The sequence below is a fragment of the Pseudonaja textilis genome, chromosome 10, assembly GCF_049901715.1.
Source record: "Pseudonaja textilis isolate UNSWEBS1 chromosome 10, rPseTex1.2, whole genome shotgun sequence".
NCBI lineage: Eukaryota > Metazoa > Chordata > Lepidosauria > Squamata > Elapidae > Pseudonaja > Pseudonaja textilis.
The window spans coordinates 17,157,201-17,222,388 of record NC_141999.1 but is presented as its reverse complement, the minus strand read 5'-3'; the positions used below and the strand labels follow the sequence as shown (position 1 = coordinate 17,222,388).

Sequence of the window (65,188 nt, the reverse complement as noted above, 5' to 3'; positions counted from 1 at the left end):
CGAGAATGCATTTCAAAAAGGAGACAAAGAAGCCATTGAGATGGAATCTTCCAGAGGCTCCCTAAACATCAGCTGTTCCTTGGTTGACCCAGTTTCATCCTGTGGTTGAACATGCACACGAGTAGTTCCATGTGCCGTTAGACTGATGGTTTTCACAAGCTGGATTGGTTCAACGGCTGCACTAATCAGGAGAGCAATTGTGCAAGATTTCACCTGGAACTGGGTGGTGAAGAGCTTCTCCTTCATGAGAGCACTTGCCTCATCCTACCACTCTGTTCCTTGGAGGTTCCTTCCTTCCTTCCTCTTGAAATCAGATACCATGCGTCTTGCAAATCATTTCTCTCTCTCTCTCTTTTTTTTTTGCAATTTTGGGCAGGTTTGAGAAATGCTTTTTGCCAATCTACCGTGCTTCTCCAACAATACGGCCTCCACCAATAGGAAGGCCCAGCATGATTTCTAGGCATGAGGTAAAATTAAGCCCCGCCTCCAAAATTTAGGCCTATCCAAACCATGCTTTTTCCCGCCATTTCTCACATCGTTTGTTAGAATTACACGAGGTGAAGAGAAATGGGCGGGGGAAGGGCGGGGGGGATGGGGAGAAAACTTGCCTTTAGGAGTGCCCTGCAGGTAGCCTAGGCTAGAATAACCCGATAGCCGATAGAAGCTCCCTGAAGGCAGAGTCCCCAGCTGCTTCAGGGTGTGGCGTAGCTATCCATGTCCCCTCGCCTTTAGGGCAGTCTCTTTCGGGTGATGGAAGCTCCCCAAATGCAGTCACCAGCTACTTCAATCGGTCAGTAGAAGCGGCCTTGCAGCAAGGGGAATGTGTGTGTGTGCCACGCCTCACCCCGAAGCGGATGGGGACTCTGCCTTCAAGGGAGCTTTCATCTGCCGATAGAAGCAGCCTCGTGGCAAGGGGAGTGTGTGTGTGTGTGTGTGTGTGTGCACGCTCGTCTCGAGGCCGCTTCTACTGGTCGATCGAAGTGGCTGGTGACTGCATTTGGGGAGCTTCCATCACCTGAAAGAGACTGCCTAAAGGCGAGGGGACACAGGCAGCCACGCCACGCCCTGAAGCAGCTGGGGACTCTGCCTTCGGGGAGCTTCGGGGAGCTTTCATCAGCTGATAGAAGCAGCCTCGCCTGGGCCGCTCTAAGTGTGGGAGGAAATTAAGTCACTCCCGAAAAGACGGCCTACCCATTTTTTCAGGGGTCAAAAAAAAAAATAAGGCCCGGCCTTATTTTGTGAGAAACACAAAATTTGTTTTATTGTCCTCATCCTTGTCACACATGACAAAGAAATAGTGAGGAACACCTGGCCACCCTCTTTCTCTTCTTCCTCCACTGCCCAGCTCAGAGGAGAATGGAACAGATTAAAAAAAAAAAGATTTACTAGACCAATTCTTGAATACAGCTCATCCGTCTGGAACCCAAACTGCATATCGGATGTTAATATATATCGGACATTGTCCAGAGATATTTCATAAGAAGAGTCCTCCATTCTTCTGCTCGCAACAGAATACCTTATGCCACCAGACTTGAAATTTTGGGCTTAGACAACTTAGAACTACACCACCTTCGGTCTGACCTAAGCCAGGGGTGGGTTTTTACTGGTTCTGCCCATCTCTGTAGAACTGGTAGCTCTGAAGAGCAGCAGACATAGAACTGGTTCTATGTCTGCTGATGATTTTGCCCACCAGCCCACCCGGGCTCTTACGTGTCCTTTATTTCCTGATTTTTTTCAACTTCAGCTGCTGAACAAGGCACAGCTGCAGTTAAAAAAGCAGGAAAAGAGGGTTGTTTCAAAGGCTGCTTCTCTGCACACAGCATGCTGATGACGATTTACAGGCGTGCACTCACAGTGTGCAGGGAAGCACATCATAAATTCCCAAACCTTGTAAAACACCAAACTGGTAGTTAACCCTGTCGTATCCCACCCCTGACCTAAGTGTAGTACATAAAATAATCTGCTACAATGTCCTCCCTGTCAATGACTACTTCAGCTTCAACCACAACAACACACAAGCACACAATAGATACATACGTAAGGTATATGGGTCCAAACTTGATTGCAGGAAATACGACTTCAGCAACAGAGTGGTCAATGCCTGGAATGCACTACCTGACTCTGTGGTCTCTTCCCCAAACCCCCAAAACTTTAACCTTAGACTGTCTACCGTGGACCTCACCCCATTCCTAAGAGATCTCTAGGGGGTATGCATAAGCACACCAAAGTGCCTACCATCCCTGTCCTAATGTCTCTCTCTTATTTGTACCCATTTCATGTACTCTTAATCGTGTTTCCAATTATATCTGTTATCTAAAACCCGCTTTATGAAATAAAGAAATAAAAAAGAAAAAGAAAAGAAAACATGGTGCATGGGTGAAATCACATCGGTGAGGACAATCACACTAACTTATAAAAATCCCGAGGGGTTGTGTGGCTGCACAATAGCCAGTGATTGTGTGAAAACGTCTTCGATTTAGACTTCCCTGGTTTGCTAGGTCAGGCTTCAATATTTCACGCACCTGCAGAAAACTGCTTTGATTGTGTAAACCGTGGTTAAATTGGCAGGGCTGTAAGCAGAGCTATAGACAACTTTATTGTGTCCTGCAGCTACAATATTGCCACATTTCCTGTGTCATCTTGAAACGCAGTGTCATTGGTTCTGTCCTTCCTGCAAAAAGCTTGGCCTGAGATAGGCACATGAGATGACATGAGTCATCTGATTTTCAATTTTCTTCGTCTTCTAAAGTTTCCATTCTCTGTCACGCACAACAACAACAACACCATCAAACAAGACAAGAAAAAAAGAAAGGCAGTTATCCAGTTCAGATGTTCAAAGAAAGAGAGGAGAGCGAGAGCGAGATGGAAATGTCTGTTGGCTACGTTCTCTAGCTAATGTTCCTTTTATTTTTCTGCTGAAATCAGCAGTCAGTTAAACGAATTCCATTACTTAATATTCCGTCTGTTTTAAGATCATGTTTGATTCAAAATTTGCTTTATTTTTTTTTCTTCTGACTGAAAGCTGAAGGGGAGGCTGGACGGAGTCAGATAAAATGGGTCAGAGCAGTTGGTTCTGTTTTCTTGAGCACACCACAATTTTTTGTTATGAAAGCAGGATGTCGGTGGCTCATAAAAACCCAAGGCTGCTCAGAGATATTTGGGGATCTCAGTGGAATCAGGACTTTTCTCCATCTCATCTTCTTTCATTAGGTAGATGCAGGGCTGGGAGTCTACCGGTTCAGACCGGTTCAGTATATGATTCTGCGCAGTTCAGAGAACCAGCAAATCGCACCCTGGCTGGCCGCTCCCCTTTCCATCCATTCCTCCTCCCTACCCAGTCAGTCCTTATCACACCATGCACAACAACGCATGCATGAGTGACATTGCTGATTGCATTCTCCCCCACTCACCCCGCCCTGTCACTCCTTAGAGTATTTCTTTCTTTTTTTCTCCTCCCGACAATCAGCTGTTTTGATGATCGGCTTTTCTGGGATCCCCCTCACTGTCTTACTGCTTCACCCAGCTGCTGCACCCCTGCACTCCAATTTTTTTTGCCTCCTGGGCCTCAGGGAAGCCTCCTGGGAGGAGTTTTTGCAAAAAAAACAACAGGGTGGGGTGCTGGAAAAAAAAGCCACGCCCACCGAGTCACATGGCCACTCCTACCTAGCCACTCCCACCTAGCCACACCCATAGAACCGGTAGTAAAAATATTTGCATCCCACCCCTGGGTAGATGCATCTATTACTCCTATAAAGGAGCAACATGACTTACCCCTCCAGTTTGAATGTCATAGAAAAGAGAGAGGCGTGTCCTGTAAGTTATAAATCTAAGCAACTGTATTCACAAATTGGCACAGCAAATGGCAAAAAAACCTTCACTGGACATTTGTTTCCTTGTTTATAATTTGTATCCCGCCTTTATGATTTTACCAATAAATGAAGGCGCCATTAATATCCAAAGATGCCTTTTTTTTTTCCAAAAGGCAACTGGGCTTTGGTTTTTCTTGAAAACATTTCCCTTCTCATCCAAGACGCTTCTTCAGTTCAGTTCTCAACTGAAGAAGCTCCTCGGGTGAGAAGTGAAATGTCTTCAAGGGAAAATGGAGTCCAGTTGCCTCTTGAAAAAAAAAACACCTTTGAGACAACCATGACCTGGATGATGGAGAATCTCCATAGACAATTAATATCCAAACATATCCAACACCTCTTCTGCCTACTGTTGTCCCTACAACAACCCTGTGAGACAGAGGTGGTATTCAGCAGGTTCTGAAGAACCGGTAGTGGAAATTTTGAGTAGAACCAGCAAATACCACCTCTGACTGGAGATTTTACAGTATCCTTCCCCTGCCATGCCCACAGAGCCAGTAGTAAAAGAAAATGTGAATCCCACCACTGTTGGGAGGTGAGTTGGGCTAAGAGGTAAGGACTGGCCCAAAGTCACCCAGCCGGCTTTTATGCCTAAAGCAGAACTAGATCTCATGGCCAGTTTGGTGCCTAGACCAAACTGGCTCTCTGGATTTTTTTATCTCCCTCTGGAACCACACTACCAGAGTCAACCAAATATTAGGACAATATAATCTGCAATTAAGTTGCAATTGCTGCAAAAGATTTAACATCAATTTGAGTATGAATTAGTTAATATATGAACATGTATGCAAGCACCAGCGTGGGTTATGAATTAGAGCCTCTTTACGATTTGCTGCATTACGCAACCTCAGCAAATGAGGATTGTATAAGAAAAGAAACAGGAAGGTAAGAGATAAAGCTAAAGACTGAAAAGCCAAGCCACCCTGCCAGGGGTGAGGGGATTCAGTAAGCCTCTAAAGTAGAGGTAAGCAATGTGCAACCTTAGGTCCCGTGTGCAGCCTTAATGAGGCCGTAATCTCATTTCAAAAGTTCACTGTGAACAGTCAAAACTAGCAAGAGCAATGCACATTTTCTCTGGGAACCTGACATATCGGAAAGAAGAACAAAAATAATAGGATCTCAGGTAAAGAGAGATTGGGTAGATGGATCTATGTCCACCAGGGGTAACAGAATAACAGAGTTGGAAGGGACCTTGGAGATCTTCTAGTCCAACCCCCTGCTTAGGCACGATACCCTACACCACCACTGCAGACAAATGGTTGTCCAATCTCTTCTTAAAAACTTCCAGTGTTGGAACATTCACAACTTTTGGAGGCAAATTGTTCCACTGATCAATTGTTCTAACTATCAGGAAATTTCTCCTTAGTTCTAAGTTGTTTCTCTCCTTGATTAGTTTCTACCCATGGCTTCTTGTCCTGCCTTCTGGTGCTTTGGAGAATAGCTTGGCTCCCTCTTCTTTGGGGTCAGCCCCTGAGATATTGAAACACTGCTATCCTGTCACCCCTGGTCCTTCTTTTCCCTTTTGAAAAACGGTAGATTACAATTCTCTGGGTGTCATCAGTGCAAAACACCAACACAACAAAATCACAGGCTGCAGATTTAGATCTGAATCGTTGCGGTGAGAAAGAGGAAGGGAGGAAGGACAGAAAAATGGGAGCTCCTTCTTAAGCATGGATCAGTCGTGGTTGCACATGCAAATTGGAATGGCTACCCAAAACCACAACTCCAGAAAGGAAGTCAATGCCACACAAAAATGGTAAAGGCACACATCTCCAGGGGCAGAGGTGTTTCTTTCTAACTCAATTCTCCCCCTGCTGAACTTAAAGAGAAGGGCAAGTGCAGTTGATTATTTCCTCTGGAATATTTCTACACCACAGTACTTTTGTGGGGTGGGATAGAGTCATGTCACAGATCCAAAATAAAAGAGAGCCTTTTGCTTACATGTGACCATTTGTATTGCAACATTTTTCAGTTGGGATTAGAGCAGGGGTAGATAGCCTTGAAGATAAGGGGCATAAATGGCAATCTATATTGTTAAAAAAAGTACATTATTAAATGATAGGAGTAACAAAGGGGAGCGAGCTGGAGGTAAAACACAAGAAGAACGGCTGCAGAAATTGGGTATGTCCGCTCTTATGAAGAAAAGGACTAGGGGCGACATGATAGCAATCTGCCAATATCTAAGTGGGCAGCCACAAAATACCAACGGCAGGAGAAGAAGAAGCAACGGATGGAAACTAACCAAGGAAAGAACCAAACTAAGACCACGAAATATCCCGACAATGGGAGATTTTTTCAGCTTTTCTCCAGAAATTGTGGGTGCTCCACCCCTGGAGATTTTAAAGAAGAAATTATACAGCTATTTGTCTGAAATGGTACAAGATCCCCTGCTTGAGCAGAGAGTTGGGATAGAACAGGGGTCTCCAACCTTGGCAACTTTAAGACTTGTGGACTTCAACTCCCAGAATTCCTCAGCCAGCTGGCTAAGAAACTCTGCGAGTTGAAGTCCACAAGTCTTAAAGTTGCCAAGGTTGGAGATCCCTGGGATAGCAGATCTCTACAGTCCTTCCAACACTGTTACTCTGGTTATAATTCAATTATAATTCCCATTTTTTTTGGCTGGCCACACTATCAGAACTATTTCTTTTTTCATCCCCCTTTTACATTTTAGGTTTCTAAGAAGAACAAGTAGAATTCTGTTGAATTCTACTGAATAGTGCGATATTAATGCAAGATCAAGGGTTTTCAATTTAATGTATAGAATGCAAAGGATGTGTGTTTGTGTTTATTTTCACAGTCATAATATACACTGAAGATGGTATTTAATTTCGTTGGATGAGGTGCAATGACAATAAAGTGAACTAAAAGGAGGGCACTGGGCCATTATGCTACCAAATTTTGAAAGTGTTATGACCCTTCATCCAGGTTGATGCTTTTGATCCTTTAATGGGATGTGAGGATGTGACTTCTGTGCCCCGGGACTTTCTGTACCTGAAGTTCTGCTTTCACTGCAAAACAAGAGTGTCACCATTCACATATGACTCACAACAATCTGCCCTTTGTAGGGGCTACTAATGCTTTGCCCTGAGCGTAGCATTTATTTTATTACAGATAATTAACATTTCCATGGCCCTCTATTCTCAATGTTCAGAGCAGTGTATGCAGGAAAAAAAACCCAGAATATTAAAAGCAGGATCTTAATAATATATAATGGCACTGATCAACAGGGATAGAAATCAAATTTTAAAACATCCCCCCCACCCCAGAGCTTTTCCAGGGATGATCTTTTTCTTGCTTGGGAAAACAGATTGGAGAAGAGTTAATACTTATTGACAAGGGCAAGGTGCTTCAAAGAAAAGTCAGCGAGACATCAGTGAGACAATGTGCTATGCAGTGGTGGGATTCAAAAATGTTTACTACCGGTTCTGTGGGCGTGGCTTGGTGGGCGTGGCTTGGTGGGTGTGGTAGGGGAAGGATACTGCAAAATCCCCATTCCCTCCCCACCCCCCTAACCTGCTTTCCAGCTCCATTCTCCTGTGCAGGGCAACCAAAGGAAACCCAGCCAATCAGCTGGGACTTGGGAGGCAGAGAATAGATGTGGGCGGGGCCAGTCAGAGGTGGCATTTGCCGGTTCACCGAACTACTCAAAATTTCCGCTATCAGTTCTCCAGAACTGGTCAGAACCTGTTGAATATCACCTCTGGTGCTATGGCAGGAGTGTCAAACACAAGGCCCGTAATGTGGTCAGATCCAGCTCGGGGAAAATGTAAGAGGCCGGTCTACCCAGTGCAAAGAGGAAACAGTCCAGCTGTCAAGCCTGAATCTGGTTAGATGGTAGATTAATTTATATCTGGGTTATTTATATGAATCCAGTTTGACGTACTAGGGACCTGAAGGGGGTTGGAGGGAGAGCTGAGGTGGATGGAGTTCCAACCAAAACAACATAGCTGGACAATGAGTTAGCCACATTCCAACGGCTGCCTGGCCAGACGAAGGAGGAGCGAAGTTTCCAGGCTACCATTCCAAATCCCAGTTGGACAATGTAACGTATTGTTTTGAAAAATTGTGAAAAGCCTAGTTATAGTGATGTGGAAAGCCAGTACTGAAAGTTTCCTTAGTGCCAAGATGGTGTAACTTAATAAACTTATTCTTTGAGGAATTGAAATGCCTTGGAGTTCATTTTATAATGGTTGCATTTCTTGGAACCTGACACCAGCAGTTTGGGGAGCGGTGTTAAGCTGGCCACGCCCACCCAGTTGGCCACACCCACTCAGTCGGCCACGCCCACCCAGCCCTGAGGCGGCCCCAATGAAATTGAGTTTGACACCCCTGTGCTATGGCATTTCCATAGATGGAGCTTCTCCAGCGATGGGACACTTTGTAGAGTCCCGAATCCTGTCTCTTAGCAGAGAGTCTTGTTGATGTCTGAATTCAGGTGGTCCTCAAACTTATAACCAAAATTGGGGATGAGAACTTATCTTGGAAGCAAGTTGATGATTAAGCGACTAGTGCCAGATTTTATGACCTTATTGCCAAGGTTGCTAAGCAAATCACTGCAGTTCTCAAGTGAATCATGTGGTCATTAAGTGAATCCAATTTCCCCCATTTATTTTGCTTCTCGGAAGCTGGATGGGACAGATGCAAAAGGCAATTGAATGACCCCAGGATGCTGCAAACCATCATCAAATGCATGCTGATTACCAAAGGCCCAAAATTTTGATCATTGCAACCTTGGGGAATGCTACGATGGTCGTATGTATGAGGACCAGTTGTAAATCACCTTGTTTAGTGCCATTGTAGCATTGAACAGTCCCTAAACAAAGGGTTGAGAGCTAATTGTGAGAAGTCTTGAAGATACCTTCTGCTTTAAAGGTGATAGCCAACATATTGAATTGGACCCATAATTGGTATTTACTGTATCTTGTGCACCTCTAGTGTTTATTGGCCTGAGCAATACAGTTATATTCTAATATAGAGACTCCCTAGACTAGGAGAGCTGAGCAGCCAGTGAACCTGAACTGATTTAAAGAAGCATTTTGTTATTAATCCCGTAGCAGAATTGACACAGGGCAGGTTTCTCTTCCAACAGGCTCGGCATGAACCTATGAAACAAGTAGACAAATATCCAGGAACTCCTGATAAGTAATTTTTATTGTAGAAAGTCTAAGATGCCATGACAGGAAAATTCCAACTATTTCTATGTATTAAGTTTAAGTTACAGAGTTCAGATCTATATGCGGTATGGATGGTGCAGCAAGCTGGATGGTCCCTCTCCAGGGAGCAGAATTTTCATCTGTTGCTTGATATGATATAAACATATCTAGCAATAACATAAGAATTCCAAAAGCCCATTTCCCAAGAATCCTCCCTTAGATCTATTCTCCTTAACCTAGAGAGAAATTAAAACAGTTAGAACAATTAATCCATGGAACGACTAGCCTCCAGAAGTTATGGGTGCTCTAGCACCAGAGGTGGTTTTCAGCAGGTTCTGTCCAGTTCTGGAGAACCAGTAGCGGAAATTTTGAGTAGAACCGGCAAATACCACCTCTGACTGGCCCCTCCAACCCCATCTATTCTCTGCCTCCCGAGTCCCAGCTGGGTCTCCTTTGGTTGCCCTGCACAGGAGAAGGGAGCTGGAAAGCAGGTTAGTGGGGTGGGGAGGGAATGGGGATTTTGCAGTAACCTTCCCCTGCCACGCCTACCAAACACACCACACCTACCAAGCCACGCCCACCAAGCCACACCACGCCCACCAAGCCATGCCCACAGAACTGGTAGTAAAAAAAATTGTTTTTTAAGATAATCATTTGTTTGAAATGGTATAAGCCAGGTCTCCTGCTTGAGCGGGGTGGGTTGGACTAGAAGACCTCCAAGGTCCCTTCCAACTCTGTTATTCCATTTCTCTCCCAAGCAACATCCATGAACCCCCTTTAAAAATGAAAACCATACTTTTTAACAATCTAGATCTTTCAATCGTCCCCAGTTCACAAACAGAGATGAAAATGTCCCATTGTGGAATGTTCAGATGTCAAAATAACCACTTCCAAATTTTCCAAAAGTGCTTCATCACAGATATAAATTTCGTACAGACAAGTATAATGAAGTGCAGAACTCATTTATACAAAGAACAGTCGGTTAAAAAGAATGATAGTTATCTAAAAAAATTAACATATAAGCACTTGAATAATATTTACATTAAATATACATATATAGAGAACTTTATCAGCTCATGGTTGTAACAATACATTATACTTTGTTTCTTTTTGTTTCCTTTTCTATATTTTTTTTTTTCGTTTTTAAGACACTTTTATGTGTCTTGTACGCACATACGTATTTGCATTACAATTTTCTTTGTGTTTGGTTTCTTCCTTTCTCTTTTTTCAATATTATTTTAAAAGCCATAGAAATAATTTTTTCAAAAACCAAACCAGGAGCCAATGCTGTTCCAAATGCCAATCAATATTGAAGGTTTAAGGACCAGCCAGATGTGCGATCTAATGAGAGGTCACCTCGTCTCTGGCTTTGGGGTTCCTTGATGAACGGTTCTGCTAAGAGAAGGGAAGGCAGAAAGGAAGAAAATATTGTGCTAGACAATTTGCAAACTATTTCTGGTGGGCGAGGTGACCAAGACACTTAGGAAGAGTTCATTGTAGAGGCAATTCCAGGCTTCGACACTCGATCCTAGGGACCAGTTTTCTGCTTTCTGATATTTAATTCTGCAGAAGCACAGGTATCTGATCATATTTGATGCAGAGGGCGCAAATGCAGTTCCAACTGGAAAGGGTTGGTTATTTCTGTATTCCAATCATGTTCACGTAACTCCTTGGTTCCTCTGTAGAAAGAACGAAGGGTGGGGGGAGTGTCAATTAGTTTTCATAGGTTTTTTTTTTAATCTTTAATATTATGGCTTTAATTAGAAAAAAACCCGCCTCTATGCAAAGGACAGTGTTGTAATGGCCCTCACTTAAATGAATTGAAAATAATTTTGAATGAAACAACAAAGGTTAGCATTTTCTCGCCAAAGAACACGTAACTGTATGATAGGCAGGGGTTAGAGTTTAGGAGAGGAATTATAATAAAAATTTGCCAGCCTGTTCATATTTGCGGTAAAAGCAATAGCTGCTAGCCCAATTTCACAGATAGAGAGTTAAGGTCAGGGGCTGGGGAAAAGCCCACATATGCTCACTGAATATGCAATGATAGAGAGGACATTTTCAGTGGGACGAAATCATGTTCAAATAGTGGCTACAATGCCATTGAAGGGGCGACCTTTTTCCCATGCGCCTGAAAAGAGGTGTGGCTCCTATCAGGGACCACAGCCAACCTCTTGATCTCCTTTGCGCACTCCTGATGTCAACCCTGAAGTTGACTGAAGTGAGGCCATTTTTAAACCTATTTTCCACTTCAGTGTTGACCCAGACTGGAGCTGAGGGATAGGGAGGGGAGTGGGGAATAGAGGTAGCTGAGGTGCTGTAGCCAAAACAAAATGCTTTCCCTTGGGATCTGAGGACATTCCTGGAAGTGTTCAGAAAGGGCAGGCTGAGGTCATCTAGCAGCTGGACTGAATGCCGATTGGACCGTGTGACTGAGGGTTTGTGGAGGAAGTGGAAAACGTTTACTTTGAATTAGGTGAAAACCGCGGGAACTTTTAGAGTCGGTTTTCACCAGATCTGTGTATCAACTCGTAAAATATTTCCACGGTCTTTTTAGAGTTGTCAATGGAAAGGGAGGGGGGAGCAGTACGGCAGCTTGCAAACCAAAACTGCTTTCCATAAATGTTTTCGCAGATAGTAACTAGGTGACTGTAAATTACGTATGCCAGAGTTGGCTTGCTATCAGGAATTCCAGCAATTGCCCTAATTAAATCATGATTCTCCAGCCAATCTTCAAAACACTTCAAAGGATTTATTAGAGGTGACACTGTGCAGGGTTGGGCTTCAAAAAATTTAGCAGCAAGTTCTCTGCCTGGTTGCTAGGTGGGCATGGCTATGGTGGCTGTGACCTAGTCAGCTTCCTGCTCCATGGCCTGGAACCATTTTCATCCTCCCCAGGCTCTGGAGGCTTTCCTCAAGCCTCCAAGAGGGCAAAAACGGCCTCCCTGGGCTCCAGAGGTTCTCTGGAGGCCAGAAACAGGTCCATTTCCAGCCTTCCAGAGCCTCCGGGAGGCCTGTTTTTCACCCTTCCTGAGCCTCCATGCGGGCCCTGCACTTATCTGGGATCTAAAATGAGCCACATGGGGACTCTTGGGAGGGAAGAAGCGGGGTGGGCAGGGCCAACCAGGGTTGGGACTTGCCAGTTTCCCAAACTGGCCATAAAATTAACAACCAGTTCACCTGAACCGGGGTGAACCGGTAGCAACCCACCCCTAGATGTGTGCCAACATGATATTTCCAATAAAGCGATTCCTTGAGGACTTCACCTCCCTCTGAGTCTTGCCTGATACGAACCCCTAACACCTGACCTGTTGTTAGTAACTGGGATAATTAGGATATGACTTACCACATCACATTTTATGTGAATTAAGTTAGGGTTTAAGGATTTAGGTGCCACTAGACTATAAACTGGGAGCAAACCCCACTAGCTTACTAGCACTGATGATGTCATCTAGTTTGGGTAATGAGAAAAGGTCTGCAAGAAGACCATGAAGCTTAAAAGAGCACCAAGGATCTCTCACTTATGTGAATCATCAAATAATGGGCAATTTTTTAAGATCACTTAAAAGAGGAAAGCATCACTGGAAATCCCAAAGGTGCTTTTTCAGGAGGCAACTGGAATTTCTTGTTTGTTTTTTCTTTTGAGGATTCTTTGCTTTCTCATCCAAGAAGCTGTCTGCAAGGATAACAGATAACAGATCATCAGAGTTGCAAGGGACCTTGTAGGTCATCTAGTCCAAGCCCAAGCGGGAGACCCTACAACCATTTCTGACAGACGGGAGTCCAGTCTCTTCTTGAAGGTCTCAAGTGATGGCGCTCCCACAACTTCCGAAGGCAATTTCTGTTCCATGGGTTGATTGTTTTCACTGTCAGAAAGTTTCTCCTTATTTTCCAGGTTAAATCTCTCCTTGTTCCGTTTTCCGTCCATTATTCCTGGAATGGAAGAAATATAAATCCTTCCATTCCCCACTACCATTCTGTCAGAGCTGAAGAAGCTTTTTAGATGAGAAGTGAAACGTCTTCAAAAGAAAAAAACAAGGAAGCCCAGTTGCCTCCTTGAAAAAGCACCTTTGGGACAACCATGACCTGTGGATGGCTGAGAATCTCTACAGAACATCACTAGAGATGTTGGGATTTATAATGTGGCATATTCGGTGGGCCCCAGGTTGATGAAAGCTGGGTTAGGCAGGCAGAAATAATACTTGAGTCCAATTGGCCATTCTCCCCTTTCCTTCCTCCTTTTTTGCTGGTCCCAGAATAAACTCATTTGTCAAGCATGGTTCACTTACCCTTTTTCTTCTTCTTCTTCGCACTTTTTTGGTGGATGCAGCAATAAACAGGGAGCAGGAGGAGGAGGGTGAGAAGAAGATCTCCAATTACAAACCCAATCATGATGCCTGTATTAATATGATAACAGTCTCCATGGTTTCCTGTAGAACAGACATACGGTCAGTTGGTTTCCTTGGTTTGATACAAGTATGAAATACAGAGAAGGTGCCTTTTTATCATTTCTTGTCAAAATGACAGCAGCGTTCGGCAACCTAGGGCTAAGTCCATACCAGAGGTTGGTATTCAGCAGGTTCTGACCAGTTCTGGAGAACAAGCAGCGGAAATTTTGAGTAGTTCAGAGAACCAGCAAATCCCACCTCTGACTGGCCCCGCCCCCATCTATTCTCTGCATCCTGAGTCCCAGATGATTGGCTGGCTGTCCTTTGGTTGCCCTGCATAGGAGAAGGGAGCCACGCCCACCTAGCCACGCCCACAGAACCTGTAGTTAAAAAAAATTAATCCCACCCCTGGTCCACACAATCTGCCACAATTACAACACAATTTTGCAGAATATCAGACCAGGTCTCTCTATTCCTTTCCTGCATCTCTCTGCTTGGAACAGAGAGTAGAAGGCGTTTGAAGAAATGCCCTGATCCCATATCCAGTTCTAGTCCAGGTGCAGCTTGTCCCATCCCTTGGAATATATTCAATTGCTGAACTGATGTGAACCACTGGTGTGAGCCTACCTGACCATCGGAATCAGTTTCCCAAATTTGGCAGACCTGAAAAAAGGGCTCCCAACTGAGAGGCTTCTCATCCGATCCCCAGGTTCAGAAAGTGAAACAAATTTAATTTGAAACTCTAAACTGAAGCTTTACACTGCCTCTCCCAGATGGGTTTTTAAATGTGTATGTAAACCCACACCTCCAGTGCTTATACCCAAAACAGATCAGCTTTCTCCAAATTGATACCCTCTAGAGCAGGGGTCTCCAACCTTGGCAACTTTAAGACTTGTGGACTTCAACTCCCAGAATTCCTCAGCAGCTTTGCTGGCTGCGGAATTCTGGGAGTTGAAGTCCACAACTCGTAAAGTTTTCAAGGTTGGAGACCCCTGCTCTAGAGGCCTTTAGATTGCAATTCCAGATTTTCTAACTACCTCTGGATAGAGAAATGCTCACTTAAGATTAGGGTCTGTTAAGAGTAGCAATGAGAAAAAAAGGTTGCTTACCCAGGCCCGATATATTACCTAAGAACAGTTGGATGAAGATTTTTAAAGGCCTTTTTTCCCGCATAAAGGAAGCTACAAATATTCATATTACAGTTTCCTCCAGCCAAAAGAAATGACACACTGACTATCAGCAAAGCAAAAGAAAGAGCTATGAGAAGAAGATTGGAGAAAGCTGAGGAGATCTTAAAGCTAGAAACCTTCGTGTGTTCTTCCAATGGTAAAATTGTGTTTAAGGAGATGTGCCTCAATGCATGTGTAAACTACAACAAAATAACAAAATGGCAAGGACAGGACATTTAGGACAATTTGAGAAGCCACAGGAACATTTCAACCTCCTGTCAAATGTCATGAAGAACAAGCTTGATAAGAACCTATTTTGTCCAAGGCATTGTGTAAACTGCAAAACTACGCCGCCTTCAGTTTGATCTAAGTATAGTACATAAAATTGTCTATTGCAATGTCCTACCTGTCAATGAATACTTCAGCTTCAACCTAAACAATACAAGAGCACACAATAGATACAAACTCAAGGTAAACCGCACCAAACTTGATTGCAGGAAATATGACTTCAGCAACAGAGTGGTCAATGTCTGGAACACTCTACCTGACTCCGTTGTTTTCTTCCCCAAACCCCCAAAAACTTTAACCTTAGACTGTCTACTATTGACCTCACCCCTTTCCTAAGAGGTCTGTAGGGGGAGTGCATAAGCGCACCAATGTGCCTACCATCCCTGTCCTATTGTTTCTTTCTTATTTTGTTTGAATGAATGAATGAATGAATGAATGAATGAATGAATGAATGAATGAATGAATAACTGCAAATTAGAGAGTTGGGCTCTCACTTCAGGATCTCTTCTGTTGCACCTTGAATCGGTATTCACAAACACGGACCATGTCAACAAAGAGTGAAACAACAAAAATGCCTCAGCAAAGAAGAAGGGAAATGCAGCCCGCACTGCTCATGGTTTTGTCCAATTCACCTCCCACTGAAGAATATTCAGTAAAAGGTCCTGCTCCCAATTTCACCAACCATTAACAAATCAGAGGCTTTTGGAGTTCAGTTTAGCTCAAACAAAAGGAAACGTCTGGAAAAAAAACAGCGATGACACTGCGAGCTGGCTACACAGAAACTTCGCTTGAAGTTGTCTATTAATTGTACAAGAAACGTCAGTTGCTGCTTTGGCATCCGGTGCAAAGATGCACAACAAGGAGTAACCTTTCTACATTTCTTCAGTTACAGCTGCGTTCCTGAGAGGTCACACCATATATCTGCGATGGAGAACCTACAGCATGCATGCCAGAGGTGGCATTGCAGAGCCCTCTCAATGGGCACGCACACCATTGCCAGCTGCTCTTCTGGTTTCTGGCCAGCTGGTCTTCGCAGGCACTGAAGTGCCAGAAAATGGCCAAAAAATTGGCCAAAAAACAGACTGCTTTGCAGGCCTTTTTCAGGCCATTTTTCAGCCCTTTTTCAGGCCGTTTTTCAGGCCGTTTCTCAGGCCATTTCTCAGGCGGTTTCTCAGCTGGTTTTCAGGCCTTTTTCAGGCCATTTTGGGGCCTTTTCCAGGCCATTTTTCAGGCTGTTTCTCAGACAGTTTTCAGGCAGTTTCTCAGATGGTTTTCAGGCCTTTTTCAGGCTATTTTTCAGGCCTTTTTTGCGCCTTCCATCCTTCTGAGGTGGATAAAATGAGGACCCAGATTGTTGGGGGCAATAAGCTGACTCTGTAAACTGCTTAGAGAGGGTTGCAAAGCACTGTTCAGCAGTATATAAGTGTAAGTGCTATTGCTATTAATGTGTTCACCTTTAACATGTGGCTGGATCAGTGGTGGGATTCAAAAAAATGTATTACCGGTTCTATAGGCATGGCTTGGTGGGTGTGGCAGGGGAAGGATACTGCAAAATCCCCATTCTCTTCCCACCCCACTAACCTGCTTTCCAGCTCTGTTCTCCTGTGCAGGGCAACCAAAGAAGACCCAACCGATCAACCCGGACTCAATGGGAGGTGGAGAATAGATTGGGGGCAGGGCCAGTCAGAGGTGAGATTTGCCAGTTCTCTGAACTACTCAAAATTTCCACTACCGGTTCTCCAGAACTGGTCAGAACCGGCTGAATACCACCTCTGGGCTGGATTCATTCATTGTGATAAGCGAAATGTTCTTAGGTTGTGCAAATGCAGGACCTTCTAAAGTAATTAATGGCTACGTGGCAGTTCACACTTCCAAATACACAAAATTATCAGGCTATCCTGAGAAAAGATTCTTGTTCTGCCTGGACAAACAGGCAGCTTATCCAGGCCAACTGGAGTGGTGCTCTGGTACCACGCTTTGTGCATGCAAGCCAGGCCCACGTGCTCAAAACTGGATGGATGCCATAACTTGCTTCCAGAGAAGCTAGAGAAGATGTGGTGGGGAGCAGTTTTGTCAGCATGCTTTGTATAACTGGGCATTTTTAATAGCCAGGCCTATCATGACAAATATTCTCCATATGTACCCATAAGGCTCCGAAACTTATTAAGTCCTTGATATGAAGCTTAGCCTACCACGCAAAAAGCCATCCAGTTGAGGGATAATTCAACCAAACACAGCTGAAACAAATTTAATTTTTCACTGAAAGCATGTCCCATTCATACAAGCAGAGCTGCAGTGAGCCATTTCACTGGGTTGTTGTTGTTGTTTTTTAATTTAATCTATTTTATTTTATTTTTGCTCACAAGCTTTTCTGAATCATGCGGCAGATTTAACTATTTGAAAATGAAAACGAAAGCTGGCGGCTTTGTAAAATCCAAAGGCTCTTGTTCATTGTGTACCGTGATAAACAACCCTGGAATATTTGCTTAAATGCAAATTGGGATGACTCTTCCCAATGCAGAAGTGGTAGACCCGAATGCGTATTTGCTAGGAGGCCTTGCCTGTTATTGGGTGGGAAAATGCATGGTTTTTGTAGAGCAAAGCCAGAAATAAATGGGGCTGTTTCATATGCATGGTTAAACTGGCTGCTCTTTCACTACTCATGAATCATTTGCTAAAAAAAAATAAAAATCATTATTTTTTTTAAAAAAAAAACAGTTCCAGTTGCATGCCTCACCTGGTCCCTCGGCAACACTGAATCCTGCAAAGAAAGGAAACAACAGCTCAGTTACAAACAGTGCTCTGCATTTAAAAAAAAAAAATCAGTTTTCTTCAATCTAGTTGCTTCCCTTGCAACGTTTCCCACTGCAAACCTGGAGAGGCTACCAGGGATGGGAATTGTAGTCCAAGCTGTTTGGAGGGTAAAGGTTAGCTGGTTGAGTTAGAAAGTTTGCATTTGGGGAAGTGGAATTATGGGAGAACCCCAGGTTGAAGTCAACCGACTGAATCAGCGCGCTTTCTGCTGTTGAGTGTTTGCTTTGGATTTCCAACTGCACTGCGTTTTGTAATATATGACAGAGGCGATGATTAGAAAATAGAAAAAGGAACCGTTTAAAAGGCAGAAATAATTTTAGGAATGCATATTTTAGAGGAGTCATTATTAGAGAGCAACTTTGTTTAAAAGTGGATGTTATAATTTTGGTTGAAAGATGCCCCCAAATATTGAAGTGCTTCTTTTAAAGTGAATACAGGAACTGAATGAAATAGAGTTATTAATGGACACATGCCAAGCTGCTATATGATGCTCTGAATCACACACAAGGCTCTGAATCACACAACAAAAATACATTTAGAAATTCACATTTATTATTATAAATTGTGATATAATCTCTAGGAGTCCAAAGTCTCATTATGGATTTTCTCCCCTCTTTAAAAAAAAAAACTACTATTGTACAACCCTACCAAAGTTTTGAGCAGACTTCCTCAAACTATGAAAAAAAAAATTGTCCTGCGAATTCTGGGTGAATTTTGGGAGTTGCAAAAAGTGTGGGGTGTGCACTGTATTGTAAGTGGCTATTGCAATTTTTTAAATGCTTTTAATTAGGGGACAAACTGGTCTATCTGGTAGAATTAACAAAAGCAGGCTGGGTAAGCAGTGGTAAATCATGTCCATATTGTGAGCAAAACACAGGGAAGAATTATAAAGTCTTAACAACCTGCTAAATGGCAGCACCTCAAGACATTTGGCTGACCTTGAAAATAGCTAAGTGAAGGCTAATTAGTTACTCCTTGGGTGGAAACCTGTTAGCTTTTCGAGGTAATTCAGACAGGAAGCATAACTATGAATACTAACCCTGTCTTCATTGTAAAGGTAAAAGTAGCCCCTCTGGATTTTACTCCGCTAGTTCTTTGCTGACTATAGGGGGCAGTGTTCATCTCCATTTCAAGGCCACTGAGCCAGCACCATCCAAAGACATTTCCATGGTCATGTGGCCAGCATGACATCACAGAGCGCTGTTACTTTCCCACTGAAGTGGTACCTATTTGTCCATTCACATTTGCATGCTGTCGAACTGCTAGGTTGGCAGGAGCTGGGGTGAAGACGGGAGCTCACCCTGTGACACTCGGATCTCACACCTGGGCTGCCAGATTTTCCAGCATCTTAACCACTCAGCCACCACACTCCCCTACTCCCCCTGCCTCTCTTTATCGTAAGGATACATTAATAGAATCTTGCATGATTGAAACTTGAAAGTATTTTTTCAAAAAACCCTTTCTTTTTTTCTTTATATTCTCTGGAAAACTAGGGGGTCCCCCTTCTGGAAAAAAAAGCCCACGCCTTCTCTCCTTCTTTGGGCTGAGACATATTTTGCACTACGGTGGCCTAGTCTAGGGGTCGCCAACCTGTTTTGGACCTCAGGGACCACCGAACTCATAATTTTTAATCCCGTGGACCAGAGACCCTGGGAAAATCCCCCAAAAAGTCTGCAGGAAAATTCCCCACCCCATTTTCCTACCGATCGATCATTCTTTATTTGGGATCGCAGGATACCGTCTCTAGCTCTGTTCTCAGGGGGAGAGAGAGAGAGGGAGGGAGGGAGGGTGAGAGAGAGAGAGGGAGAGGGAGAGAGCCTTTTAGCTTCATGCAAGGAAAGCAGCAGAAGCAGCAGAAGTCTTTTTTTCTCTTCCCCAAACTCCACCAGAAATGAGTCTTTGTGAGACTTGTTGCGCTGGTGCAGCCTCTTGGAGCAGGAGACCTTGCAGGGTCCCAAAGATTCATTTCTGGTGGAGTTTGGGGGAGAGAAAGAAAGACCTTTGCTGCTTTCCTTGTGTGCAGCCAAAAGCAGAGGTGGAAAGAAGCAGCCTGGTGGCCAGGTGAGGTGCATGGGGCAAGTTCCCCCCTCTACCCCTTTCCTCCTCCCCTCACTACCTTGTGTTGTTCGCAATGCAAGTGATGCAAGCCTTGTGTTCCTGCCGGCCATGTGGGTGGCACAGCCTTGTGTTCCTGTGCAGCCTGGATTAATTGCTTTGGGCGTGACATTTCTCTGTGGACCACCAAAATTTTCTCACGGACAACCAGTGGTCCCCAGCCCACCGGTTGGTGACCACTGCCCTAGTCTACCAGCCTACCCTCCTGTCTCCCAAGGCCGTTCCCACTTACCATCACCTACCATTAAATTAGATCAGGAAATTAAAAAAAAAAAATCCCAGAAAAGGCATTCCAAACTCAATTTCATGCAGTGGTTAAGAGAAACGCATGGCTGCTTCCATGCAGACACCCAAGAGTTCAGCTTGTCTTGCCCATTTTTATTGTCATTTGATGAACGGGAAAGCTTTAATGTGCAGTACCGAGATGAGGGTTTATGGCTGGCAAAGCATGCTAAAGCTTTGAAATAAGAAGCGGAGTTGCCTATATCTCTACTGAACTTTGCTAAGACTAAGGGGAGGGGGAGAAGTTTGTGGTTATGGTATACACCCCTGCAGATAAATTCATACTACTAGTTCCTCTTGCACGCCTCCCCCTGCTTTTCCTGCCCCCAGATACTTGCATAAGGCTGCCAGCATTTTCGGTTCCTCTGAGCCTCATTCAAGCTTTCTCTCTCATGCGCTGGAGAAAACAGAAAACTTTCTGCCCTCTGAAAAAACAGGAGATGCCCCCCTCCCCTTCTTTCAAGCTAAATCAGGGGTTTGCACAAGCTGTGCCCACAAACACATCAACACTGCTGCCACGTAGAATAGCATTCCAGAGGGTTCAGGGTGTGTTTGCGTGCACTGGCTGGAGAAAATTAGCAGTAATTAGGAATAAAGGACTTAAGAGCAAGTGAAATGCTCAGAAAAGGGCCAATCAGGCTTTGAATACCAACTTACTCGCTTGTGTAAAAAAAAAAAAACAAACCCACCTGGGCACCATGATCTGGCCAAGCTCCCTCTGCTCAGCCTCCCACATGAGGTTGGCACGCGGAGCCAATAAGAGAGAGAGCATTGTGAGGTCCCTAAAGACCACGTAGAATGCAATTATTTATAATACTTCCAGATTACAGAGAGCCAAAGGGGAGAAAAGGACACACGAAGAAAGCTGAAAGAACTGCAAATTGGCTGGAGTCAACTAAGAAGATAATAGTCCACCTGGGACTTGCTGGCCCAGATGTTGTGTGAAATTGAAGTCCCTGCGTTCCCCAGCCAGTGAGGTTATTACTAAGAATTCTGCAAGGTGATATCCACTCAGTTGTGGATCACCAAGTGGAAAGCTGACTTAGGCGATTATAAAGTTGATCGCCCTTGATCTTAGGATGCGTGACTTCGTTCACCTCAAAATGGGGTCAGCCAATCCTAAGGGGCAGATGACCCCTCCTGATAGAATAAGAGAGTTGGGAGGGACCTTGGAGGTCTTCTAGTCCAACCCCCTGCCTAGGCAGGAAACCCTATACCATTTCAGACAAATGGTTATCCAACCTCTTCTTAAAAACTTCCAGTGTTGGAGCATTCACAACTTCTGGAGGCAAGTTGTTCCACTGATTCTGAACATATTCTGGCTGGAAATGTCTCCTTAGTTCTAAGTTGCTTCTCTCCTTGATGAGTTTCCACCTGTTGCTTCTTGTCCTGCCTTCAGGTGCATTGGGGAATAGCTTGGCTCCCTCTTCTTTGTGGTAGCCAGATATTTTCCTTTACTGAACTGTGATCGTGTGAACTGTGCCTAGAAATCCTTCGCTGATGCTGCCACAAGCCATAACAGGTTGGGTTGAGATTTGAGCGAGTGGGTTTTCTTATGCTTTTAGCTATCTCTCCACTGAGATCCCATGCAAGCATATTGATGAAGCAGCTTCCCCTTCACCTCACCAATATCCTAAATAGATGGGAAGCCACCCTTCTCCCAACATCAGAGCTAATTCTTTTGCTGAATATTGACAGCTTACAACGAATGCACAAGAATTAACAGCTCAGTATTACATTCAGAAGTTAATAATGTACATAAATAGAAACATATATACGTTTATTAGGTTGACCATATGCCAGGTATTTGCAGTGATGTTTACAAGGAGCATATGGCTGAGGATTATTCTGTCTTTTATCATTCTAGATTATTTAAAAAAAAGGCGCATTCTGAAGACAGGTTGGAATGCTAGCACCAAAAGCAGCTCTCTTACATTACACCGAAACAGATCGTACTCATTATTCTATTGAAAAGAAAATTGTTCTATGATTAGCAGCAGGAAGACACAAAACTAATATCAGTAATTCTGGGTGGTTGCTGGAAGCTCAGCTTTTTATAACCACCAAGATCCCCCCCTCCATATGGACAATATAGGTCCATACAGGTCCTCTCCTATAAGGTAAAGGTAAAGGTTCTCCTCGCACATACATGGTAGTCATTTCCGGCTCTAGGGGGCAGTGCTCATCTATGTTTCTAAGCTGAAGAGCCCCAGCGCTGTCCAAAGACGTCTCCGTGGTCATGTGGCTGGCATGACTAAATGCTGAAGGCGCACGGAAACGCTGTTACCTTCCCACCAAAGTGGTCCCTATTTTTCTACTTGCATTTTTACATGCTTTCGAACTGCTAGGCTGGCAGAAGCTGGGACAAGTAACGGGAGCTCACTCCGTTACACAGTGCTAGGGATTCGAACAGCCGAACTGCCAACCTTTCTGATCGACAAGCTCAGCGTCTTAGCCACTGAGCCACCGCATCCTCTCCTATATACACCTCTTTTCTTCCTCTGAGAAAACATTTTACGAAGGATCTTTTCAGGAGACAGACCCAGTGGTTCAGTATTGTTTATGAAGTCCATAATGTCTTTCCCCCTCTTTTATTTGATTGTTACTCTAAAGCAACTCAGCTTTGAATCTTATGTTCAGTACGGTCATCTTCCAGAGCTAGATATCCTAAGGTTCATGCATCATAATGGATACATTGAAATGCTGTGGTATTCCTCAATGCTGTGGTGTTCAGGCCATCATATTAAGTCAAGTGTTCCGAAATTATGAGTTTCAGAAAGGGTCATGACTTTCCTCTAAGAATTAAAGGAAAGAGTCCGTTTTTTTAATTAAAAAAAAAAAGAATGAATCAGTTTGCACAGGCAGAATGAGAATACTATCAAAACTGCCTCCTCCCTTTGTCTTTCAAAGTACCAGCGGACACTTGTCATAGTGAAACATTTCTGATAGAGATAAAAAAAAAATATATGATTAATAGGAAGTGGTATATTTAGCTTTTGCCTGAACAGAATCCCAAGAAAAGGGCTTGTTTTATTTATGAAGGGTCACACAAATTCACAAATACAAGGGTTGGGTTATTGTGTACGTACATAGTCTGTGATGTGAAGCTAGCCATTATTTGGTAGAAGCATTAGTGACTCTATATCAGTGAAGACAATAGACACCCAGGGAACTTCACAATTAATGATAACCTTGATATGACCTTCACATGGAAATCAACATATTACTTGGACTAAACTCGCTGTAGCACTCTAGATAGATAAGATTTCTGCTGAATCTTCTTTCGCCTAAAAGTTGGTTTCACAACCACACACTTCACCTAGTTACTGCTGAACCCGTGCTTTGGGTTTGCACAGTTACATTGAACCAGTAACTAATCATATAACCCTTATACATTCAATACAACCCCATGTAAGAGCTATCCAAGCTTGGTACATTATGTTTGCAACTGATCTGGTTCAGTACTTTGTGTGTGAATACAATGACTGTAACTAACAAAGAATCAGCAAAAGAAATTGCATTACTCCAGCAAGTAAAATTTAGCCTCCATAGACTAGATAGACCAATCTCTAAAGCACTAATTGAAGTCTTATTGGATTCTGTTTCCCCCAGAGCTTTCTAATTCATTGGATGTGATTCCCAAAATTTGCTAGACTACATTCCCTATGGTCATCATCTGGTTTGGATATTAAGCTTGAGCGATGAGATTTGTAGTCCAACATTTGGAGACTCAATATGGGGAGCCAATGCAGAGCTGCTTGTGATCCAGTGTGAAAGATTTGGAATAAAAAGATATAGCCAACCGAAGAGCTCACACCCCAGTTAAACGAGTCCGTCTATTTCACATTGTGTGGCAGGGGTCTCCAACCTTGGCAATTTTAAGACTTGTGGACTTCAACTCCCAGAGTTCCTCTGAGGAACTCTGGGAGTTGAAGTCCACAAGTCTTAAAGTTGCCAAGGTTGGAGACCCCTGTGCTAGAGGCTGACACTGGGGAGCCAGTCCTTCCCCTACACTCCTCAACAAAGCACACGAAAGTGGAAAGAGGATTCAGCTGGAAAGATCTATAATAGCCTCCTTCCAACTTGGAGGGAGAGAGATTGAAAAAGCAAGCCCACCATTGTCTGGATAGGGTGAAGATCATAGGCTCAACTCATCTAGAAGATCCCAAGTTGAAGTGGCTCTTCTATCGTCGTGGGGGTGGCACCCTGGACTGAAGATAAACCCTAGTAGAGAAGACACCAGACTAGAAACCAAGCGTTTGTGAGTTTTAGTCCCATCTTAGGCAAGGAAGGCAGCTGACTTACTGAGCCCATCACCCAGAGACCGTGAGTTCTAGTCCCACCTTAGGCATGAAAGCCAGTTGGGTGACTTTGGGCCAGTCACTCTCTCTCTCTCCCAGCCAAACCCACCTCACACGGTTTGTCATCATGGGGACAACAAGGAGGAGGAAGGAATATGAGCTATGTTTGCTGTCTTGAATTATCTCTAAAAACAATAGAGTTAGAAATCTAAATGCAAAACATCAGAATCCCCAGATTTACTCACCGGCTCTTGAGAAAAACCATTAAAAATACACTCACCAGTCAAGAGGCAGAATATGGACACGGCAAAGCTCCACATGGTTTTTCCCTAGCCAGGTTTCTCAATGAAGCAAACCAATATAAGGACCTTCCAAAAAAATACTTGCTTCCTCCCACTCCCTCAGCAGGATGTGGGATGGCATCTGGAGTCATATGTCATCTGGACCAAGTTGAGACGTTTAACCTCCAAAGTTGCATCCCATTGACTTCCTCAAAACCCTGGAGCTTTACTTCCTGCTAGTTTCCATGTATTTGAACCCCAGTGCCCGAAGAACGAGGTCTACTTTGCAATAGACTGAGAAAACATTGCGAAGGATGGCCAGTGGGGCCCACCAACTCAGGGACTGTGGTTTTTTTTTCACTGCAGCTAGATTTGCGCACATCAGCAAGTTGTGGTATTTATGCCATGCTGCAGTGGAGTTTGCCTTCTGCTTTGTGGGATTTTTAAGCTGCTGGGGAAGGCAAAGAAGCAAGGCAAGCGGATTTTATTTCTGGTCAACTGGCAGCCCTGCCTGTGAATAAAGAAGATGTATTAGTAGTCCAGGACTGTCTTGGATAACTGCACCATCTTATGCTATAGGACAGAACTGAAGTTTTGGTCCAGAGATTCTAAACTGAGGGTTCCCCCCTCCCCGCCCCCAAAGTATCCATGATGAGATCTGGAGCAGGTTTAATTAAGAGCAGCCACTCCTGAGCCAGATACAGCATGTGGTTCACTGGTTAGAGAGAAAGAAAAAAACAAATTAGAAATTCAAACAGTCCAGTAACTCAAACTGTAAAAGAGTTACGATCAATAAGAGTGCAAAAGAGAACAAATTTATCTCAGCAGATCCTCTGTAGCGCTGCTCACACATTATCTGTGAAATGGTTCACAGAAGTTGGAGTAAACAGGCGAAGTTTATTGTTAATACCAACTTGAAACTTCAGTTTAAATGACCAGCCTTGGAGAGTTAGACAACACTTTGAATACTGCAGCCAATTTTGGCCAACATGTTATAAAAAAAAAGATGTTAACGAATGCAGAAAAGAGCAACAAAGATGATTAGAGTATTAGAGGCTAAAACATATGAAAAATGGGTGCAGGAAGTGGATTTGTCTAGTCTAGTGGAAAGAAAGACCAGGGCAGACCTGGATAGCAGTGTTCCAATATCTCAGGGGCTGCCATAAAGAAGGGGGAGTCAAGCTATTCTCCAAAGGACCAGAAGACAAGACAAAAAGCAATGGGTGGAAACTAATGAAGGGGAGAAGCAACCTAGAATGAAGGAGAAATTTCCTAACAGTGAGAACAATTAACCAGTGGAATGACTTGACCCGTCACTGGAGGCTTTTAAGAAGAGATTAGACAATCATTTGTCTGAAATGATACAGGGTTTCCTATCTGAGCAGGCGGTTGGGTTTAGAGGACCTCCAAGGTCCCTCTGTTATTCCATTATTTGGTTTCTTTTAAACCCAAGCAAGCTCCCTTAAAGTGGGTACAAACCGGAGGAGCTATATAGGCCAATTCACTACATGGAAGAACTGTCCATTGGATGGTACCTCTTTTGGTTCAAAGCACCGATGGGGAGGGTCTATTCACTGCTCTGCTTCGAAGAACCTGAAGGCCAGGAAAGTCCACTCCGATGATGCATTTGACACCCGGACCAAGATTCACTGAGAAGAAAAGAATTACTTCTTCCCCGAATTTGGGAGGTCAAAAAGGCGAGGGGAAAAAAAAAAAAAATAGACTAGCAAGTTTCTGTTTCCAAATCGAATGGTCCTGTTCCTTCTTTTGTGTTCCCTCGGCCCAATCTCTTTGCAACAGTTTGGTGACTGTGCAGGACTTCCTACATTTGACATTGCGTCATTCCCCTCCCCCCCCCCGCCACCCTGTGCCCCCACAGTCACAATGTGAGAGACCACCAGATGCACACACTCACCACTCCCATTTCCTATTCATCTTCTCACCAGTGACACATCACTTCCCTCTGTTTTCTGCATGCGCTATAATTATCCCTCATATAAAATTTGGCTGATTTAGTTAGAGGGCCAGTCCCTCGGTCCAAAAGCTATTTGCACAGCAGGCGATGATAATCCAGGGCACTTTGCTGTGTCGAGGCAGAGAGACTAAACTCTGCCGCTGTTCCTCCTTGTGAAAATGCATTGCTCTTCTAAGGCTAATCCCATTTTCTTGGAACCAGGTTAAGCAATCTCACTGGTACCTTTTTCCCTCGCCCTGTCTATAAAAACGCATCGCCGGAATAATGAAATAATTCCCCATTTGCTGTGTTCTCTTATCATACTCAACCTCCACTGCATGAGATAACACCGCATCCCTCCTCACAGTCTGAGCAGCCATTTAAAAAAAGCCAAGTCTGTTCAATTGGCCATTGTTAAAACCACAGACAGAGGAGAATCAGAACCAGCATAAACAGTCAGAGCTACACAACTCAGATGGAAGCAGTAGCCAACTCGGGTTTCCAAAACCGAGTAGAAGTAAGCGCTACTCTCTGTTTGGATTTTCTGCAAACACCTCAGGCCCTACATATGCAGAGACATTTACGGTTAATGAAAACGGCATGAAGCTTGCAATTCTCCAGCATATATAACAACAGGGATGTTTTCCTGCCCATGCCAAGAGAGAACACTGTGGCAGGAGCCTTCTTCTGCAACCTTCAACCAACGGTGGTCCTCAATCTTTTTCAATGTGGCCACCAGCGATCTCTCGCAGTTGTTACCAAATTGAAATGTCGACCGTGACAGCAGAGAAAAATTATTCAGGGCACAACCAGAGAGGGATCAGGTTCATATATTTAAGTTCAATTAACTGCCAACGTTATGGAAATGAAACCGATCCAAGTTTAGCTTTTGTCCTTGTCTCGCTCACTACTTCTTTTTCTTTCTTTCTTTTTTTTTTTTTTTTTTTTTTGGAGGGCAGAATTTCTGGCCCTCTTCGCCGAGGCCAAATATGGCTCTCAGCCCAGAAAAAAAAATTTTTTTTTTAAAGTTGTGCATCCGTATTCTAGAGAAATCCATCAAGAATACTGTTTGGAAGAGCTGTGCAGACTATCTGCCATCTGTCTCCACGAGGCATTTTGCTTTGGCAGACGTGTCTTCTCCCTCTCGCCAAGGAACGGGGTTAATCTACCTCAATTGGATGTTCGACTTTTCACTAGCACAGGGTTTCCCAACTCTGGCAACTGGAAGATATATGGACTTCAACTCCCAGAATTCCCCAGCCCAGCAGGGAATTCCGGGAGTTGAAGTTCACAAATCTTGTTTTTAATTCAGAAACCCTTTTTCACAAGAAGCTACTCCCATTCACAAAGGGCCTTTCCCCCATTTGAATCTCACCAAGACACAAACAGACCTTGGCAACCGTTTACCTCAGTTCTGTTTCTAGTTTGTCTCCATCTCATCCCCCATCTTTAACTATAGCGTGAGAGCATGTTTGATGGAGGGATGAAGATGCTGACCTGAAAATCAGGAGACAGTGAGTTCTAGTTCTCCCTACAAGGCTAGATGTGGGACTTTGGGCCGGCCATTTTCCCTCAGCCCAATCCATTGCGCAGAGGAAAAACAGGAAGCAGGAACACTATATACAACGCTTTGATTGCATGAAGTAAATGTTATAATAAATAACATTTAAATGGTATAAATGGTATAAAGAGGGTCAGATGCAGGCCTTTAACAGCAGCCCATGTTCTGTTTCTGTGGCCTATTATGTCAGTGATGATTTAGAATAACATACCTTGCTAGGTGCCAAAGCTGGATCAAATTGTGGGAAAGGAGAAAAGAATATTGTTTTTATAGAAATTGTAGAAGGACATAAGGAATATACTATCTAACGTCATACATGTTGTTTAAACCTGAAGTTGCATATAGGAATAAAGGAATGAAAGCGCACCCTGTTAGGACCAAAACTGGATTTATCTAGAATTTACTGACAGGGTGATTGACTTAGAGACATCCCCCAGAAACTAATAGTTATTCGAGATAAATTGTAAATAAGAAGCAGGGAAAAAATATTCATTTTAGGCACCTTGGGTAGACTGTGAGGACCTGAGTACTCAGCCAATGAAGAAAAGGTGGGAGGTAAACCTGTGACAGTGAAAGGGAATATAAAGAAAGTATATTGATGGCTTAAGGTGTGTCCACTGTACCTGTGTGTGCCTGGTGCACCCTCTTTGCAAAGTAGTCAATAAAATTACCATTGTTTTATTTAATAAGTTTTGATTTGTAGTCATTTACAAGCCACGGTGAGCCACAGAGGCGTAGTGGTTAGAGTGCAGTACTGCAGGCTACTTCTGCTGACTGCCAGCTGCCTGCAATTTGGCAGTTCAGATCTCACCGGGCTCAAGATTAACTCAGCCTTCCATCCTTCTGAGGTGGGTAAAAAGAGGACTCAGGTTGTTTGGGGCCATAGGCTGACTCTGTAAACCACTTAAAGAGGGCTATAAAGCACTGTGAAGCGGTATATAAATCTAAGTGCTATTGCTATTTCAAAACTAGACAACGAATCCCATCAACAACTGAAGGATCCTTACTAGGAGATATTTTCATATAAACTTCTAAAGAAATTCACCATATTCTGCTTTATTGCAGTCAGAGACAAGCAAGGCGGGGTGGGTGGGGGAAGAATAAAATAAATAAATCAAGACGTTGAGTGGAACCCAGGTTCTGTTTCATTATTATTTTTTGCCTGTGACACCGAATACATGGCATGTTTTTCAAGATCCAAACCATTCCGATTGCAAGATGCACCTGTGTTCATATATGCCTCTGTACATGGGAAAGGCAGGACAGTGTTTACATCTCTTTTGGACCTAACGGTTTGTATGTGGTAGTTTCTAAAGAATATTCTCAGTGAAAGGTCATGAAAAACAGTGGTTAAACTCTCAGATGATTATATACAATCCCAAATTGTTCAAAAAACAACCAAGAATGATTAATTTGCCATAGCAGCCACTGGGGATTGTTTTGTCTTTCTTGATATGATAATGCAAAACTTTAGAAGTTACTTTCCCTGGGGCAAAATAATGCATAGGAAAAGTCCCACCTTTCCACAAAACTGAGAAGGCAAGTTCTTTTTTCATGCTCAACAGCATCATAAATTCTTACACATTAATAACATCAGCAGTGACATTAAAAGTTTTTAATGTCAGCATAAGTAGCACTTTTCTAGTCTCTAAGGCAGTCTTTCTTAACCTCAGCCCCTTTAAGCTGTGTGGACTTCAACTCCCAGAATTCTTCAGCCATTACTGGCTGGGGAATTCTGGGAGTTGGAGTCCACACATCTTAAAGGGGCTGGGGTTGAGAAACACAGCTCCAAGAGGTTTCAATCTACATGTTTGCATAGAAATCCTAATCGTGTTTGGGGATAAGGGTACTTACTCACTGGAGCATAAAACATTTTTCCTGTCTTTCTACCTCTCTCTATAAAAGCGAAATACCACTCAGGCATCATCACAAAATCTCCAAAACCATAAAGCCTACAAACCTGAAAATTGGCACGCATGTTCCTCTTGGCTTCTAGGTGCTCACTGAGAAAGGATGACCATCAGAGCATTAGTATTTTGTATATATTATTATTAACACCCTCTGATGCTAAGGAGTTCTACTCCCCCTCCCCACCTGAAAAGAAATCTGTTCCAAATGCAAAACACAAGCAGAGGAGTTTCAGTTTCAGTTTTAGTTTCACAGCAGCAACCAGCTTTAGTACAGAACAGTTGAGCTAAGCCACACCCAGGCTCCTTGCTGTCTCCTTGCTCACACAGCAAATACTGTTTCAGTTTCCTCAACTCTCTCGCACACTGACAGGACGTTAGCCAGATGAATACCAATGGATGCTGGTAGGCAGAGGCAGAACTCTTTCCCCTTATTTTCCTCCCCCAAAACTAAGTCCGACTACATAGTTTCATAGCGAAGCACAGGTATAGAGCTCTGGATAAGGGTCATAAAAAAATAGAGGACAAACGAAGGTAGCCCGGATGGTGCCATCAAATAAAACGGCATATCTATTTTTCAAGAGGTGGCAGCCTTTAGAAAACGTTACGTCCAAAATAACCACAAGTCTCTCTCTTTCTTTCTATGTTTTTTTTAGACTGACTTGGATCTGTAGACGTAATTCCCCTTTCTTTGATCCCTATATTTCTCTGATTCTAGAGAAACCCTACATGTTTGTGACAAGAAAGAAAATTAATTATCATGAAACACAATGGTTTAGGTCATCGGTTTCTTAGTAAAGGTGGAGGCCCATTTGTAAATTTGAATATACACCCTCACCCAGCCCAGTTGTTATTGCCAGGAGAGGGATGGAAACTCCAAATGATATTGTTTATTAAAAATTAAAAGCAAAGCATCCTTTCACTGTAGCTTTGAATGTGTCATCACTTTAATCAATGCTATATGTATTCATAGGAATGCCACAAAGACAAATCGTTCCTTTTTTCCCCCACTCCCTCTATAAGTCCTCAGTTCATTTGCTGAAAGCATTTCCTTTCCCCTTTTACTTCAAAAGAGCAGAGAGCTTTGGAGAAACAATTGTGTGCAGACGGAGTGGGGTGCTTTTGTACACAGCGAGTGAGGAGGTGGGTGCATGGTGTAGCTAGGTAAAAGTTTGTTGTAGCAGCGCTAGTCATAAACCGCAAGGAACTGCATCTGGACAGCCAATGCAAGCATATAAATTAAATTAGGATTGAGCAGCCCTGTCACAACTTGAAGGATATAACAAAGGGACTGTATATTTAACGTTGCACGTATTGACAGCTGCAAGGATTGTATTTGCACAACATTGGAAAAATGAGAACATCCCATCAGATGAGGGTGTAATTTGGAAAATACTAGACTGTGCAGAGGTGAATAGATTGGCATTAAAAATAAAAGATAAAGAAGACACAGAATATTACATAGCATGGAATATATTCTACGAGTGGCTAGAGATAACAGGTAGAAATTAGGTGAAGAAAGATTATTGTTATGTAAGAATTAAATACAAAGAGGGTTGACAGTTAGAAATATGTTGATATAATTAATAGAATACCAAATAAGCCAATACGAGAAACGCAGTGAAAATTATTTTGTTATGCTATCATCACTGTTACTAGTATATATGTTGATATTTCTGTTTGTTTTTTATTTTTGCTTTTTTGCAAATGATATGACCTGACAGTACACTGTGTTCAAAATGTTTATGAATGAAAATAGAACATATATTCACAAAAAAAAGTCTATTCTGGCCCAGTCTATTCGCATCGCTTCGGCCTGGTCTACCCAGTGCAAAAAGGAAACATTGGGCCAGTGTGGCTTCAGCCCAGTCTATTCATACCACTTCAGCCCAATCTACCCAGTGCAAAGTGGAAACATGCCAGCATGTTTGGGGACTGACATCAAGCTGGCCACGCCCACCCAGTCAGCCACACCCACCCAGTTGGCCACATTCTCCTGTCCCCCTGAGGTCAACCATAGCCCTGATGTGGCCCTCAATGAAGTTGAGTTTGACACCCCTGCTGTAGGAAATGACCAGGATGAGCCTGAAGGAGGGGTCAAATGCGTCATCAGTCTTGAATCCTTTCGTGCACACAAGAGATCTAAGTCCAGCCCATTTTGAATTCCTTGTACTCTTATCTACCACCAATTTGCTTTGACTGTTAGTAGTTCAGATTCTTGTACAGTGCTTAAGTTTGCCATAAATCTTTATACCCATTTGAACCGCCCGGATCTCCTGATTTCCCCGGCGCTTGACAATTCCACAACCAATTTCACTCTGATTCAGGTGACCCCGAAGGCACAGACAAACCTCCCAAGTGGCCTCAACGGCTCTCAGAAAGAATACTAATGACCAGATGACTGCAAAGAAATGCAGTTCCCTCCATCCCCTCCTTCATCCAGTCAGAACTGAAGAATCTTCTTGGATGAGAAGCAACATGTCTTCTTCCTCAAGGGAAAAAAAGATAGTCCAGTTGCGTTTTGAAAAAGCACCTTTGAGACAAACAATATTTGCATGCATACACACGCCAGATACCCGTAGCCTGTATTTTCCAATGTAAATCTTCTCTCTACCAGTCGGTAGCCTTAGAGGCTTCTCAGGGCATCTTCAGAGGACCAGACCTGCCTCTTTCCATCTTTTTGAGCCTGGAGGAACCCTTGAAATGTTTTTCAAGCCTTGAGGAGCCCTTGCATATTCATGCTCCAATATAGGCCAAAAGCTACAAAATTGTTGTATTTGCTTTGCCTGTGGGCCTCTATAGATGCATTAGCAGTGTTCTCAAACTAAAAATAAACAGTGAAACTTTTTTCCTTTCTCCCATTTGCTTTCCTTCCCCTGCCCTTGTGTGGGTGGTTCCTTCTGCCACTGGTACCCAGGCTGGCCCAGCCTTGTATCACCAGAGATGGAGTCCCTCAAGCTGCTGTATCTTCAGAAAAGGAGGCAGTGCCAGTATGGAAAGGCCTGGCACAAAGATCCCAGGAGCAACCATCTCTGTCTCATGCCTGCTTCCTCACCATCTGCCGCTCCTCCTTCCTCTCCTCCTCCCTCCTCAGCTCATGCTGTGGTCTTCTCCCTGCTTGCATATGCTTGACAGTGAGATGGGCAGTATATATTATCTTCTTATCATCCATAAAGGTAATCCGTGACTTTAAAAAGTTCATTTTCGCAGGGGCTGCCCCAAAGAAGAGGGAGCCAAGCTATTCTCCAAAGCACCTGAGGGCAGGAACAAGAAGCCATGGGGTGGAAACTAATCAAGGACAGAAGCAACCTAGAACTAAGGTGAAATTTCCTGACAGTTAGAACAATTCATCAGTGGAACTGCTTGCCTCCAGAAGTTGTGAATGCTCCAACACCGGGAGGTTTTAAAGAAGAGATTAGATAACCATTTGTCTGAAGTGGTGTAGGATTTCAGGTTGGGCTTCAAAAATTTTAGTGACGAGTTCTCTGCCTGGTTGCTGGATGGGTGTGGCCATGGTGGGTGTGGCCTAGTTGGCCTCCTGCATCATGGTGGGGGCAGGTGTTTTTGCCCTCCCGGGGTCCAGAGACTTTCCTCGAGCCTCCAGGAAGGCAAAAACGGCCTCCCCGGGCTCCAGAGGCCCCCTGGAGGCCGGAAATGGGTCTGTTTCCGGCCTTCCAGAGCCTTTGGGAGGCCTTGTTTTCCCCCTCCCCGAGCCTCATGCAAGTCCTGCACTTACCTGGAATCCAAAATGGGCCATGTGGAGTGTTCTGGGAGAGGTGGGATGAGGTGGGCAGGGTCAGCCAGCCATTGCAACTACCAGTTCAGTGAACTGCATGTAAAATTAATATCCGGTTCGCGTGAACCAGTGCGAACCGGTAACAGCCCATCCCTGACCTGAAGGCAGGACAAGAAGCAATGGGTGGAAACTAAAGAGTGGTCTGGGTGAGAAGTTGTTGGTTACTTTTTACTGTTCTACCATCGAGGGTGTTTTGGCATACTGTGTAATGGTGTGGTATGCTGGATGCTCTGCACTGGATAAAAAGATGCTCCAGAGAGTTATAAACACATCGGTTTATTAAAAAAAACCATCGGTTGCTCTCTTTCTTCTTTGGAAGAGATTGCGAAGACCAGACTCCTCTCTAGAATACTAAAAATCTCCACAGACCGTTCTCATCCTGGACATTCATACTTTGATCCGTTACCATCAGGGAGGCGTTATAGGTGTCTTAAAATGAGGACTAATAGATTGAGAAACGGTTTCTTTTCCAAGGCAGTAATTGTCTTATAATCAAACAGTGCATATGTGGTCCAGTCCTATTATTATTATTATTTTAATTTTTAAAAACCCTGTAGGGTGATTGTGATGCGGTGTTTGGGGCACTGTGCTGGAGTAGCTTTCAAATTTCACTGTATTCGTGGAATGCAATGACAATAAAGGTATTGTCTTCCGTTCTATTATTCTAATCAAGAAGAGAAACAACCTGGAATTAAGGAGAAATTTCTTGACGGAACAATTAATCAGTGGAACAATTTGCCTCCAGAAATTATCGGTGCTCCAACACTGGAAGTTTTTAAAAAAGATGTTGGATAACCATTTGTCTGAAGTAGTGTAGGGTTTCCTGCCTAAGCAGCGGGTTGGACTAGAAGACCTCCAAGGTCCCTTCCAATTCTGTTATTCTATTTAGTGACAGCCCTGGAAAAAGGGACTTGTGGCCAATTTTTCAACACTTGTGACCTGTGCGGCATTCCCCAGGTCACGTGACTTACATTTGGATGCTTGACAACGGGTTCATATTTATGACGGTTACAGTGTCTCCTTTTTGTGACCTTCGGACAAGCAAAAAGTCAGTGGGGAAGCCAGATGCATTTGGTGACCGTATGGCCAACTGAACAACCGCAGCAATTCACTTCACAACTGTGCCCCCCCCCCAAAAAAAAGGATGATAAAATGGGGCCAAATTCACTTAACCCGTAACCATGTCTCGCTTAACCACAGAAATTGTGGTCGCCTGTACCATTGTAGAGGGTAACAGAAGGCAGCCATGGCAACATCGCTAGCGTCTTTCCACCACTTCCAGAAGCATCCCCAAGAGAAACATCCAAGAAATTTGCAAGCACACTGAAAGTAAGGCAGAAAAACGGAAGCCTCTCTGAAATACCGCAGAGAAGTTTCTGGCAGAACATGTATTAATGACTGACTGATTTGAACTGTGTTAAAAGTTCACATCCATGCCCACAGGGGGGCAGTATTGAGCACTGCTGCACTCTGTGGGGAGGTTTGGGTGTTTAGTTTCTTTCTTAAAGCCAAATCCTGGCTGATTTTGGTGGCCCAGCTAAGCAGGGTCAGGCCTGCCTAAAACTTAAAGAGGACCGAGGAAAGGACGAGCGTAATGGGAATTCATTTCCACACTGAGAGCTGGTAGCGGGGAAGGTGCTGCGCTAGACATGGGGAGATACTGAGTTCTAGTCCTCCCATCAGCACTAGGTTGGCTGGCTGGGTGAATTTTTTAAATAAAAAAATGTATTATTTATTGTTGTATCGTAGAAATAAAATACAAAAGAGTAAAACAAACAAACAAAATGAAACAAAACAAAAGCATACATTCAACCCTAATAACAACCCTAAAAAAAAGACTTGGGGTGAATTTGAGCTTCTATCTATCGATCCATCGATCTATCTATCTTTATCTACCATCCTCATCCTCATCTCTCACTATCTTATCTACTATCTATCTGTCTGTCTGTCTGTCTGTCTGTCTTTCTATCTATCTATCTATCTATCTATCATCTATCATCTCATCACCTTCTCCGTCCTCTCCCTCCTCTCTCCCTCCCTCCCTCTCTCTCCTCTGTCTGTCTGTCTGTCCTCTGTCATCTATCTATCATCCCTCTCTTCCTCTCCTCTCCCTCTCCTCTCTCTCTCCCTCTCCTTCCCTCCCTCTCTCTGTCCCTCACTCCTTCCCTCTCTCACTCCCTGTCCCTCCCTCCCTCTCACCTTCTCCCTGTCCCTCTCTCCCTCCCTCTCTTCCTGTCCCTCCCTCCCTCTCTCCCTCCTATCTGTCTGTCTGTCTGTCTGTCTGTCTATCTATCTATCTATCTATCATCACCTATCTGTCTGTCTCTCTCTCTCCCTCCCACCCTCCCCTCTCTCCATCCCTCCCTCTTCCTCCCCAACCTCCCTCCCTGAGTGTCACAGGGTTGTTGTTGTGGGGAAAATAGGAGGAGGAAACAGTTATTACATACATTTGCTGCCTTGAATTATTTGTAAACAATAAAGGCAAGACTTTTTTTTAAAGAAACAAATACTATACAATAAATGTTCTGGCCTCATTATGGGCCTGGGTCTGTCTGCTCCCACTAACTTCACCGACTGCCAACTTCAAGGCGCTGCTTTGTAATAGTTATTCATCCTGACTGCCCTCCCCCTTACAGGAATATCCCTGTAGCCTTTTTTTTTGGTTGTTTTTCTAATGACTGCTTTTTTTTCAGACTCCACTGGTGACATTTGCTAAGCTGTTCTCTAGGGCAGATAAAAGAGAAGGCGGTTCCTTCTGAGAGCCAATGCGCTGGAAAACCTGCATAAAAAACATTTTTGGATGAACCCTCAATATATGGCAAAGGTGAAGGTGGATTAAGCAAAGCTCTCATTTCCACAGAAGCCATTAATACAAGGATGGTGGCTTTTATTGCCACCTGGTTGACCTTAAAAGGCTAACTGGATTTCAGGATCTGCCCGATTCTGAGGCTGTTTAGTCTTCTGATCACTTGTGAAAATATTCAACGCAAGGGAAGGAAAAAAAAACCCACTTACAGATAGTCCTCCTTTTACAGCCACCGTGGAGTTCAAAATTTCTGTTGCTAAGCGAGACACTTAAGTGAATCTGGCTTCCCAATGGACGTTACCCTCGGACACTGCCACCGTCCTAAATAGGAGTCAGTTACTCATATTCGTAACTCTGAAACATGGCTATAAGCAGGGGCGGGCTTCAAAAAATTTAGCAAAGGGTTCTCTGCCCGGTTGCTGAGCAGGCATGGCCATGGTGGGTGTGGCCTAGTCGGCCTCCTGCATCATGGGGGAGGGGGCGATCCCAGGCTCCAGAGGCTTTCCTCAAGCCTCCGGGAGGGTGAAAACAGCCTCCCCAGGCTCTGGAGGCTCTCTGGAAGCTGGAAACGGGCCCATTTCTGCCCTTCCTGAATTTCCGGGAGGCCGTTTTTCACCCTCCCCGAGCTCCCGTGCAAGCCCTGCACTTACCTGCATCCAAAAACAGGCCACATGGGGTCTCCTGGGAGGAGAGGGGCAGGGTAGAGTGGGATTTGGGGTTTCTCCAAACTGCGCAGAATCTTAGCTGGGGGTTCTCCTGAACCCCTGTGAACCCCCCAGCAGCCCAGCCCTGGTCACAAGTCATATTTTCCGTTGTAACTTGGAACGGTCAGTAAATGAACTGTTCGTAAGTTGTGGACTCCCTGTACTTAGGTGCCGAGAGCTTGGCAGCACCAGGAAGCAACAGCCAATCTGCACACCAATCAACCCATAGGAAGACACCACATGAATACGACTCATTGACTAGCCCAAAGCATATATTCTAGTACCGAGACGTTTGCTGTAAAATTCAGATTGGATCTTGCAAAGCTCGAAGAACTCAGTGCAAACTGCCAATGGAATTCTGCTCCTTCTAACTCTTTCTCTGGACCTTTTGCTGTGATGTAGTTCCTTGGGCCTTAATAGCTATCTTTCCTTAAGAGGATGTTGGAAGGCTTTCCTAATATTCACCAGAAGTGTGATGACCCGAAGTGTAACACAAACGTAACAAAATCCAAAATCCAAAATGTAAGTAAATATCCTTTCATGCCTCCAACTTGACCCCACTGTTCAATAATTCTCAATGGGAGATAAAACGTATTCAAAAATAGTCTTCAAAAGAAAGCAATACAGTCCGAACTTAATGAGCAGATAGAGGTGAGATAAAAAAACCAAACTACAATGAAGAAATTTCCACAACGGACCAAGATAAGTAATTACCAACTTCAAGGAGATAACAAGGCACAGTCTGTTGGAAGGATGCCAACCAAGATAACTTCAGCCCAAAATAAAACACGCTCTGCTTCTGGCAACGCTGTGTTTTAACTGTTTCTCTTATATACACCCCAGCTGCAACCAATGAGGGGGATCATGGCCACTTCCTCTCTCGTAAGCCAAGTTGTTTCCTTCTCCGTTCCTCCCTGCGTGTCCTAGGATGGATAGGGGATGGGCCTAGTTCTTCCTCTGACTGCCCAACCAGCCTCTGCCCTTCCCCAGCCTCCTCCACAACCTCCGGAGCCACACCTCCACTCCCTGTCGGCTGTTCCTCCTCTCCCTCAGAGTCCGACTCTACCCAGGGCATGAAAAGAAAGTTGAATATTCTCAAGGATGTTATTGGCCATTCTCCCAGTGAGGTCTTTGTCAAGTCCAAATAAACAGGGTACCAGAATTTGGTCAGGGCTGCAAAACTCCAGATGGATTGGCAGAGGGCAGCAGGCATCACTTACCCTTCCCCATTGCACATCTAAACGTTTGCAGCTTAGCTCTCGCAGCCTAAAATAAGATAAGAGTTGCTCAAACTGTAATTCATCGGTTCCGTTAGGAGTAAACATTAAATGGTACAGCATAGTTGGAAATGCCTATGTTCTTGATCTTCTGTGTCTGGAGAAGAAAAGCCATTTCATAACACAGCTCTAGGTTTCTAGCCAATATCTCCGCTCAAGGGAAGGAAATAAATGTTATTAAAATGAAATATATTAGGCTGGATTTCTACCACTTGCCAGGCTAGGCTAAAACAGGGTTGAGGGATTTATCATTCGAGTGTCTTCTGAGATTTCAGCCATCATCAAAGCATGACTAAACTAAGACCTTCCGATAAGCCATCGCAGGTTTCTCTTTGTTGAGATTACATGCTATGAGAGCTCAGCAAACGTCTTTCATCAACCCTTTCATGGACCCCTCTGTAGATTTTACAGTTTGTCAAAATATCTGCCATCTGATTTAGCCCTGGCATATTAAGGAATACAGATGTTCAAAAAGGGAGCCTAGAGTTAATTTAGCAAGAGTGTCAACTCATAAAATATTTCTATAGTCTTTTTAGAGTTGCCAACAGAAAGGGGGGGGGAAAGGGGTTTGAAAGAGCAGTGTGGCAGCTTGGAAATCGAAAGTGCATTCCATAAATAGTTTTTCAAAGATAGTAACTCTAGGTGACTGAAGTTTCTGCCACGCAAAATTCTAACTGGAGAACAGAGAGAGGGAAGGGAGAGAGAGAAGGAGGGAGGGGAGGGAGAGGAGAGGAGGAGGAGAGGAGGGAGGGGGGGAAGGAGGGAGAGGGGGAGAGAGGGAGAGGGGAGAGCGGGAGAAGAGAGAGGAGAGAAGGAGGGAGAGGGGGAGGGAGAAAGAGAGGTAGGGGGAGAGAGAAGGAGGGAGAGAGAGAGGGAGAAAGGAAGAGAGGGAGAGGGGAGAGAGAGAGGGGAAGGAGGGAGAGGGGAGAGAGAGGGAGAGAGAGAGAAGGAGGGAGGGAGAGATGGAGAGAGGAAGAGGGGAGAGGGGGAGAGAGAGGGGAAGGAGGGAGAGGGGAGAGAGAGGGGGAGAGAGAAGGAGGGAGGGAGAGATGGAGAGAAGAAGAGAGGGAGAGAGGGGAGAGAGAGGGGAAGGAGGGAGAGGGGAGGGAGGAGAGAGAGAGAAGGAGGGAGGGGGAGAGAAGAAGAGAGGGAGGAGGGGGGAGGGGGGAAGGAGGGAGGGAGAGAGAGAGAGGGAGGGAGGGAGGGAGACGGAGGGGAGAGAGAGGAGGGAGAGAGAGGGAGAGAAAGACCGGGGTTTGCCGGGGTTGCTGGCGCTCCTAATAAAGGGGACATTTAGTTAAAAACCGTGTGCTGGTCATGTTTGGGGGCCGGGTCAGAAAAGGTGCTTTCTGAGGAGCTTGCATGTTTTCCTGCAGACGTTTAATTACTCACTCTAGGTAACATAGGTAATATTAACAGGACCAGCAGGGGTGATCTTACCTAGTTTGGGTATTGAAACGTATGCAGGAAAACAAGCAAGCGCAGAGAGCAACGAGGACCCCCCCCCCACTTCCCACTCTGAGCTATAAATAGTGTCCTTTATTCCCTTCCTAAGCCCAGGTGGCCCTCCACTTACAACCACAATTCAGCTCAAAACCTATGTTGCTAACCAAGACATTTCTTAAGGGAGTTTTGCCCCATTTGACCACCTTTCTTGACGCCCTGGTGGTATTATTCCCACTGTACAAAAAAGTTAGCTCCCACCCCACTTAGAAGAATGAAATATTTTAGGAAATGTTAAAAAAAAAAAGGCAGAATGTTATATTTTTACCCTAAAGGAGAAACATGTTTCTAAGGACAGAAACTCAAGAATTTCAGCTCTCTGCCCGCAGCAGGTATTTGGTGCCCATTGAGAAGCGCTGAGCCAGCCTATCAACAAAATTAAAACACTTTTAGCTCCAGGGTGATGGGATCAGGGTGGGTGGGGCTGCCGGGGGTTCGCAGGGGTTCAGGAGACCCCCCAGCTAAGATTCTGCGCAGCTCGGACAACCCCTAAATCCCATTCCTGGCTGGCCCCGCCCCACCCATCCCTCCCAGGAGCCCCCACATGGCCCGTTTTGGATGCAGGTAAATGCAGGGCATGTGTGGAGGCTCAGGGACGATAATAAACAGCCTCCCAGAAGTTCGGAAAGGCCAGAAATGGGCCTGTTTCCGGCTTCCAGAGAGCCTCCGGAGCCTGGGGAGGCCATTTTAACTCTCCTGGAGGCTCAAGAAAAGCATCCGGAGCCCAGGGAGGGCAAAAATGCCCCCCCATGATGCAGGAGGCCAACTAGGCCACACCCACCTTGGCCACGCCCACTCAGCCACCGGGCAGAGGAACTCTTTGCTAAAATTTTTGGAAGCCCACCCCTGGATGGGATTAAGACTTGACCCTCCAGGACATAATAGGACTATCTATCAGCAGAGGTCACTGCATTGTAAAATCACCTTGGACATTGCATCACCCTCCAGGCTTCAACCAAACCTTGGAGCTCAGATAATCTCAGTTATGAAGACCCCTGCATAGCCCCATGGGAGTCTGACAGCAGCCAATTGAATACATTTCTTGCACAGGAACAGGAAGCTCAAGGGCAGGGCCCAAGGGAGTGTATAAATCTCTCTCTCTCTCTCTCTCTCTCTCTCAACTCCATGTGGTCAGCTGCCCAGGATCTCAAACCCATGTGTCCATCAATAAACCATCCTTCCAATCACCCTCCATGTTTCCAGTGTCTTCCTCCCCGCTTGGAACTGAACCAGATGGATATATTTCTCTCAATACCACCATGTGGGAATTCATATTTTCACTCATTTATGGATCAGCAAAGAAGCTTGATTGAATACGCCAACAAAACCTTTGGTTTATTTTCCCCACTGCAGAAGAAAGTTTCACAGTTGTTGAAGTAGAACAAAGCTGGGAACGTCTTGTCCGTGCAAACAAAATATCCAACAGGGCCATTTGGAAAAAGAGTCTAAAGAGACCCCCCAATTTATTTCCTCCCAGGAGGAAAAAACACGTGAAAGCCATTGAATAGGAAAATGGTTTAAGATCCCCTGTACGTGTGTGTGAAAGAAATATCCGACAAAGATATTTGGAAGGGAAGAGTCCAATGAGACCCTATCTTTATTTTCCCCACGGGAGAAAAACGAAAGTTGGAAACACTGTTAAGTTAGAAGATAGTTGAAGATCTCTGTGCATTGGGAAATATTTAATAGAGCAATTTGGAAGCTAGAGAGTCGTTCTGGCATTGGCATCTCCCTGCAAGGAGAACCCAGTCTCCTGCTTTAATCATGGTTTGTTATTGCTACCAGAGGTTGTATATTCAGCAGGTTCTGACCAGTTCTGGAGAACCAGTAGCAGAAATTTTGAGTAGTTCGGAGAACCGGCAAATGCCACCTCTGACTGGCCCCGCCCCTGTCTATTCCCCGCCTCCCGAGTCCCAGCTGATTGGCCGGGTCTTCTTTGGTTGCCCTGCACAGGAGAATGGAGCTGGAAAGCAGGTTAGTGGGATGGGGAGGGAATGGGGTTTTTGCAGTATCCTTCCCCTGCCACATCCACCAAGCCACGCGCACAGAACCGGTAGTAAAATAATTTGAATCCCACCATTGATTGCTACCCATTCTGTCTCCACCCAACGTCCTCCAGTTACTAATCCCCATCACCTCCAACCACAGTGAGAGAATCCTCTCAGAGTACAAGCCTTGATATCACTTACTCCAAAACTACAAAGAGAAATGAAGCTATTGGTTTTGAAATTCTGGAAATCGAACATGTTTTTAAATTTCCCCACTGGCCCCGTGCACCATCTTTTTATCTGTGCCAAAGATGCGTTCGGTGAGTCACCTGCCCTGCAGGCTACGGTTCCAAGCAGCTTGTTAGTAGTGGGAGGGGCATGGGTCTTCCCAAAGGGCTGTACAAGCACTTCCTCTCCCTGGTATAAACGACAGCTCGGCTTCCTCCTGATAAATTCAAGCGTGCTTTTGTCAGAACGGCACATTGACTTAAGACGCCGTGGAGGAAGGTGGCGGAGTACAGCAGTAACTCTGGTGCCCCACGAGGGCTAGAGATGGGAATGAGATTTCCAAAAGGTAGGTGAAAGATTTTTGGTTTTCCCCAAAGTGCCCAGCCGGATTGATATGCAACGGTTTGGCTGTCCTAAGAGATGGAAATGTCTGGTTCTCCATTAGAACGGAGCAGAGAAAGAATTCAGCCTCGCTCACAGCTGCAGCTGAAGTTCTCTCTGCAGTTATAGAGTTGCTGCTTGGTTTCCTGGTGGTGTTTCTGTCTGGCTGCAGTTGCAATTACAAGCAGATTTCTCTGGCTTCAGCCAGGAGCCCTTTTAGCTGAACTCTGGGCCTGTTTGAAGAAGAAAAATGTCATTATCGGCAGCATTTGAGGACCCAAATTGTTTGGGGGATGACGACAGTACACTGACTCTGTAAACCGCTTAAAGAGGGCTGTGAAGCACTGTGAAGCGGTATATAAGTCTAAGTGCTACGGCTATTTGGTTTGAATCAGCAGCGCAGTGTTGGTTGGTTGGTTTTTTAAAATCTGGCAACTTTAAAACAGGCGGACTTTTGACTCCCAAATATTCCTCCAGGTAATATTGCTAGCTGGAGAATTCTGGGAATTCGAAGTCCTCGCATTTTAAAAGTTGCCAAGTTTGAAAAACACCGCCCTAATGGGATGTTGGTCTGTCCAGGCAGATTGCAAGATGTCTCCCACAGAATGCTTTCACAAAATTGTGATGGAGAGCAGAGAAGAACATACATCTTAGCCCAAACGCCTTTGGGGGTTTTATGTGATATTCCAATCTCATTTTTCCTAAAGCGACTCTTGGCCTCTGAAGGAATTTCATCCAGGGCTGAAATATCTTTTTAATGGATTCAGTCCTCTGCCTTTAATATCAGCCTATCAAATATTAATCATCTGGTGAAAGGGTGGGGTTTTTTTTCTTCCTTCCCACTCTCTCTGACTTGGAGATAGTCAAACTCTGCCCGACATGGTCAAACATATACACTATAATACTCTGGAGCAAGGCCCATTCTGTTCCAGTTGGGTTGACTTTATCCGTAAGTGCATTGAACGCTGCCGTTTGAATAAGCTAACCTCCTGTGAATGAGAATATTGTTTAAGATCAAAACAGCGGGTCAAAAAAAAACCCCAAAACTGCTGGCAATAAAGTTCTCCAATCTGCAGTTCATTGATTTTTGCTTTGGGCAAAAGGAATGTCAGATTTTTTTCCCCCCTCCACTGCCAGCTGTTGCTTAGCTTGGATTGTAGTTTTCTGCACGCCTCCCAACATGCACTCATCCCAATGCCCACCATTAATCGCTGTGCCCAGTGTACTTGTCAACCCTAAGGGAGAAAAGAAATAATTTGGGAACCACAGCCCACTGCTCTCCAGAAATCAGAAGCAGGAGAAAGGGTTATTTAGATCCAGCCTTTTTATGGATGTATGTATGTATGTATTTATTTGGGAATGTCATGTTGCTACAGAATTTTTTAAAATGCCAAGAGAGAAACACTTCTGTGCTCGAAAATTTAAATGCTCTCTCCTAAGTGCACCATCTAAGCGATCATTGCCTAAAATAATTAGTTGGTCATAGCTGCCCGGTTTTTGATTGGAACCTGAAGCAAAGCCATTGTCCTGCCAGGCTCAAATCATGATTAATCATATTTATACGCCTGTTGTTGTTTCCCTTCCATCTTTAAAAACAGAAGTTATTAATTTATCCCCTTCTTTTCCTAGGGCCTCTGTGGGGCTTGTGTGGGGAGGGGACATTTAATTTGTAGAAGTCAGGAAATGGAACAAATGGACTTTCGTTTCGGTAGTAAGAATCCATCTGTTTATCTCACCCTTTGGTTCCTAGGGGGGTGAATTTGGCCATGTCCTGTTGGCGGGCTGGAAAATGCTGCCTACCCAGGAATCCACATGTGAAGCATTGCTAGTAGGGTCAGAAGAGACCCTTGCAGCACAGGAGCCTTTCCTTTTATTCCTTCATCAGTTGGCAACTTTTAGGACAGGATGAGATATAGAAAAAGGACGTGGGAGGGAGAAGAGAAGGGGAGGTGAAAACAGAGATTATTCGGAGGTGTTTTTTTCAAAAGGCAATCAGACTTTTTTGGGGTGGGGGGAGAGAAAACTTTTTGAAACCTTTTGAAAAAAAGCATCTTTGAGACAATCATTGGTTGTCTGGATGACTGAGAACCTCCACAGACTATCTTCCCGGGGGTTCACTTAGAGGAACCAAAGGTGCTTTTTCAAAAGGCGACTCTGGACTTTGTGCTTTTTGCTTGAAGGCATTTCGCTTCTCATCCGGGAAGCTTCTTCGGTTCTTGCAGTGCAACAGTCAACATTCAAGTTCTTATAAGTCAAGTGGTCAAAACTGAAGAAGCTTCTGGGATGAGAAGCGAAAGCCTCTGAAGGCAAAACAAAGAAAGCCCAGTTGCCTTTTTTGCAAAAAGAAAGGAAGGAAGGAAGGAAGGAAGGAAGGAAGGAAGGAAGGAAGGAAGGAAGGAAAGAAAAGAAAAGAAAAGAAAGAAAAGAAAAGAAAAGAAAAGAAAAGAAAAGAAAAGAAAGAAAGAAAGAAAGAAAAGAAAGAAAAAGAAAGAAAGAAAGAAAGAAAGAAAGAAAGAAAGAAAGAAAGAAAGAAAGAAAGAAAGAAAGAAAGAAAGAAAGAATTAAGCAACTTTGGACAACCTGGAGGACCGACAACCTCCATAGACCTCTAGAGGGGAAGTGAGCGATGGCGAAGGGCTGGGGATGGGTGGGGAGGGGGGCAGAGGGAGGGGGGGCTATCCTCACCGCCCGAGATCTTGAATCGGGTCAAGTCCAAAGTTTAGCAATTGCCCGGCAGCTTCTACCTTCGAACAAGGAAGAAAGGTCCGAGGGGGCTTTCCCACTGACGCGTCGTTGGGGATTCCATGCTACGCGCGGGCGTGGGCGGGCCACGCTTGGTCTGGCTCTCGGGGGGGGGGGGGGAAGGGCATGGGTGCACCCCCCGAGAGGCCAAGGGGAGGCCCAATCGGCCGTGTCCCTGGCGGTCGCGCCTCGCTTGCTAAGCGGAATCCCCACCGGCCGCACCCCTCTCCGACGGCTTGCCCAGGAATGTCCCCAGTTGCTCTTAAGAGGCAACCCTGAGTCTCTCGGGGGACGCTGGTGGCGGCCCACGCAAGGAGGGGGCAGGAGGGGGCTTTGCAAGGGCGGCTTTTTTGCGGACAGCCGGTCGGTGATTTCCGGGGGATTCCTGAAACAAAGTAGCGGGGAGGGGAAAACGGGGGCCCCCACCAGTCGCTTCAAGCAAAAAACTACCGTTGGGTTTAGAAGACTCGCCCCTCCGCCAGCTGGGAGGGATTTTACGTCCTGAGCTCAGCTTTTCTTATCCTTAAGTCACGGAATCCTCTTTTAGGAGACCCACTTTGATGTGCTGCGTTGCAGGCTCTGCCTCCCCCCCCCCCTCTTTCTTCTCCCCCCACCCCCCTCAAGCGAGGAAGATTAAGGCAATTGCGATGCTCTTTCATGAAATCTGCCCAAGGATGGAGATGGTTCTCCACGTCTACTTCCAGAATTTTATTTTATTTTATTCTTTTACTTTACTTTATTATATTATATTTTATTCTTTTACTTTACTTTACTATTTTATTTTATTCTTTTACATTACTGTTTTATTTTATTTTATTCTTTTACTTTATTCTTTTATTTTATTCTTTTACTTTACTTTATTATTTTATTTATTTTATTTTATTCTTTTACTTTACTATTTTATTTTATTTTAAAATGGCATTCATAAAATATTAGACCGAGCTCATCCCCTGATGCGGGGCTCCCCGTTAACAGGCTGTGGTTGCTGTTGAATGCAGTGTCCTTAAAGCCATCCACTTTGATCTCTTCCGGAAGGTTCCATCTTGGCTGATCAAGCCAAGGGCCTGTCAAGGTGAGCACAGGTGTATGTGTTCTTCTTCCTGGGGCCCTTTGATTCCAGGAAGTCTCGCTTTAATGTACAGGACAGACAGACAGCCCTCAACCTACGGCCATAATTGTCTCTTGCTAAGCAAGGTCGTCCTTAACATAGTTGCACCTTTCTTGCCCTGGTTGTTAAGTGAATCACACGGTCGTTAAGGGAAACCAGCTCCCCCTCCTTTTACTTTACTTGTGGGAAGCCAGTTGGGATACGACAACCGTTGTAGATATGGGCCTTTTTGCCAAGTGCCCAAATTTCAATCACATAATGGGTGGATGCTGCAGAGGTCGTAAACGCCAAGGCCAGCCACAAGTCTTTTTTTTCCCCTCAGTTCTGATGTAATTTCAAATAGCTATTTAAACAAATACCTCTTTAATAATGTCACTTTATTAATACCACTTTATAATGTCTTGGGGAGGCCACACTTGGAATACTGCATCCAGTTTTGGTCACCTCAGTGTAAAAAAAGTTGTTGAAACTCTAGAAAGAGGGCAGAGAAGAGCAATAAAGAGGATTGGGGGACTGGAGGCTAAAACTTAATAAAAAAAACAGTAGCTGGAATTGGTTATGTCTAGTTTGATTATTAGGAGTGACATGGTATCAGTGCTCCAATATCTCAATGTTTTTCACCACAAAGAAGAGGGTTTGGGCACAACAAGAAGCAATGGATGGAAACTAATCAAGGAGAGAAACAACTTAGAACTAAGGAGAAATTTCCTGACAGTTAGAACAATTAACCAGTGGAACAATTTGCCTCCAAAATTTGTGAATGCTCCAACACTGGAAGTTTTTAAAGAAGAGATTGGACAACCATTTGTCTGCAGTGGTAGTGTAGGGTATCCTGCCTAAGCAGGGGGTTGGACTAGAAGACCTCCAAGGTCCCTTCCAACTCTGTTATTCTGTTCTATTCTATGTAGAAATGGAACATTCTTTTGAAGAAAGGGTACAAGTCAAGAGCTACTTAGAGCTCACAGCTACTCTGTCATTGAACGAGGAGGGTCTTCTATTGAGCCATCCCTGTTGTTTAGCTAAAACATTTCTATTCTGTCTTTCCATGGGCAACAAAGCACCCTCTGTAAAATTATAACCCATTTTTTAAAAAATAATATATATTTATTTATAATTGACCTTGTACAGTGCCTTAGAGCAGGGGTCTCCAACCTTGGCAACTTTAAGATTTGTGGACTTCAACTCCCAGAATTCCACAGTCAGTTTTGCTGGCTGAGGAATTCTGGGAGCTGAAGTTCACAAGTCTTAAAGTTGCCAAGATTGGAGACCCCTGCCTTAAAGCAAGGGTCTTCAAACTTGGCAGTTTTAAGACTTGTGGACCTCAACTCCCAGAATTCCTGAGCTAACATGACTGGAGGAGGAATTCTGGGAGTTGAAGTCCACAAGTCTTAAAGCTGTCAAGTTTGAAGAGCCCTGCCTTAGAGGAATGTGTGATGGAGCGCTTGACATGATCATAGAGATGGCTGCTTTTCATGCCAGGCAGGAAAGTTTATCAGTTAAATGAGTGTCCCAAGAGTGATTTGTGATTTTGTAACCCTTTCTTTATTGAGCCAAAAAAACCCAAAACAACAACAGTATTTTAAAGGACGTTGGAAATAAGCCTTAAGGCAATGTTCTCCACCTTGGCAGCTCAAAAATGGTGTGGACTTCAACTCCAAGCATACGCTGGCTGGAGAATTCTGGGAGTTGAAGTCCATACATCTTCCAGCTGGCGCGGTTGAGAAACCCTGTTTTAAGCAGTCTTTAAAACGATCTGGTCTTTTAGGAGCCACAGGGTGGCTTTATTTTTACTTACCATCGTGACATTTAAAGTGCTAAAAAGTCCCCCTGGCATCTGCAGCTGAGCTCTTTTCAGACTGATATATTTTAACCCCCTGCTGAAAACAGAACCAAACAAACGTCTTTCGGATGCGGCCATCTCCCTCCAGGTGTCTTTCGGGTAAAACCGGACTATCGTTCCCATCATTCTCAGCTAACAGGGCCAGGGGGCTCCTCTACCCCTCCCTTGCCCAATTCAGAATTCCAACAAACCAGATTCCTAAAGTCCCCGAGGAACATACTGCATCCAGTTTTGGTCACCACACTATAACAATGTTGAGACTCTAGAAAAAGTGCAGAGAAGAGCAACCAGGATGATTAGGGGACTGGAGACTAAAACACATAAACAAGGGTTACAGGAACTGGGCCTGGCTAGTCTAGCGAAGAGAAGGACCAGGGGAGACAGGATAGCAGTCTTCCAATATTTGAGGGGCTGCCACAGAGAGGAGGAAGGGGGGTCAAGCTATTTTCCAAGGCACCTGAAGGCCAGACAAGAAGCAATGGATGGAAACTGAACAAGGAGAGATTTAATCTGGAAATAAGAAGAAACTTTCTGACAGTGAGAACAATCCACCCATGGAACAACTTGTCCTTGGAAGTTGTGGGAGCACCATCAGTTGAGACTTTCAAGAAGAGATTGGGCTGCCATTTGTCAGAAATGGTGTAGGGCAGGCTTGTCCAACCCGCGGCCCATGGGCCGCATGCGGCCCAGGTCAGCTCGTAATGCGGCCCAGTGCCCACCCCAACCTTCGTGCAAGAGGACGAGCCAGCGAGGAGGAGGAGGAGGAGAGGCAGGCGCGAGGTGGGGCGAGGCGAGCGCCACGCCAAGCAGCAACAGAAAAGGCAGGCGCCGTCAGAGCCAAAATATCTGATGAGCACCTTGAGCACTCACTGAGAATTGCAACAAGTTCCATCGAAGCAAATATGGATGCATTGGTGGCTGAGAAACAATGTCAAACATCTCACTAACTTCATTTCCAAATAAATTTAATATGTTAACTATGTTTTCTATGGTTTTTTTGGATGATCAGGTATCGTTACTGTTATTTTATTTTATGTGCGGCCCAAATCAAATTTTCATCTTCTAATGTGGCCCAGGGAAGGTGAAAGGTTGGACAAGCCTGGTGTAGGGTCTCCTGCTTGGGTGGGGAGTTGGACTAGATGACCTACCAGACCCCTTCCAACTCTGTTAATCCGTAAAAACATTTAGCTGTTGAGCAGAGCCAGACCATCTGTCCACATTGGAACCTGGGCACGGTTTGAAGGATGCATTGAAAGAACGGCTACGTGGAACATTTGTTGAGTGGGTTTTGCCCCATTTGATGGCCCGGTTGTTAAGTGAATCTGGTTCCCTCCATTGACTTTGCTTGTCAGAAGATCGCAAAAGGGGATCGATCCCATGACCCCTGGACGCTGCAATTGTCATAAGATGCTAAGCATCTCAATTTTTGATCAAATGATCATGGGGATGCAGCAATGGTCATCAGTGTGAAAAATGGTCATAGGTCAGGTTTGCAGAGCCGTTGTAACTTTGAACAGTCACTAAATGAGCCGTTGTGATTCAGGGGCTACCTATAAATCTACCTCTCCAACTGAGGTCCTGGATCCCTATGGCTGGGTCTGCAGAAGGCTACCTTGGCCTTCCATGTGTTCCTCCTCACCTGTATGAAATATTCCTGTGCGTCTGTCCACACCTTTCCAATCCATTTCACTTCATGACTCCAGCGGAAGACATTCGGGGAGAAGAATGATGGGCCCTCCACACCCAGCGTGATTTACAGCAAGTTATTACTGGGAATGTAACTCTAGCTCAGATGTCACTGTGATTTCTTGCCATTTGGTTATTTATTTATCCTTCCCCGGCTCCCTGGCATGCAGCGATCTCCAGAAAGAGGTAAGAGGCAGCCTAGGGTGGAGGAAGGATGGGGCCTTACAAAAAATAAGGAGGGGGGAGGGTTTAAAGAAATGGGGAGGGGGGATCAACGTGTTGATCTGCAGGTTGGAAGGCCTTTAATGCTGAACTCGAATCCTTCCTTCTTGCAAGGATGATTTTTCGGCTCGTCAGGAGAAGAGGATAACATTTGCTCCTTGTGTTGGAAGAAATAGCCTTCTGGGTTCAGTTCAGTTAATGGGATTTTACTACCGGTTCTGTGGGCCTGGCTTGGTGGAGTGGCCTGGCTTGGTGGGCGTGGTTTGGTGGGTGTGGCAGGGGAAGGTTACTGCAAAATCCCCATTCCTTCCCCACCCCACTAACCTGCTTTGCAGCTCCGTTCTCCTGTGCAGGGCAACCAAAGAAGACCCAGCCAATCAGCTGGAACTCGGGAGGCGGAGAATAGATGGGGGCGGGGCCAGTCAGAGGTGGGATTTGCCGGTTCTCCGAACTACTCAACATTTCTGCTACTGGTTCTCCAGAACTGGTCAGAACCTGCTGAATACCACCTCTGATTCAGTTCCAAATGGGGAAAAAGACACTGGAAACATGGAAGCCACTTGGAAAAATGGTTTATTCCTGAACAGGACGGGTTCCTCCTGGGAAGAAAAAGGGAAGAGATGCTGAAAGTCCCTGGGTTTTGTGCCCTTTCTGGGCCTTGAACTTCCTGAGGCACAGGAAGAGTATTCTGATTGGTTGTTGTCAGAGGTCATAGCTAGCTTTGTAGGTTGTCTGTGTGCTAAGTTTGGTTGAAACTTGGTGGGTGGTGCAATGAAGGGCAATTGAATGGCTCTGCCTGAAGGAGGTAGATCTTTGTTATGTAGAATAGACTGACGCAGGCCTTAATGGCCCATTAACAAAGGTGGGAGGGCGGCTGAGTTTCTGCCTCTCTGAGTTTCTACTTCTCTTTTAGGGGAGATTTTCTGCCTTTTTAGTATATCCTAAAATATTTCATTTTTCTAGGAGAGGGGTGGGTGCTAACTTCCAACACTTGCTCAACAGTTTATTTTACACAGGCAAGGGAAAATCCAAAAGGGCAGTGTTTCCCAACCTTGACAGCTCGAAGAGAGGTGTGGACTTCAACTCCCACAAGCCAAACTGGCTGGGGAATTCTGGGAGTTAAAGTCCACACCTCTTCAAAGTTGCCAAGATTGAGAAAGCCAGCAAAAGGGTATTCCTCCGATTGCAGTTTGAAGTGGTTTTTAACATTTCTTTCTATATTATGCCTTTGGGTATAATGGCAAGTAATCCCCGACATACCACTGCAATTGAGCCCAACATGTATGCTGCTTAGTGAGATGGTTCAGTGAATTTGTCCCATTTTACGACCTTTTTTTTGCCACAGTTATCAAGCGAATTGCTGCAGTTGTTCAGCTAGTAACATGGTTGTTCAATGAACCGGGCTTCCAAGTTCCCTTGGCTGAAGATCGCAAAAGGGGAACCACGTGATCCTGCAACCGTCATAAGTATGAGTCAGTTGCCAAGTGTCCAAATTTTGATCACGTGGCCATGAGAGGCTCTGGTTGTGAGTGCGACAAACAACCATAAGTCACTTTTTTTCAGTGTCTGTTGTGGATAGCCGGCAGTAGGTGCTGACGGCTGAGGAAAGCGAGGACTCAGATGAGGGCCCAGGACCATCGGGGAGTGGACTGCTGCCTTCAGAGATTGTGGGGGCTGGCAGCAGCAATAAGGGGGGTCCCGAGGGGCATGTGCCAAGTGTGTGTGCGCACAGGATTGCTCACAGGAAAGAGCAGCTGCAACAGCATGGGCGACTCAAGAGTAAGGCTGCAAGGTAGTGGCCCCTCCCTCAAGAGGATAAAAGCCAGCTGTGAATCGGACGTTCTTTGCAGGAAGCAAAGATGTTTTGAAACTTGAGCCTCATGGACATTGCAGTATCTTAGTTGGTATTTGAAGACTCTTGTGTTGTAAAATATTTCTAGATAACCTTATCTGTTATTCTTGGCAGCCTCACACAGTTTTGATGAGGCTCGTGCTTATCAAAGTTAATTCGTTTGCAGCAGCCTTTTAATCGGAGATTCATAAGAATCATTAAAAGGTTTCTGTTCCCTTTGGTTCATGTTTGTTTTATTGGAAAAGGTCAGAAGAGTGCCGTCTCACTAAAAGAACTGTTGTAAGTCAAGGACTACCTATACGGTTGTCTTCTAGGTATTGTTGTTTCCAATATTTGAGGGGCTGCCACAAAGAGGAAGGGGGTCAACCTGTTTTCCAAAGCACCTGAAAGCCAGACAAGGAATAATGGATGGAAACTGAACATGGAGAGATTCAACCTGGAAATAAGGAGAAACTTTCTGACAGTGAGAACAATCAACCCATGGAACAGAAGTTGCCTTTGGAAGTTGTGGGAGCTTCATCACTGGAAGGTGTAGGGTCTCCTGCTTGGGTGAGGGGTTGGACTAGACGGCCTATAAGGTCCCTTCCAACTTTTCAAATTACATGAAAATCCTCAACAGCCCAGCAAAATGACATTGTAGACCTTAAACACACAGCAGAAAAGGACTGCCTTGGCAACCTTACTCAAAGCAAGCAATTTGTAAACCATCTTAACCTCATATGAGCCAAACTCCAGAGTTTGTACCCAGCAAGCCCCCTTCTCTGCTCCTGTAGCTCAACAAGAGCAACCAGGATGATGAAGGGACTGGAGGCTAAAACATACAATGAACAGTTGCAGGGACTGGAATTGGCTAGTCTAGTGAAAAGAAGGACCAGGGGAGACAGGATAGCAGTCTTCCAGTATTTGAGGGGCTGCCACAGAGAGGAGGAAGGGGTCAAGCTATTTTCCAAAGCACCCAAAGGCCAGACAAGGAATAATGGGTGGAAACTGAACAAGGAGAGATTCAACCTGGAAATAAGGAGAAATTTTCCGACAGTGAGAACAATCAACCAAGTTACCTTCTGAAGTTCTGGGAGCTTCATCCCTGGAAGCTTTCAAGAAGAGACTGAACTGCCCTCTGTCACAAATAGTGTAGGGTCTCCTTCTTGGGCAGGGGGGTTGGACTAGATGACCTACAAGGTCCCTTCCAACTCTTAATTTCAGGTTGTATGCCAGCTTCTTAGCGTTTTAAGGGAAGTAGGAGTTTAAAAAACAACGAAATGCCTAATGAAACCTTTTAACATTTTTTTGTGTTGGCAGGTAAGGGGTGGGCTGGGGAGGGATCTATACTGTGTCTTCTCTATCTGTGTGAAATTTGGAGACAGGTTTAGTGAAAAGGGGCGCCCTTTCAAGGATGTGAAAGTTACAGCTGTGTCGAGAGGCACATGTCTTAAGGCGCTGATGTCTAAGTGATGAATAGATGCCTGTTCATGGAGGCTTGCTTTCACTCTAATAATGGTCAGGGGGTGGGTGGGATTTTACCGCAAGCTGCTTCCTCCCCCAAGATCATACGGTGTATACCACCTTATAAACAAGCCTAACTATGACCATGGCTTGCCGGCTGGCAACCACCAGCAGTGGCTCTCCAAGATTTCAAGCAAACGTTTGCCTGAAAATTGTTGCCCATTCTGACAGGGAAAACCTTGGTGCCCCAGGAAAGTGCCAAGATGGTGGGGCGTTATTCTAAGGATATTTTTGTAAACCTGGTCAGGAAACAGACACCACAAGGGCTCCAGAAATGTTCCTGTATTGTTCTGGGAAATAATAGGAAAACCTTGAAAGTTGCTCAGTGTTTCTTTCACCTCGTCTTACGCCAAAGAGAATCAAGGCAAGGCTACTTCGAGTGTCTTTCTCATATTGTCCACTTTCCCGGGACCAAGTTCTTGTTTCACTTCCCTTAGCAGCTCTTCTCTTTCCTTCTTCTCCTCTTTCTCCTCCTGTTTCTGTCAAAGCAATGGGGAATGTAATAGGACTGCCTCTTTCTCGTGCCACTTCATCCTTTTCTGCTTGTCTGTCTATTCATCTATAACAAGGGTCTTCAAAGTTGGCAAGTTTAAGATTTGTGGACTTCAACTCCCAGAATTCCTGAGCTAACATGACTGAAGAAGGAAATCTGGGAGTTGAAGTCCACAAGTCTTAAAGCTGTCAAGTTTGAAGACCCCTGATTTATAACATTTATAGCTCTGTCTTCCCTGGCTGTCCTTTCTCCTCTCTTTCCCTGTTATCCCACCCAATTTCTACTTCCCTGGCTTCTGAGCAGTTCAGGGGGGAAAGATCCCAGCTGCCATTAGGCCTGGCTTTGCATTTCAGCCCAAAGATGCAAGCACTGTTGAGAGCCACAGGTTGTCATGGGACGGATTTAAGTGTCAGGTGGATCTAACCTGGAAAGCAAAGACATGTAAGCTACTGCTTTTATTTTAAGGTCAGTCTATATTGTAAGTCTAAGTATGTTGCCCCTTCTCTCCCTTTAGCTTCATGAGATCTAAGGACAGTCATATTTTCTTAACGGGGTAGCTGAGTTGGAAGGGACCTTGGGGGGGCCATCTAGTCCAGCCCACTTCTCAAACAGGAAACCCTATACCGTTTCAGACAAATGGTTGTCCTGTCTCTTCTTAAAAACTTCCAGTCTTGGAGCATCCACAACTTCTGGAGGCAAGTTGTTCCACTAGTTAATTGTTCTACCTATCAAGAAATGCTCCTTAGTTCTAGGCTGCTTCTCTCCTTGATTAGTTTCCACCCATTGCTTCTTGCCTTGCCTTCAAGTGCTTTGGAGAATAGCTTGACACCCCCTCTTCTTTGGGGCAGCCCCTTAAACTACATTTCTGCCCTGGACCCCAATTTTCCGTTTCTCCAATCTGATCCTTGTCTTGGTTCTGAGATACTTCTTCCTGTTCCTCAAGGTTATTCCTTCTGCCCATTACATCAGTCCCCTTGCTAGCAGGAGGACCTGGCTGAGTAGGTGCTACTATTTCCTCCTGCTGCTCGACACTCAGCTTCGTTCTTGAAATGACTTACATAACGTAGAGCAATCGGAAATAACCTGAACTTGTGGCTTCGGAAATGTTTGTTTTAGTGGAGAGATAAGCCTGACGACACGTCTTGAACGTCTCTTCCAGCTCACTTCCTCCAGAGGCTGTCATGTCTTCCATCACGGAAGCAGTGGCATGGGTTATTATTTAGCCAAGTCAGCCTGGCTGGCAACCACGCCACCGACCTGTGAACTGGTTTTGCTATTCTTGATCTGCTCTCCTTTCCCTATTAGCGTGCGCTGGTCTGCTTTTAGGAAAAATAAAATCCGGGGGAGTCATCACCTGCTTTGGAAAACACCATGTGTGTGTCTCTGTGTGTGTGTGTGTGTGCGCGCACGCCGAGATGGAACATTACAGGGGGTGAGACTAAAGGCCAGCGAGAGGGGAATCATGATTCATGGGCAGAAGGTGATTTATTTATTTTTTCCTTCTTCGCCAACAGAACTGAACTCTGACAAGGGCAGGGGAAAATGGGGGCGGAGGGGAGTGAGGTTAAAACGTTGGTTTCGGGGCTTTTCGTGCCTGTTAAGACTTGATCCGGGGTGATGCCGCTCTAGCCATTCTTAGCCTGGCCATTTTGCCTGGTGGGGTCCGTGGCTCTTCAGAGGGAGCTGAGGAGACCGTGTTGGGAGGGGGCACACCCGGGGGGCTTTTGAAGAAGGGGAAGCCTCCAGCTGCAGAGTCAGGTGCCGGTCTGAGAAACGGAAACCAGCTGTTTCTATCAGTGTGTGTGTGTGTGTGTGTGTGTGCGCGCACGTGTGTGTGTGTGTGTGTTTGCAAGGCCCGCAAAGAGGCATCGATCAAGAGTTTCAAGGTGGAACGGATTGTTTGGGGCTGAGATGCTCAGATTGTTCCTGCAGAAATTAAAATAGGATAGAATAGAATAGAATAGAATAGAATAGAATAGAATAGAATAGAATAGAATAGAATAGAATAGAATAGAATAGAAATTAGAATAGAATAGAATAGAAATTAGAATAGAATAGAAATTAGAATAGAATAGAACAGAACAGAACAGAAATTAGAATAGCATAGCATAGCATAGCATAGCATAGCATAGCATAGCATAGCATAGAATAGAATAGAATAGAATAGGAGTAGAATAGTGTATATAGTGTAGAATAGCGTAGAATAGCATAAAATAATGGATTGGCCAATAAAGGATTCTATTCTATTCTATTCTAAAAAAAAAATAAAGAATTGTCATTAAAGGTCACGTTTTAAAGATGCCATAAACTACCATAAACTCTATATAAATATGAACCCCAAATCAACTAAACGATGAAGTGAAGCAACTGGAAGTAGAAGGATTTCCTCTTGAAATAATGAAAGAAGTGTACAACTCCTATCAGCTCAAAGGCCAGGCTTTGCACATCCAATAACCACAACACTCCCCAAAGTGGGTATTAGGACCTCAGGGTTTACGGGAGGGCTGGAGCTGTTTCAAATTATGCTGTGATGCCATGGCAAGAAGGCAAGAGCAAAAAAAAAACCCTCTTGATCTTTTAAGAATCTGACCTCAAAACTCTAGAAATGCAAACAAAAGGACAGTAAGGTTTGCGCCTGTCTACATTTTGGGAGGAAGCTTTGAGACTTGCTTTTTGTGGTTGTTAGTTGTGAAGTTGTATCCGACTCATCACGACCCCATGGACAACGTTCCTCCAAGTCTTCCTGTCCTCTACCAGCCTCCGGAGTCCATTTAAGCTCACAGTGACTGCTTCAGTGACTTCATCCAGCTACCTTGGCCATCCCCTCCTTCTTCTTTTGCCCTCAATCTTCCCCAGCATTAGGCTGTTCTCCAGGGAGTCCTTCCTTCCTTCTCATGAGGTGGCCAAAGTCTTTGAGTTTCCTCTTCAGGATCTGGCCTTCTAAAGAGCAGTCAGGGTTGGTCTCCTCTAGGACTTAGGACAGCGCAAATGCAGGTGGGCCATTATGGCCTCTGAGACATGGTTTTCGCACCTTACACTACAACCCATCATTCACTCCTTTCAAAATATGGTGAGTCAGTCTTGCTCATTTTGACGTCCTCCTTCTCCTGACTGTCACCCTAAATCAGTGTTTGTCAAATGTGGCAGCTTTAAGATGTGTTGGACTTCAACTCAAAGAATTCCCCAGCCAGCAGTGTTTGGAAAAAAATCTTTTCTCTCAATCTGAAGTTCACCTTTTGAGGTCCTGCATCTTCTGAAAACCTGGGAGATGGCCCCAGCTGCCAAAATGCAATTTATCATGGGGCACCAGAGGGCAATGATAAAAATCATAAAGATTAATAATGGAGAAATAAGGATTTAATGTGGAATGAATGGTTAAATGCATAAAGATAAATTTAATATCATCATTACCAGATCTGATTAATTTAATATACTTTTAAATTAGTTGTGCATAAAATCCCACTGCCTTTTCCTTTCTTTCTTTGCCTTGTTCTTGTCCACTATTTTGAGTGTAATTCCAAGGTTGGCATGCAAAGACCAAATAGAGGGAGTCCTTGACTTGCAGCCATTCATTGAGTGACCGTCCACAGTTACAACGGCACTGAAACAAGGGACTTATCCCTATTTTTCACAGCATCCTCGCAATCACATGATCGAAATTCAGATGCTTGGCAACTGGTTGCATATTTATGATGGTTGAAGTGTCCCAAAGTCATGTGATCACCCTTTGCGACCTTCTGACAAGTAAAAGTCCAGGTGGAAGCCAGATTCACTTAACAACCGTTTCACTAACTTAACAACTGCAATGGTTCGCTTAACAACGATGGCAAGAAAGGTCATAAAATGCTTCAGTGACTCCATCCAGCCACCTCATTCTCTGTTGTCCCCTTCTTCTTCTATTGTCCCTCAGTCTTTCCCAGCATTGGGCTCTTCTCCAGGGAGTCCTTCCTTCTCATGAGGTGGCCAAAGTCTTTGAGTTTCATCTTCAGGATCTGGCCTTCTAAAGAGCAGCCAGGATTGATCTCCTTGAGAACTGACCAGTTGGATGGCCTTGCAGTCCAAGGGACTCGCTGGAGTCTTCTCCAGCACCAGAGTTCAAAGGCCTCCATTCTTTGGCATTCAGCCATTTCTTATGGTCCAACTTTCACAGCCATACATTGCAACTGTCAAGCTTAGCAATGGAAATTTTGTGGTCTTGATTGCGGTCGTAGGTCAAGGATCGACCTTTCATCCAACAAGAATAAAAAAATAAAAAATCAAAGTAATAAATGCATGAATGAAAAAGAGAACCGACAGCAGAAAAGAAACAAACACTGAAAGGGCAGATTCGATTGTGCACTAGGTCTTTTTCTGTTGTTTTCTCTGCTTCTATGACTACTTGGATAGCCCCAGGGGTGGAATTCAAAATTCTTAACAACCGGTTCTGTGGGCATGGCTTAGGTAGAGGGCGTGGCTTGGTGGTCATGTGACTGGGTGAACATGGCTTGGTGGTCATGTTATTTGCTGGGTGTGGACAACTCAATATCACTCACATCGAGGCACACATCTCCTCGCCTGGCCTCTCATGACCGTGGCAATGCTGCAACAGTCGTAAGTGTGAAAAATGCTCATAAGTCACTTTTTTCAGTGCCATTGTAACTTTGAATGGTCACTCCACACAAGCAAAGTACCATCAAAAGAGGGGGAAAAAAACTCCAGAGAAGTTCCAGAGACAGGAAGTCTAGTCCTGCCAAGAATGTAATAAGGGTTAACGGAGAGGGTCAGTTTCCGTAAGCAACACCAGAATGTTTCCTTCCTGCCTTCCTTACAGGATTAGGCCAGTAATTTCTTCTAACAATCGGTTCTCCAAACTGCTTAGAATGTTAACAGCCGGTTCTAGCGAATAGGTGCAAACTGGTCGAAACCCACCCCTGGATAGCCCTCAACATAAAAGAGAAAAAAACAGATTGCTTAGCTTGACCATACTTGGCCACACTTGGAATACTGCATCTAGTTTTGGTCACCACAATATCAAAAAGAAGTTGAGACTCTAGAAAGAATGCAGAGAAGAGCAACAAAGATGATTAGAGGGCTGGATGCTAAAACAAACAAAGAAGGGTTTCAGAAACTGGGTATGTCTAGTTTAATGAAAAGAAGAACTAGGAGGTGACATGATAGCAGTCTTCCAATGTCTAAGGGGCTGCCATAAAGAAGAAGGTGGCAGGAGGGCCAACCTCTTTTCCAAAGCACCGGAAGTCAGAAGAAGCAGCAATGGATGAAAACTAATCAAGGAGAGAAGCAACTTAGAACTAAGGAGACATTTCCTGCCAGAACAATTAATCAGTGGAACAACTTGCCTCCAGAAGTTGTAAATGCTCCAACACTGGAAGTTTTTGAGGTGAGATTGGATGGCCATTTGTCTAAATTGGTATAGGGTTTCCTGCTTGAGCAGAGGGTTGGACTAGAAGACCTCCAAGGTCCCTTCAAACTCTGTTATTTTGTAGGCAAAAACCCAGAGGCTACATCTTTTCCATCCTGCTCTACGGAATGGAGAGCTGGTCTCTGACACAAAGCCACTTGAAGAGACTAGAAGCTTTTGAAATGTGGATTTACAGCGGCTGTTACCTATAAGTTGGGTTGAGAAAATCAGAAATGAGGAGGTGATAAGCCACCTAGGAAAGCCCAAGGAAATCCTCAAAAGCATGAAAAAGCAAAAGTTAGAATATTTGGACATGTGGTGCAGCAACCAGGAAAATACAGTGTACTTCACTTAACCCTCCAAGGAAAGATTGAAGGCAAATGAGATCCAGGCAGAAGAAGAACATCGGCGCTTCAAAATCGAAGGGGCTGGTTTGGACAAAACTCAGCAGCACTTTTTCGTGCGGCTGTTGATCAAAATAGGATCACCAACATGATCACTAACATTTGATGATGGATACAGTGGAAGGAGGAGGAGGGGGGAGGGGAGGAGGAGGAGGAGGAGGAGGAGGAGGAGGAGGAGAAGAAGAAGAAGAAGAAGAAGAAGAAGAAGAAGAAGAAGAAGAAGAAGAAGAAGAAGAAGAAGAAGAAGAAGAAGAAGAAGAAGAAGAAGAAGAAGAAGAAGAAGAAGAAGAAGAAGAAGAAGAAGAAGAAGAAGAAGAAGAAGAAGAAGAAGAAGAAAGGCCAGTCGTGATGCTACCACTGACGGAAGGGAATGAAGAAACCAAGTAACTTTTACCTCTTTTCTTGCTGTGTCTTCTCTCTACATGGATTCAAACAAAGCTCCCACTAGAAAGTGCTATTTGCAAAGTAAGACATAGAAAAATGCTGTTTGCACAGCAAAGAAGCCCCAAGAGCACCAGAATCAACTTTCCTGAAATGCAATTAGCAGTTCAGACAAGCCAAGAAGGAATTAAACTTCTAATATCTCAGGTTCTGCCTGGGCAAACAAATGTATCCATGTTAATTCCATTAATGTCATTAACCTCAAATGGAGTTGAGTCCCAGATCCACTAGCATTGCCCTGTCGCATTCCCTCTTTTTGGAGAAACATTGTGTGCGTGGCAATATTAAGTGGGGTGTAAGAAATGGGCAGCATATGAAGCATTCAGATAAGATTTCTAGCAGGACTACCAGATTCTGTAACAGCTTTGTTCCCTTATTACGCTACCCAAATGGTAAACTCATAAGAGTTGTTTTTCTCACCATATTCATGTATACATCCACATCCAAACTAGGCTGTGTTCTTTCTCTGTGTCATATATGTGGGTATATGCATCATTTTGTATTTATTTATTTATTTGTCGTGTATGTAGTGTATATGAGCCTCAATGGCACAGTGGTTAGAGTGCAGTACTGCAGGCTACTTCTACTGACTGCCGGCTACCTGCAATTTGTCAGTTCAAATCTCATCAGGCTCTGGATTGACTCAGCCTTCCATCCTTCCGAGGTGGGGAAAATGAGGGCCCAGATTATTGGGGGAAAGAGGCTGACTCTGTAAACTGCTTAGAGAGGGCTGTAAACACTGTGAAGTGGTATATAAGTCTAAATGCTATTGCTATATTGGAGGGGGTAACCCTTTGAGAGCTGCATGCAACGAAATTTCATTTTAATGTATGCTGGTTAGTGTACATTCAAAGTTGACGCTAAAGTTATTCTAAGTTCCTTATATTTGGAAGGAGAAGTACCAGCTATACATGTGGATCACAAAGAGGTTGGGACAATTGAAATCTCGTTGCTCTCATTTGATGGCTACTGGAAGAGACAAAAAAATAATAATCAAAATTTCTTTTCATGCTTCATTGAATATATTAAGGCTTTTGATTGTGTACACCAGAATGAATGCTGAATAGCCCTCAAAAACATGGGAGTGCCAGGCTATCTAATCTGCCTATTGAAGAATTGGTATGATGAAACAGTTAGAACAGAATGTGGAGCAATTAAATGGTTCTAAATTGGGAATTAAGTATTACCTAACATTGTACACGGTCACGCTGCTTGTTTTGACTAATCCGCAGAATATATCATGAGAAAGGGTTGGAATAGAAGTGATTGGAATGGAATTAAAATTGCTAGGAGCAACCGTCAGCAACCTCAAACATGCTGATGATACCACTTTTCAAGGGCTGGAGGAACGGAAGTCTTAAAGCATCTTTTGCTGAAAGCTTAAACACATACAGTGATTCAGAGGATTTTAAAGCTTAACATTCAATTGAAACCATAACTTTTCCTCCGGGGATTGAAAAAGCTAGAAAAGAGATGCGGAGCACTGTTTTTAGATACGATACCTGCAAGCAAGATTATGGTACGCACAAAGATGGAAAGATTTTGGCAATCGCGACAACAGAGGACATAGTTGGCGAAGATGACAGAACTTGTTGAAATGGCTAAATTGACTGGTTTGATTAGAAAAAAGATAACATTTATCTGTGATTTGGAAACCCCTTATGGGCTTTTTGTGCAAGAAAGAAAAATGTGAGCTTGTAATTTATGATTTTGATGATTAGACAGGATACATTGTAGATGAGATTTATAGATTATAGAAAGAAGAGGGCTATGATGTAACTTTAGAGAGAGGTTAAAACATATACCTATAACTGCTGTGAAGAAGATTGCAAGCGTCTTCTATATATCTCTTTACTTTTTCTCAACTTCTACCTATTTTCTTTCTGCACCTTTAGATTTTTTTCTTTTATTTCACCTTTTATTCTTTTTCATTCTATTTTAGTTTACGTTAGTTCTTGCTATTGTTGTTAAAATTTTCAATGAAAGTAATGGTTAAGGTGCTGGCCTGGAATCCAGGAGATGTGAATTCTAGTCCCACTTTAGTTATAAAGGCCAGTTGGGTGACTTTGGACCAGTCACCAGGAGACCTGTGAATTCTAGTCTTGCTTTAGGCATGAAAGATGGCTGGGTGATTTTGGGCCAATTGCCAGGAGATTGTGAATTCTAGCCCCACCTCAGGCATGAAAGATGCCTGGATGCCTTTGGGCCAATCACTCTCTCTGAGCCCAATTTCATGGAGGAGATTGTGAGAAAGAAAAGGAGGTATTAGGTATATTTCCTGTCTTGAGTTACTTATAGAATAATAAGGACAGGATAAAAATTGAATAAATTAAATTAAAATTAGACACACCCAGAGAGAAAGAGAGAGAGAATCTTATTGAAGGTGGAAGGATTAATATTAAACTCAATATTAAAAAATAAAAATAAATCTAAGATTATGTCGACAGACAATACCAACCCAATGCAACCAAAAAATTGAACAAGTAGCAGACATCATCCTCCTAGGCTCAAGAATCCACAGTGATGGAAACTGAAGCCATGAAATAAACAGATGTGAGTTATTTGGGAAAAAGATTAGGCAAAATAATTGGGCAAAGGCTGCAGTTCTTTTGATGGTAAGGCACCGGTCACGCAAGGCATGGAATTGGTTGCCAATCAGTTTCCACCTAAAATATAAACTTGCTGGTTTAAAAGACTTTTACGGGGCACCTCTTGGTTTACTACATAACTATCCTCCCCTAACAAACTCTGTATTGTGCTACTAACTTCAGGAAAAAAGTGCTCAGATCCCTACTGAGGTCATCTAGTCCAACCCCCCCAAGCAGATGACAGGTGACAGCCCAGTCTCTTCTTGAAGGTTTCCAGTGATGAAACTCCCACAACTTCTAAAGGCAGACTGTCCCATTGGTTGATTGTTCTCACTGTCAGAAAATTTCTCCTTATTTCCAGGTTGCTTCTCTCCTTGATTAATTTCCATCTACTGCTTCTTGTCCTTCCTTCCTTGAAGAATAGGTTGAACACCCCCCACCCCGACCCCCGTGGCAGCCCCTCAAATATTGGAAAACTGCTATCCTGTCTCCCCTGGTCCTTCTCTTAACTAGCCATGCCCAGTTCCTGCAAATGTACATCTTATGTTTTAGCCTCCAGTCCCCTAATCATCTTCGTTGCTCTTGTTGGGCTACAGGAGCCGAGAAGAGGGCCTGCTTTGACAGGATAGTGGGGAGTGGAAGGATTTATATTCCTGGAAGACAACTGGTTATTTCCATCCTTTTAGAGGGTCATTGAAGCACTTGGAGGTGTATCTGTGTCCTCAGGGTCACCTGAGCAGTGTTTAATGGTTCCTATAGTCTGCCATTTTATCTCTGGAAATCCATTTCTCCTCCCACCCTATTCAAAGGGTGTTCATCCCAAATTGTATAGCTTAAAGTCTGATACTGGGCAGTTGCCCAGAAGACTATATACCTCAAGGGAAGATTATGGGTAATCCCCATACATACCCCAGTTCTAATACCCCAATTCTCTTGGTCTGCTTACAGGCTGCAAAGGGCCACCACCTCAGACTGTGCGGAAGTTACTGGAGCAACGAAGACAACAACAAGCTGCTCTCAGCCACAGCACGGCACCCCTGGTGAGTCACCAGCTGAAGACACCTGGACACCCTCACTACATGCACAATCTTCTCCAAACCACAACTCAGTTTGAAGGTTGAATCATGGCAACTGGACCAATTTTGTCCAGTTGCCATGATTCAACCTTCAGGCACCTTTGCCTGCCAACTCGCCACGGCCAACTCAACATGGCCAACTCTCTATGACCAATTCACCATGGGACAGTTCGCCATGGCCAATTTGCTGCAGGACAAGAGTTACACCAATATCGAAGAAATAGCGGAATAGAACCGTTATAAGAGAGGATGCCAAAGGAAGGACAAACTGAAATGCGAAGGGCAAAAATGAAAAGATTTTTAAAGCTATTTAAAATAATTAAACTGAATTGTTGAATGGTTCGGCAGCGAGGTTGTCCTGTGACAAGTTAGCCATGGTGAGTTGGTTGTAGTGAATTGGTTGTGCAAGTTGGTATGGCAAGTTGGCCGTAGTGAGTTGTCCCATTGGACACCTTTGCCTCAGAGGTGGTATTCAGCAGGTTCTGACCAGTTCTGGAGAACTGGTAATGGAAATTTTGAGTAGTTCAGAGAACCGGCCAATACCACCTCTGACTGGCATGGCCCCCATCTATTCTCCACCTCCCAAGTCCCAGCTGATCGGCTGGGTCTTCTTTTGTTGCCCTGCACAGGAGAACGGAGCTGAAAAGCAGGTTAGTGGGGTGGGGAGGGAATGGGATCTTCCCCTGCCATGCCCACCAAGCCACGCCATGCCCACCAAGCAACACGCACAGAAACGGTAGTAAAAAAAATTTGAATCCCACCACTGCTTTTCCTGGATGACTGAGATACTTTACCAACACAACTCAGTTTCTTTCTAGGTTCTTTGTGGAATCACTGAACTATTTGGGCCTTCCTCAAATGCATTTGAACAGAGAGGGTTGATCCCGCCTGGTCTTATTGCCTTTCTCAGATTCATTACTTTCTCTCTCTTTCTATTCCCATTTCAGATCCCGCCAGGAGGTTTAGAAGCCAGCTGGCCAGGTGAGTGGACTCAAGACATCTGGGAATGTAATTGCTTTATCTCTGTCACAAATGCTCTTGTGAATTTAGCTTTCCATCAGCTTCTCTAAACA

General features: G+C 44.4%; 1 protein-coding gene and 1 long non-coding RNA gene across 2 annotated transcripts in view; one reads left to right on the top strand and one right to left on the bottom strand.

Moving 5' to 3' along the window:
• Positions 1-8,999: 8,999 nt before the first annotated feature.
• LOC148124918 (uncharacterized) lies at positions 9,000-24,948 on the bottom strand. Its single transcript, XR_015744812.1, has 4 exons — positions 24,657-24,948; positions 17,602-17,625; positions 13,309-13,449; positions 9,000-10,698 (listed from the first exon to the last, which is right to left on the bottom strand). It is a non-coding gene; the product is annotated as an uncharacterized LOC148124918 (long non-coding RNA).
• A 17,597-nt stretch (positions 24,949-42,545) lies between these two features.
• The window catches only part of NFKBID (NFKB inhibitor delta), a 42,138-nt gene continuing 19,495 nt past the window's right edge, over positions 42,546-65,188 (top strand). The window contains exons 1-3 of the mRNA XM_087939907.1: positions 42,546-42,727; positions 63,988-64,079; positions 65,063-65,096. Coding sequence (XP_087796033.1) covers positions 42,706-42,727; positions 63,988-64,079; positions 65,063-65,096 — 148 coding nt within the window. The 5' untranslated portion in view covers positions 42,546-42,705. The remainder of the gene's footprint in view (positions 42,728-63,987; positions 64,080-65,062; positions 65,097-65,188) is intronic.